Genomic DNA, 72089 nt, shown 5'->3' with positions numbered 1-72089 from the left:
TGGGTATTTGTAGGAAGTGGTAAATTCAATCATGGTGTTATTAATGAAGTACGTGTTTTCGATTCGAGACTTTCGGCCACTAAATTTCATTAGTTTTTTAGTATTAAGCGTGATAAGCCATTTGGAGCACCATACGTTAATGGCATCAAGGTCAGATTGTAAGCATTGGCGATCGATATCAGAGGAAATTGTGCGGTAAATTCATCATCGGTAAATCCATCATCGGCAAAGAGACGAGCCCGGGACGTTAAGCAAGAAGGACGATCATTAATATAGATTAAGAAAAGCAAATGACCAAGTACGCTGCCCTGGGGGACACCGGAAGTAACGTGGGCAAAAGAAGAACTGTAGTTGTTAGCGGAAAAAAACTGCATTCTGGAAGAAAGAAAATCTTTATCCCACGCGAGGACGTTAGGGTGAATGTTGAGGCATGTAAGTTTGAGAAGTAGTCTTTGGTGTGGAACGCGATCAAATGCTTTAGAAGAATCAAGAAAAACTGCATCAATTTTTTACCCAGCGTCGACGGATGAATGTAGGTCATGAACGTAGGTCATGAACGATGAATGTAGTTGGGTTTCACAAGAGTAGCCCTTGCGGAAACCGTGCTGATACTAATAAATAATGCTAAGGCTTTCTAAGTATTTCGCAGTTTGAGAGTGAATGATGTGCTCCATGACCTTGCATATGGTACTTGTTAGCGAGATAGGTCTGTAGCTGCATGGTGAAGAATGATCACCTGACTTAAAAACGGGTACTATCTTGGCTATTCGCCAGTCGTTGGGGAGAGTGCCTGTCGCAAGGTACTGTAAAAAAGGGCAGTTAAAATACTACAGATGCCTTCGAATGCATTTTTAGTATAGTGTTATTAATACCAGTTTGATCAGATGCAGAAGAAAATTTAAGCTTACCTAAAATGGAAAATATGCCCGCCTCAGTTACAACTTCTGGCAGGTCAACGTCTAGTATAGGTACGATGGTAACATCCTCGCAGGTAAAGACAGACGTGAACGTCTCATTTAGAAGTTCTGCGCATTGAAATTAAGGAAGTGAAGTGTTGTTGGTATCGGCAAGAGTGATATCAGGATACTGTTTTGGATTTACTACGCGCCAGAATCTTCGAGGGTTATTTGTAAGCATGGATGTTAGGTTATGGCAAAAGGAATGACAGCGTGTGGTTCTAAGTATTGTCTGGTACTCTTTATCGCAGGATTTGTAACGTAGCCAAGAAATCGAAGTAACGTGTTTAGCGACCCATCTGTAGATTCGCTTTTTTGTTGTGTAAACGTCGAAGCTGCTGTGTGAACCAGGGGGCCGTACGTTGACTTTTTATTGCAATGACAGGTATAAACTTTTCTATTAGTTGTTTGAGAAAGTTTTTGAACAGAAGCCAATTTTCTTCTATCGTACTTGATAAGTGACTGTCCAAAAATTCTCTGAGAAACTTAATAATTCGGTATTCATACTAGTGAAGTTGGCTGTGTTATAGCATCTGATTGTTTTGTTGACGGCTTGTCATGTATTAAACGGGTGTGTGAGGTTGCCGGTGATAATGACGTGGTCAGAACGACCATCTAAGTGGGTGATATCAGAGCAAACGTCAGGATCATTTGTAAGAATCAAGTCGAGAATATTTGCCGAGGTTGTCGAGCGCCGCGTTGGTTGCTCTATTATTTGTGTTAGCGAGTGGTCTAGACAAGCATTGAGAAATTCGTTCACTTCGGCATCATTGCATGCAGCTGGGGGGGTTGACCGTTCTATTAAAGGAAAGTTAAAGCCGCCGAAAATAATTAGTGGTGAGTTGGGAAATCGGATTATAGCCTCATCCAGAACACTGCAAAAGTCATTCGCAAACGTACAGGTCATATCAGGAGGGCGATAAAATACACCGATAATAAAAGATGTCAGGCCACAATTAAGGGAAACTAACACGCATTCAAGGAAGGAATTAACAGCAACAGGAACAGCCACTATATCATTTCTTAAATGCAATAAGAACACCGCCGCCTTTTCGATGAAACCTGTCACTGCAAAAAAAAAAAAAAAAAAAATTCTGTACCGCTGACCAAGATGCAGTTGTCGGGAATGATATCATTCAACCAGGTTTCGGTAAGAGCAACTATAGAAGCTGAACATATCTCTATCAGTGAACATAGGAGGACAGTTGTAGGTAGAACACTTCGTATATTAGTGTACAAAAAGCCAACATCACTTGAGGACACTTGCTCGTTAGTTAAACGAGGGGGTGATTTTATGACGGGAAAGCATATACTTGGTCGTCACTCACACTGGTCATTTATACTAGTTGCATTCTCTGCGCCCCGTGCGTTAGTGTCAAGACGAACTGCGCAATTGTTATCGGAGTCCCAAACGGACAAATAATTATTGATAAAGAGCTTAGTGAAAACGAGCTTCGTGCGATCGCCCTCTTTCTGGACACATTTAGCGAATGGTAGGGGTTTTGAGCGTTTTTAAAGTATTACCTTGAAATAATACATCTGAAATATTACCTCGAATCCACAATTATACTTCAGTACTGCAGACGTTTTTTTTTTAATAATATTACTTCAACATTACTTTAAAAGTGAGAAAGCTTTCGTACCATATTTTGCTCTTACTTTTAGAAGGTTTCGTTTTGTAACCAGAGTGAGTAGTGAGAAGTAATGTTAACATGATTGCGAGTCGTCGGTTCATACATGATGTGCAGCACCTTCACGTACTAGATTTGGTCAGCCCAAAGCATAGGAACGGCGGAAAGACATTTTGCACGGTACAAAACCCCCCGGAAGCATTCCGAGTCAGCAATCGAGAAGTCATCATCATCATCATCTTTATGAGCCTAGTCAGGTCCACTGCGGGACGAAGGCCTATCCCACTGGGCTTCAAACGTCCCTACCCTGTACTGCTCGAGTACACACGTTTATGCACAAATGTTGTCCTTTGATCCCTTCATCGTGTTATTAGCCTTCCCCTTACCAGACGTAAGTATATCACCATAATTCCTCACACTATCGTAATTGTGTTCTGAGCAGTGGCTTGCATACCCTTTTGTACAAACGTGTTGTACAAACAGTTCTCACTTTCAATATTCACAATCTAGTCCAGTTGTAAAAATATTCAAAGCTCAATTCTTTTATTACAAATATATCTTGATAGGGTTTCCTCCTTAAAGGGGCCATGAATTCTAATTGTAAGTTTAGTTCATTCGAAAAATTGCCTTGTTATAAAAACACTGACACCATATTTAGCGCTAAGTTAACTAAAATATGCTCTATGATTCTGAAAAAGAAAATGGCAATGCCAGCCACTATTTATGTCCCGCACCAAAACCGATGACGATCATGGGAAGCTGTGCTGTTGGCTGAGGCCGGCAAAAGCGAACGCAATTTAAGCAGGGCTTTAGAACTTGCAGATCGAGCTATGTGCGCGTACGTTTAGTGTATACTCTTTTCTTAGCAGTAAAACTCTTGGAGAGAACAATGGAAGTTACAAACGCACACATAACCATGTGTGCACTGCCAGGGCGCAAGCACCAGGGCGCACTGCAAGCACCAAGCACCAGGGCGCACTGCGCCCACTTTGCAGGTTATAGCTGCACACCAGTCCGGCGCATCCGGGTTGTCCGTCATGGCAGTCGCATCAGCGACATTGCCTTACCTGACCCTGTTTGTCGAGTATACGCAATGTTTCAAGGAACGATTACTGTTAACCGTAACAAAAATTAGGAAGGAGTCAATCCCGTCATCAAAAACAACTCGAGTGCGGAAAGCGGGTCTGATCGATATTGTGGCGCCTTCTAAAGGACGGACTGCTAAACGGAGCACTGAAAGACAGTTCTTCGTCCGCTGAAACCCTAGTCAAAGCAATTAACATTCGTTTAGAGTATTTGCTCTGGATACGCCATCACGGGCGTCCCGAAACTCTGGATTTAGCGGGACATAGGATTGATTTAAATTGTGCAATTCCTCTGCGAATAAAGCCCCATTTCCTTCCCGACAAACGCTGGCACACTGCAAAAAACCCAATCCCTCGAATAAGACAAACTTACATTTTGTCTTCATTATGACTTTTACACCTGTTTTGGACACCACCGTACATTAGGTGTTTAGATCGGGAAAATAACTTTTGTGCGTTTCGGCGTCTGGAATATTAGCACAGTACACGCGTATTCTCGCAAGGAAATGAAAAATGTTTTAGTTGACATAATGCAGGTGTCGAACAATAGAACAAAGCAACGTTTGCACAACGCGCGTCTTCATTCAAATTTTTGGAGATTTATGATGCTGCTCAATCTATTATATTCATATTAAAAAAGTAGAAATAAATACAAACATTTTATTTGATAATAGGGAATCGGTTAACCTTAAAAATGCCTAGTAATACGTTCATTTTTTCAAGGGTTATTCATCTTTGTCGTGCCTAATGACTCAAGTGACATGCCTTATTTTTTTTTACTAAAGATACAAGAAGAATATTTTTGGAGTCGGCTTCCGCACATTAAAGGTGAAGCCTTGGCATGCAACTCTGAAGGTTACCTTTTATATAGACGACAACACGTCAGCGCAACAGCAATGCCGTGTGATCATCCTTAACCGTGTTAGGAAATTTAGTGCATTTTATTAATCTTCTTCCTCGTAATTCTATCCTAACCTAAAAATTCCTCTTTGTCTCACAATAGTCTCTATAAATCCACATTGATTTCTCAGAAGTAACCTTCATTCATCTTATTCCGCGTCATTTCATATTACACCACCTTAGTACCAGTTAAAACCATCTGAATCCCCTCCAATATCAAACTAATCCCATAATTCATCTTGGTCTTCCTTATTCGTGTCACTTCAGGTGACCGATTTTGGTATCGATCACTAATCGAGAAGGTTAACTTAACATGTCTTCGGAATAGATGTGAACAAAGCGTAATGTAGACCAGAAGTGAACGAAAACATGTCTGCTGTGTATAATAAATCATTCATGGTTATCTAAGTACATATTGATACATATTGATCGATTAACTAGGTAGATAGGGGGAAAATATAGATATATATGGTGGATTACGGTTGTTTAGGGTGAATCAAGATTAATTGAGGTAGAACAACAAAATAAAATGAACTGTTTAATAATTAGGGGTGAGTAGCAGCGATAAGTGATGACGAAGATGATGTCTGATGGCGCAAGGTCCTCACGCCCGGCGAGCATGAAATTCGTTACGCTCGAAGCACACATGTGTAAAAATCCAAACGTTCACATAGCGTAATAGAAAAAGGCTAAGCATTGCTTACGACAACGCGTGTTTATTAATACTATCAATACACTACGCACACCGCTACAGGGAGTTCCTGCTGAGAAAAGGCCAGTGGTGTTGCGAAAATCCTTGACCTTCGCCCCCCCCCCCCCCCTCAAGGACAGAAAACCTTTTTGTAGTGAATTTTACTCCACTAAAACTGAAAATTTGCCTATCTGCTAAATCGTCAGCTGGGTGTTGTCGAATAAAATAGATGCACCGTCCTTTGTTGCGTCCATAAAAAAGCTGTGATAGACCTCATTGGTGACGTCCTGTGTCACCTAGCAAATTTAATTCTGTCAACAGGAATCTTTACCGATAACATGAAAATAGCAAAATTATTCTTTTACATAAAACTGTTGCCATTGATTAAATTAACAATTACCGGCCAATTTCAGTGCTACTCCTTTTCTCTAAGGACCGAGCGAAAGTTATAAATTTTAGACTATCCAGTTACCGACAAAAGGTGAATTAAATTTCCGCAAATCAGTCTGGAGTTCATTGCGCCACAAAAACCCAACCATCATCATCAGTATGAATTTCAAAAAGGAAAATCTACTGAACTTGCTTTAAGTAACATTAAGAATAGCCTTATAAACAACATCGAAAAGCGACCTTATTCTGTAGGCATTTCCTTAGATTTGAATAAGGCTTTTATGCAAATAAACGTACCATTCCTTTTCTTAAACTGTCATAATATGGTATAAGGGGAGGAAGAGGAGAAAAGCAAAAGGAAAGGCCGAGAGGTTATCCAGGCTTACAGCCCGGATTGCTACTCGGCACTGGGAAAGCAGTGTTCAGGGGATAAAAGAGATGTCAGGCGAAAAAGGGGGGATAGGAGCGGGGTCGCGCACACACTTTAGTCCCTTCGTGGGCACTAGAGTCTCTCAGCTAAACCTGTGTCCTTCATAAAACGCAGAAGGGCTTTTGTTGCCTTCTGCGAAGTCGATTAAAGGGGTCTTTGTCCTAGAATAGTCTCTAGCTTGAACTGTTGATTGTCCAATCTTCTGAGCTCGGCTGCCAAAACGCGTCTTTCCGATGAATACTCGGGGCAACAACAAAGCACCTGGTCGATTGTCTCTTCAACCTCGCAGGCGTCGCAGTGAGCACTACTGGCCATCCCGATGAGGAAGGAGTAGGCTTTCGTGAAGGCCACTCTCAACCACAGCCTACAAAGTAAAGTAGACTCTGATCGAGTCAGCCCACACGGAAGACGACGCTGGAGTAGATGGTCCTGGTATAAGGGGAACTTCACTTCAGCTTTTCCGGACCTAATTATCAGACCGCGAGAAATTCGTCTCGGTTCATGATGTTCAAACCGACAGGCAAAAATATCGTACTGTGTACCGCAGGGCTTCATTTAAGGACCAATCCTATTTCTAATATACGCTAATGATATTGAATCGATTCCATTCACCCAGGATATTTTTCATTACGCTGACGATAGGAATGGTTTTTTTTTTCGTCCACTGATTTTGCATTTGTTATCACTACTGGCAACTCTTTGCTACGACAGCTTTCCGTCAGGCTAGATGCTAATGAAGTACGGCTTAAGTTTAAGACAACAAGATATATCATTTTCCAGTCTAAGAATAGGTCTACTGGAATTCCCTGCCCTATAACATTTCAATCCTTTCCAATCGAAACGGTTGAACTACACAAATTTTAGGCGTTTTTTTTTCACAAAAATCTTCTTTGGAATCACCACGTAGCTATTGGTACACACAAGACCACGCAATCTATTGGAGTGTAAAACTGCGTGTTTTGTTACCAGCATCTGTAAAGTGCCAACTCCACTTTTCCCTCGTTTATTCTCCATTGCAATATTGTTTGCGGGTTTGGGATGTTACTTGTAAGTCGAACCTTAACTTTCTCGTTTCGATTCAGAAAAGGGGTATTTGTTTTATCTCATAACTTACTATGGCTGTTGATACCTTACCTTATTTCTCCCAAAATGTAATTATGTGCATCCAATCTATGTACGAAATCAAGTTATCCGAGATCATACACCTAACCTGCGTAAGTTACCGCGAATCCTTTCTCTTAAAGTAAACAGAGATTCATCCACACTACAGCTATCGGGAAGCTGTTTCCAAGAAAAACAAGATCAGGACGAATTTTGGTACCCAGTTGTTAGAATGACAGATACAAAATCTTTTATACTGTCATCCCGCCATATAGCCCTTATTGATTGTTGTAGGCATTTACATTCATTTAAAAAGCGAATTACGCTTTATTTTATGAATTTATTATCACTTGCACTCAACTGATTTTTTACAGCCTGAGTTTTGCCATCGTCGATCCAGTAGCCATGGCGGTGCTGCTATATTCATCTCACAACTAATCTCGTGTTCACGCAGACTTGATATTGCAATAGACGTCAGTCATTGTGAATCTCATGATATTTCAATGTTTATGGCGTAAGGCCGACTAGGGAAAAGAGCGCCCAGAAAGTGTTTTGGTGAATAGGTGACAAATAAAATTGATTAGAGGAAGCACAACTAAAATCAATGTAAAGACTTCTCCGGAGTGTAGAGTTCTCTGGTGTGTTTGCGTCGTGTAATTTCGAGTGCCTTGCATTGAATGGGGATGTGTATCACGGATAGTCTCTCCCCCACACCTGCTACACAGTGATCTTGGAGATCCAGTGAGCAGATGGGAGTGTGTTGCGTGTGTGTGGCCTATCAGTAATCTAGCTAGGGTAACTTCGATGAATCTGTTGTGTGGGTCACTAGTGTAACGTCGTAAGTGTAATTTTAATATGTGTATTTGTTGTCTGTCTGTGTTCTCCAGTCGGCCTGCCTTGTTTTGCGAAGGTGTTGTCTTATGTGTGGCTGGAGGTCAGTGTAGGGTATTGTTGTTACGTCCGCTGTGTTTGCAAGTGCAGCAGCGTCGGCCATTTGATCCGCGGTCTCATTCCCCACAATTTCAGCATGGCCTGGAATGCAGCACAGGATTAGTTGAAAATTTGTAGCATATATAAACATTGTGACAATGAAGACACGATTGACAATGTGGTTTTTTCTGGGTCTCCGTGAAGACAATGCACGCACAACGCTCAAAGAGTCTGTAAAGATGATGGACTTGTGAATATCTTTTTTAGGAATGTGCTGAACGATGAGTAAAATCCATATGCTTCTGCGGAGAAGATAGTGGTATGTATACTCATGGTTCTGCCAGAAATAAAATTGGGGCCATGAGCGGCGCACGGCACCGTAGTTGGAGTGTTTGAGCTATCACAATAAAATTTGGCGCATTTATATTAATCCTGCAGGGACAAGAATTGCTGCAGAATCGCGTCATTCGTTCTGTCAGGTTTTTATTTTCGCTCTACGTTTGTCCCTTGCGTTACAAAAAGCGCTTTTCCAACCATGTGCAACTACCGATACCACCTAGCCCAACAACAAGCCTTGCAGAATCGCAGTTCTCGAAACCTTGTTTTAGATGCGAAGCAGCTTACGGTGGCGCCTGTTCCCTCCTCCGTTCTGTGGGTGCGGTTGTGCGGCGTCCACACCCCCACTGCGCATGCCTGCCAGGCACCGCTGATGATGATTGCGGCAGGATGCCCCTAAGAATTGGCCAACCGAAAAATCCATCACGAGATAGCTTCGCGTTTAACCACCGTCATCATCTTCCCGCAGGGGAACCTCCTCCCGCAACGCGTCGATGAGGGCCACGGGCAACGCCTCCGGTAACGCACCTGCAACTCCAGCGTTAACGGCAATGTCAGCGCCGCGGACCGCGTTGCGGAGAAGAGGGCGCAACAAGAAGAACAACAAGAAGAAGGGGCAGCACCTCCTCCTGCCGTGATCGTTCACCCGGAACACGAAGTGCTGACCTCATCCCGAGCCATGATTTGGTGCGCCTGATCAAACACGTGAGGCCGTGCGCGGCCGTGCGCACGCACCAGGAGATCATATATTAGGATGAATACTACTACTTGATCAGGATGACAAAAGTGGAACAACATGAGCTACTGCGCGAGACCATCCACCGGCAGATGACGCTGTCAGCCCCTCCGTTACGGGTCTTCTTCACCGGAACGGCCGGTTGCGGCAAGACGTTCGTGCTCCGGCTTGCCATGAACCTCTATAACCGGTACAGCAACACCGGCAACACCATCATCTACAACACGTTCGTCATCTGCGCGAGCACCGGAAAGGCGGCTGTGGCAGTGGGAGGAACCACGGTGCACTCGGCTTTCAAGCTCTCTCGCAAGACCACTGGCCCCAACAAGGACGAAGGCCTCAGCGCCAGCGAGTTGAACACCTTCCGCGTGGCCTTCCGCACCGTGAAATGCGTGATCATAGACAACGTAAGCATGATGTCTGCGGACAATGTAAACGTAGTCGACTGGAGTCGACCCCAAGGCTGCTTGTACTACTGCTGAGGGTTCCCCTACGGGAATATGGTGATATTTTTTTATCATTCAGGTAGCGCTAACCTACAAGGAAGTGACGCGGGACACGCCGCTGCCGCACAATAACTACCACGGCATTCGCTGAAAAAAAGGAAGTCCCACTGGATTCCCTCAACCAATTCGTAGTCCCCAGTTCTTACCCAGATATGATATGCCACTACCGACACAATCGCCTCATCTGCACCTCCCCCAATTTGTCACTCCCACCATCAAAAGACGCATATTTGTGGCGACGCCTGCAAACCCAGATATACTACAACACCACAATTTTACACAACATATCACCAACTTAGATTGTCCATACTATAAAACCCCATCATCGCGAACCATGTATGGGTTTGATTATTTATTGTTTGTTTTTAGGAACTCGCTCTTAAAAAAATCCCGTTGGTTAGGGAGCTTTCATGGTTCTCAAACCACGTTCGGTCCGTATCTTCTAAATAGAAGAAAACGTAGCGGAAGGTTTCTTCGTCATCCCACCTGTTGAAGATGCGGACGCGCTCCACTTTCTCCAACCAGTCCTCAGGGTCTTCTCCGGGGGATCCGCGGAACGATGGCGGTTCTCGGGACTGCTGCAGGATGATTGGCGACGTTGTTTCTTGCACCATGGTGTTGGTTGCAGCGTTCCTTGTCGTGGGCCCTTCTGGCAGAAGACCGAACTCGGGTAGCAATCCTTACAGTCGGCGGCTTTCTCTGGTTGGACTGGCTTGGCGGCTTCCAGATGTCGTAGAAAGCATAAAGGCTTAGTACCCAGCACCTCCACCAGATGTCACGAAGCCAAGGACGACGCAGTTGTCTTGAAGGAGAAACAAGTTTATTGGAGCGAACTTCGTGCTCCCCTAACACAAAAGAATACAGAGGCGGCGAAGCAGCGGTCAACAAAGTGACTAGCACAGGTGAGTGTCGTCGAATGAATGCCGCGACGTCTGCTCTGCAGGCTTTTATCTTTCGGCGCAAGTGTTTCTGGAAACGTCTATTCACGTCCAGAACATTGTAGATCACAGAAGATTATTCTGGGCTAGTGGCGTTAGGGCGAAACAGTCTGCTTATCTGAATGTGATAGCCCGTGCGGCATAAAAGTAAAGAATGTAAGACGCGCTTCGTTTGGAAAGCAGATAACACAGCCGGGCGTGGCCCAGCAGTAAAAACAAACAATAAATAATCAAACCCATACATGGTTCGGAAGACGGCCGACTACGATGCTCGACGCCATGCTTCCGCACGTAGAAGACAACGACATCAACGCCGACGTCCAAGGATACCTTCAGCGTGCGGAGGAGGTTCGCCAGCTGGCTCGAGTTCGTACAACGGACCAGCAGCTGGTGGATGCCGGGCGGTACAACCTCCGACGCCGAGAAGCCGAGTACCACCCTGGGGATCGTGTGTGGGTTTGGACTCCCATCCGTCGACGCGGACTAAGTGAGAAGCTTCTGCGACGGTATTTCGGAGCCTACCAGATTCTACGACGCACCGGCCAACTTACCTACGAGGTGATCCCCGATGGTGATTCCGGAACATCACGACGACGCACGCAGCCCGAAGTCGTCCACGTAGTTCGCATATTACTATGCAAGATGACGAACTTTTTTTTTGTTCGTTCGGACTGTGCTTTATTTTAGCATCGGGTCCATGCACTCTTAGAGGGGGGAAATTCCGCGAACCATGTATGGGTTTCATTATTTATTGTTTGTTTTTACTGCCGGGCCACGCCCGGCTGTGTTATCTGAGTTCCAAACAAAGCGCGTCTTACATTCTTTACTTTTATGCCGCACGGGCTATCACATTCAGATAAGCAGACTGTTTCGCCCTAACGCCACTAGCCCAGAATAATCTTCTGTGATCTACAATGTTCTGGATGTGAATCGACGTTTCCAGAAACACTCGCGCCGAAAGATAAAAAGCCTGCAGAGCAGACGCCGGGCTATTCGATTCTGCGACGCTCGCAGACGCAAGTCACTTTGTTGACCGCTGCTTCGCCGCCTCCGTATTCTTTTGAGTTGTTAGGGGAGCACAAGTTCGCTCCAATAAACTTGTTTCTCCTTCAAGACAACTGCGTCGTCCTTGGCTTCGTGACAATATGGTATGGGGTTGCCCTTACCACCAACCTTATTATTTCCCCTCTTTGTAGCAACAGGAGTGCGAGCTCATCAGCTCCCCGAGGCGGAGGTGTGTGTCTCGAGCAGGAGCTGGTATTTTGGCTCGCGGCTTCCTGTAATTATGAACATCCACTACGTCATCTTTACCTTCAATAAACGCTTATCAACAACACTACAACTTCTTTCCATGTCTCATTTGCTTTCAGTTTTGATATTTATTTCCGTAAAGTCGCTGCCCCAACTTTTGCTTAATATACGTTTATATGTAGATTTTATTAGCCGTATTACTTTACTTAGTAAAAATAAGGTCTCTGTGTGAATTAGTTACGTTCGCCCAAAAGAGGACATTTAAAGAGTAAACTTCCGCCACTGAACCGTGTAGCCACACCAAAACTAAACTTAATACCTGTAGGCGCAATTTCTGAGATAATTATAGAAGCGTGATCTGCAATGTCGACTCCTGAAAAACCAGCCGATTTTGTTCTATGCAAATGCATTTTATTTCAGCGTTTCAGCCTCACTCCAAGAGCAACAAAGACGCCTCAGGAAACTGTATGTACATTTGGAAACCAATATTTCATTAGTAAAACCTTACCCACATCCCCTTCTTAGCACTTAAAAGCATCCATTCAGTGGTAGTTAGCTTCCATGATGAGCATCGCTTTTACGGAATGGAGCACTTGTATTGATTTTCACCTGCCCTGTTATACAGCCGTTCACAAAAACTCGCCTATTAACGAAAATTAGACCCATGGGTAGCCCGAACAATCAACGCTTCACATTAAACAGCTACCAATGTAGTGATATCTTGGAAAATCAGTCGGCCATTACGGAACCGTTTTGTTTCCCAGTGTAATCATTTGTTGTATGAAGGAAATTATTGTTGTGATATATGCTTTTTGATTCCGAAACCAAGAAAGTACCATCTCTCCAAGTAAAAACAAGACTACAGTACGAAATACCATGCTGATTGGGATCGCTAATACCAATCAATCAACTAATCAATCAATCAATTACAACTTAAATATTTGTTGATTATATCATTGTTGTTATTTAATTAATAATTGAATAAATAATCACACAATCAATCAATCACTCGGCCAATCAATCAAGTAATCAAAAAATCATTACTTTATTCCATTATTACTGTTTCATTCAAATTCTGACAACTTCTGTTGTAATGTATGTGAATGGGGTTGGAAGTACCGCAGCTCTGGTTGTACATAGACTTGCAAAAACGTGGCATTGTTCCATTGGCTTTGTCCGTAATAAATATAAGACATGCTCTAGCTGCAAGAGAAAAAGAAGAAAAATTAGAATTCTTGAGGTCACATGTACTCGGTATAGGAAGGGAAAAATTTCGCACTTTAGAATAAAAAATCAAGGTACTTTGGCAGAACCGTAGATATTTCGTGCAAACAATAAAGCCACGTCGTCATTGCGAAGGCATAAACCAATAAATATATAGGGTTGTTCGTTCTCGCGATTGATTGTTTTATTAAACCGGGGCGTAAAAATTGGGTCCTTTTTTATAAACTGATAATGGGGAAGAATTTGGATTTTTTTGTAAAAACATTCCAAATTCGGATTTTTTCAGGATAAATCTGCAAATGTTTGTGTTTGATCTTGTTCACCCCCGCTGCACTTGTACCAAGAAATGAGGTAAGTTTGCTTTATCAAACAAACAATCTGCTTCTTAACTCTATCGTGTTAAAATTGGTGGTTGTGTAAAGCTGTTAAAGAGCAGGTCATCGAGGCGTTCTAGCAAATATTCCTGGAAATTTGGTATCTCTTTTGACATGAGTCGAAACAGATGATAATAAAGAGCACTGATAACTTCAAACAACTGAAACATTAATTTTATTGACGAAAACATGGTCATCAATTTTTAAACAACCTTGTTTACATACATTATCGTCTACGTGCGCAAATTGTAGGCCTCCATGCGGGGCCTGAGCAGTCGTTGAACGTATCTCAGCTATGAGAAAGTTCTCTCGACATTACAGCTTCCGTTTGCTAGGCACAACAAAGTCAGTATTTGCCAGAAAGGGACAGCGAGTGGTGCAGTCATGCCAATACCGAATGAGGCCGAAAGATTGGTTTGCGGTGCTTGCTTTCATCAAGTACTGATTGAGAACTGGGGACCATGAGTCCACAATAGTTCAGATGGGTACTTTGAAAAGGTCAATTCGGGGAGAAATCGGCTTTAACCCGATTCTCCGGTAACATGTTCGGGGAGCAAATATTTACCCGAAAACGAAGAAGCCTATAAATACCCCATAGAATCACATGGTGAGCCCACAGACCCAGTCATCATCCTTATCATTAAAATTTGCATGTGGTACTGCTGCTACGGGGGGTTATCGAGATGCTATAAAGGATACCTTTTCCTAGTTTAGGAAAAGAGAGAAACAAAATTTTGTTCGATGGCGTGTATACGTTATTCAAAAGATATATGGCAGTAAAAAGCCACAATTTAAATCCGCGCATGCAACCAGGCACCACTTTATTCGGAATCAAAATGTCCAATACCAAATTAATCAAGTAATTAGGTGATGAAACTAAGGAAACGGCATTGTTTACAGCGAAGCATAGGCTTATTTTACCACAGTAGACTTTCAAGGTCTACAGCGCTCTACATGGTACATTTTTTTCTGATATGCACTGCGACACTTAGGTGTTCTGCTTATGTCGCTGATAAATTTTGTATTTTCGGTACTATGAATTGGAAAAAAAAAACGTGCATGACAGGCGAAAAGCTCTTGAGGCAATTGAGTATGCTAGCCTTCGTTAAATAAGAAAGCGTTATGGCTTCCCTTGGCAAGCTACGAAGCCACGCGGAGTGTGCTCCGTTTTAACAGCGAAGCTGTTTACAAATCAGGATTTTTCCTGTCCGCAGTTAAAAACAACAAGAAATTACCGAGCGTGCGAACGTGACCGTGCGCACGTGAGCGTGCGCATGTGATCGCGCGCCTCGCGGCGACCGCTTAGCTTTTAATAAAACCAAGAAAATGCCTCACGGTTGTTTGTGCGTTCTTAGCGGCGATCGCCCAGCGTTTCCGACGCAAGTTTGTCAAGCCAAGCATACCCATTTAAAAAGACTGACGAAGATTGGCGATGAAAATAAATCTACAGCGTTCGCCGTATTCGTGGTAACAATAGCTCGGAATGAGCAAGACACGCCATAGCGTACCCCCCTCCAAGGTGATATCTAATCATTATCACTTCCAAAGAAGTGAAGGAGCTCGGCGCTTAAAGCAACAATGATGTATTAGAAGTCTTTGTAGCAGCAATTAAGAAGCAAAATTGCTGTAATCGTTGACTTCAACCTTCGTGATGGTCGTAAAGGTTGCCTACAGCTTCGCTACCTTCAAGTCGTACGCGTTAGTGTGAGTGTCTTTCATTTTCTTTTTGCTTTTGTTTCTTTTTGGCCACCCTTGTGTTCTTTGTAGACTACCACAAAATCCAAATTTTATGTGCCGTCGGCGTGCAGTGGTGTTTAAGTTACTTGCCTGTCATGGCGCGTCCGGGTGAACGGTTCCTCAAGTCTTCTTACCTGCTGTAAATGGAGAGGCTTTATGGCTCCACCAGGTGACATTTCAAAACTTTCTTTACTGACACATCTCAACTGCGTGGTGCCGGTCTGCATTCGCAGATCGTCATTATGGAGTTCCCAATGATAATATGCGGTCTGGTAACCAGTAAAGATTAATTTGAAGTCCAAGCAAGAAAGGCCAGCGCGATGTGGGCGTTTTCGGAACCACACGCTATAGACACCACCCCCCCCCCTCCCGAATCATTGCGCTCGCCCAGTGCTCCTCCCGCAGCACTAAAGCTAAATCCTTAAGTGACCCAATCTGCGAAAAACCGTCAATGTTGCAGTAGTCGCTATTGGCAGCCCAAATAATTGGCCGCTGCTCTGAACAGCAAATAAAATATGTATGGTGATCTGAGGGAACTGAACCCTTGTCGCCACCATAGATGTCCACTGCGCTATCCAAGCAACTTGCCAGCGGTGCTGCAAAGTAGTGTTACGAATCGGCCAGCGCCGCCGTACTTTCCCGCATCACTCCTCGGCTGTGGGGCGAAGCCACTGCGTGCGCCTTTCAGCCGTCAGGCGCCAGCATGTTCATTCAAGTTTCGACAAGCCGGGCCAGACGCCTCGCTTTCAACGCGCTTCAAACTCCGGCGGTTGCCAGCGGCACATGGAGACTTGTTCAAGGACACAGAGGCCCCTCGATCTCAGCGGAGTCCTCCTCTCTCCCCTCTCTAGGACTCAACGTGCGCCGAGGCTACCGACTGTCACGAACTCTGGAAAGAGCGTTGTGTGTGTATGTGACGTTCGTGGCGTGTTGCCGCTTGTTGGCGTTTTGACCGTTACGGCTTTTGGGTATAAATAGAAGCTGCCCAAGCGCTGTAACTCATTCCTGTTTGAGCAGCGAATCCATGCTGTCGCTCTGCTCGAGTCCTGTATTGTAACCTCGCCCGTCGGGGCTTTTTTTTTTTTTTTTTTTTGGCTTCGGCTCACCTCTCGCTATGAAGTAAACAGTTACGTTAGCCCACGGCTTTTGCACTTCTTCACTGCTGCAACAGCGGCTGGCCGCTCGCATCACACACGCTACCACTCGTATGTCGGAGGCCACGGAGCTGGGATCGGGTGCCCCCGCCCGGTCCCAACAGTAGGTAGATTAACTGGTTTATTCATTCAAGAGTTTGGAAGCCAATACGGCGGCACAAATTTTGTCGTTCTTCTATTATTCGTGGTACAAACCAGCTGTGGGAAATGGGCTACGACTCGGGAGCTTTGATTGGATGGTATGAGCGCTTCAAAAATTTACAACACCATGGAATCGTAACAAAAAAAACTGTTAAGCTGTGCTGGCCGCGCCACACCTGCGACACCTTGACGTGATGCATCCTGAGTATAACAAGCGCACGCCAGCCGCTCAAAACTCCGATTTTGAGGAGGTTGTGGCGTGTGCAAGTCTGCTTCCTGGCATAATTTGCTCAGTAAGACGAGGAAATGAAAGCTATAAACGAGAAACCCATCGAAGTTTTTTGAGCCAAAACAAAACAAACCAAAAATGATAGCCGAAAAAGAGAGACGTAAACATGACGTAGCATTAAACGAGCTGTTAATAGGTAACGACAGATATTCCCCTTCAAAGCACGTAAGCTGCGTTTGCTGCCCCGAGGAATTTTTTTCGATAATGACGCAGAGCAAGAGGCTTTTTCTAACCACTTCAAGTTGGCAATGCCGCCTTTTTCGACACACGAGCCATACAAAGCCTTCGTCATAATTGATTACCTAGTGCAGAGGTCAGCAACCTGTGGCCAGCGGCGCCCGTGGAAGTATTACGCGCCAACGGCATTAAGTCAACACCCCCCCTTTCGTTGTCATTGCCTACCTAGCTGATGGCTGAAATGAAAATATTAGCCTGAACAGGGGATACACGGGAACAATGAATTATCGTTTCCAGTTGGAATCGCCCCCATTTTCGCACTTCGGCGGATAACGTCTTGCCTTCCTTTTTTGCGCTGGTTTCAAAAAAACCGTTTCCGCTCCAAATAGTGCCCTGGCTCTCACCGAGTCCGCTTCATGCAACTCGTCCCTCCACCTCACAAGGTGTCTGACCCCTGATCTCGAGAATTGTGCAGAACGAGCCATAAGAGAGCGTGGCCGGATAACCTTGTCCATAGGCTGTTTCGGCTGAGTGACAGGACATGCGAGTGTCAGTATTAGGAGCAGGCCCAAAAATCTTGAAAAGTGTCGCACAAAAACGCGTCATATCTTGAAGCGAAGTCCCCAATAGTCTCTAGTCAGATAAAAAAAATGGAGCTGCTTGTTGTGTGTTTATGCAAAGCCGTTGCGTTGTCGCGAACTTTGTCAGCGCGGAGATTCTTGTATGCAATGGCTTCCTCTATCCCTGTTTGCAATTTTAGAGCATACGACAAACATACTGTCCACCAAAGGCTTTTGGTGCTGTGAAATTAAGCATGAGTAGACGCAATACTTGAAAATGCTGTTTCAAATAAAAGAGATCAGTAACTAGCTGGTCAAAAAGTTTGACCTTAAGATTGGGTCAAGGGCCGGTTAAACAGCGTATCGCGGGAATACGATGTCCAGAATACTAATCCCGCGAAGAACCAGTGTCAACATTTGAATGTAGCTGAACACTCTTTAGAAAGATGTTGTCCATGACAGAATTATTATAAAAGAAATGTGGCGTGGACTTTGTCATAACATTTAACGAAATAGTACCGGAATATTATATTGCAATAACATTGTATTGCTTAATTATAACAGCAATAAAGATAGGTAGGTTCCGAATAAATATAGGTTAAGTCTCCTGCCACGCGCGTGGCACGAGCTGCGCCCCCCTGGCAACAGCTGCTGCCACGCAGAAGTGAGGTCAAGCTAAAGTAATCACGTGACTTCCTGTGACGTCACAAAACACACGTCATAATCACGTCATTTGATCATGCCACTTTTTTGTGTTAACGACGACGGCAGCCGGGTGTTCGCGTCTTGTGTCCCGATGTTCTCCGCCCGTGGTTCGAATGGCAGGCCTGACGCATCGTTACGTCCTTATCTCCCTGTACAGCGGCTGCCTCGCGGCGCTTTTTTCTTGTTGGGAGGTGTGCTTGTAATTATTTAGATTGGGTATTTTTTGTAAACTTGCTGTTGCACGTCTTGGTAAGCCTAACGCATTGTTTTCTGCACGCTGCTTCGCCGGCTTTTTACATGCCCCTAGAACTGTTCTGTTGTCGTTTAATATTTTGTAAGCTTCACGTTGTTTTGCAGTTGGCGTGCTATCGGCTTTACGCGCCTGCATTTGTTGTCTACTTGTGCATCGCTTCTTCCATGCCAAGCCTTGTGTTCTGATTCTGGAGTGGTAGCTCAATTATAAAAAGTAGGGATCAGTATTTTCCATCGCGTCGCGCCGTGGCGAGCGACGTAGTGTCAGCGTGTGCACGAATCGAGTGTCGTCAGGTAGCGCACGGCATCATCGAACGCAATCCGATCTCGCATGTAGCTTCTGCAATTTTTCCCCCGGGGCAGTATTACTGTCGCCGAGAAATGTATCCTGACTGTTCCGCAGAAACGATCTGTGCACGTGGCGCTGCAGAATCCGTGCAGGGAGCGCAGTTTCACTTCCGTGGGTGGAGCCCAACTACCCGTCCAAAGATATATCTATTCAAGATACCACTGAAACCATTCGCTGACTAGCTAGCTACTTGTGCATGGAGGCTCAAGCTCCAACTGTGCAAGCATGGGAGAAGTGCAGCCGATAAGATCGCCGTGTGAGCCAAGTTTGGAACTTCTGCTAGTAGTCCTTTAAAAGTCTGGTGTGCATAAGGTTAACAAGTGACAATTCAGTTATTCTTCATCTTTGCTCAGATTAGTTGCTTAGAGTACCATTGTTGATTGATTGTGGGGTTTAACGCGCCGACGCAACGCAGGCGATGAGGCGCGCCGTAGTGGAGGGCTCCGGATTAATTTTGACCACCTGGGGATCTTTATCGTGCGCCGAAATCTCGTACACACGGGCGTTTTTGCTTTTCGCCTCCATCAGAAAAGCGGCCGCCGCGGCCGGGAATCAGAGTACCATTGTGCTTTCAACTTAGGAAGTCTTAATGAAATGATAGGCAAGGCTTAAAATTACTGCTTGGCTTTTATTTCCCTTTCCTTCGCTCGAGTACCTTTCGCCTCCTCTAACCTGGTTAGGCAACAGAACTTCCTCCTGCATCTGCTTTGAGTATGTATTTTGATAGACTCGTGCCTTCTTTACTCTTGTGTTTGGCTTGGTTGGAATTGAACATAACCAGCCACAATACTTTCATTCACTCTCAGCAGGATGGGCTAATGATGATGAGAGCTTATCTCGGAGGCTTGCAGTCTATGCACAAATTCCAAGTGGCTGTGACATCTATATGCCCATCCCAAGCACTCTGCGGAGTTCAACTTGACACTAATGCTTGTATTCGCAACTGGTGAAGCGTGCTTAAGCGTCTACTGTCAAAGCCTTTGGGGTAGTGAACAGGAAGAGTTTCCAATTGTGAGGGGACGTTTCACATTCTATTGCATTTTCACTCCGCACTGTGTAAACTGTTTTGGAAAATTGCTCAAGTGAATTTACTTAGTGGTAAGGGGCATTATAAAATGTCCCACATTTCGTTCACAATGGTGCAAGTCTCGTCAGAAACCAGCTGCTAGAAAACACATTCACTGGTTGTGTGTTGTGTGCCCATTAGCTGTTTCTTTTTCTTCCACAAAACGGGCACTTGAACAATCCTTTAAGCCAACAGGCTTAAAAAGTAGTCCATCAAGTACAACTTCGGGGTAATGGTTGGTGTCGAGCGTGACATTGCCCACTACCGAGAGTACTTCTTAATACCTTGTGCAAGAACTGGAGACAAGGCCACGTGCGTGGATGTGAATGCCTGTCGGTGTTTGTGAAAGTTGCAGTACAGCTGGAAGGTGTATGGATCATGGGTGGCTTTAACAATAAAATGACTGCTGAACGTACTTTTGCTCTGGTATCAATGAGCAGCATGTGAGCATTGATAAGTGCTTCACTGTTGACATTTTTGTTACACAAAAGCAGGCCATGTTAAGGCCCCCTGGCAAATATTCATGAAAAACACTGGACCAAAAAGCTGCCAACACAGGGAAACCACGTTGATCACGGCACCTTTCCTAGTACTTCAGTACCGTTTATCAGCGCTGCGTTTTTTCCCCCCAACTAGTGAACTCAAACACTTGCTTGTCAATGACAAGTGATCTGCCAAACTTCCGTGTCTATGCAAAAAGTGAGTAGCTCTACTTTCTGTGCACTGTTTGTGCTGTGAAGCTCCACTTCTAAACAAAATGCCAGGGTTCTTCTGGCAGATGCACAGCATTAAAACCTCAACAAAAAAGGAATAAGCAAGCAATACTCTCTTGCACTACACTAGAGTCCTGCGGGAAAGCCAAACCAGCAAGTGATCTTTTTCTACAAAGCGCTGCAGACGAGCCAAGAAAAAGATCCCTTTTTGCGGACAGCAAAGCTACGCTGGAAAGCCAAAATGTGTGGTGTCTTACTGCAGATTAGCTGCAAGACAAGCATGTTCACGCAAAGATTTATGAACCAGGCTGGCGGGGTAAAAAATCATTGAATGAGGTTACAACAAAATGTGTTATGAAAAATGATATAATACTGTTTGCTATAAATAGCAATTAAAGGTATAAAATGGTTTTGACACTAGTTAAGTGACCTGTTGGAAATCATTGGCGAAACCTAAAGAACAACATTTCATACAGCTGCAAATGTGAAATAGCAAAGCGTGGTTGGGGCCTGAATTCAGCAGGCATGCTCCAGCTGAGAATGTATAATTGCAGAGCAAAATAATTATAAAGGCCTAGGGAATAGGTGAGCTTAGTTGAGTTACCACCGAGGTATTTGGTAGAGAGAACAGTTACAAAAATAAAGAAGCAACATGGGAAGCTTTATTTTCCCTGATTTACGTTTATCAGCACTGAGCTTCATGTTCTGCATGAAGCCCGTAAGTGTGCTGAATGAAAGGGACCAATGATGAGTTTATGTTGTTACTAATAACAAATTTCAACGACCTTGTCTGAAACAAACCCCTTCTATGAAGGGACTGTGTGTAATCGTAAGATTTTTTTTTTATAAAAGGTTGTAAATGCCCTGCAAATGTATGTCAAAAGGTATTTTAACGCCCTAGTCGTGGCCTGTGAGTCATCGGTGCTTTTTTCTGGTGTTTAGATGATCAAGGGCTGTTGTACGGGATCCACCTTCTCTTCTCACTTTGGTCACCATCTTTCTTAGTAATTGCGTTCATGTGCTTGGTCAGGGAGCTAGCAAGCGAGGACGACAGTCGGCACCAACTATCAGCTGAGTTCCTTCAGGCTGGGACAATTGCTGGAGAGGCTAAATAATGTTTTTAAAATCCCTAACTGAGAGCTTTCACTTTTTGTTATGTTAAAGAACATTTAGGCAACCCTTCAAGAACTGTCCGAAATAACAAAAATGACTATTGTGCCCGTTAAATAGTTAATATACATACAGTGAACGATGGCATAAGATCTATCAATGCGAACCTACCCTTTGAACCTGCTTAATATTTAGCAGAGACTCACTCCATTCATTAGCTGTTTTATGGCACTGTGTGGGTGGGCTACTTGTTTCCACCTATGGAGCCTGTGGGCCACGCTAGTTTCCAGTCCTCCTGTCAAATGTTTTTGGAGACTAGCACTACCCTGTAGTCTATGAGCCATGGATTCCTTGGGTTGGCCATGGGAAATTCTGGTGAATCGTTACAAGCCACCAAAGAAAGTGAGCATTTGTTTATCGACCACTGTTTTGTGGCCACGAAAAGTTTCGTTCATTAATAAGACTAACAAATGACATCAATTTTATTGCAAACTTCAAACAAATAATTGGTATTACAGAAAATGTGTAAAGCAGCCGGAGCTCCATAGCCACTTTCCAGCTATTTCTCCATGCCATCAGAGAATCTTGTTTGTGCGACTAACAGATACCGACCTATTTCACTGCAATGAAACATAACTGGGTGATTGTAGGGGGGCCTTTAGTTCCGTTTGATCATATCACTTGAGTGTTTACGTACAGTTAACATACTGATGATTGTGTTTATAGTGCATGCACATATAACATCAGTGTAGTTTGAAATTGGGATCTTTTTCACCATTTCTTTTTGTTAAATTCGCCTGATGACAGCCTTGACGTGTATCAATTACATTTGCAGCATGCTCACTGCTTATACCTGCTTACACAAACAATCCGTAGATGCTTTCACGTTCCAAGCACATCTTAAGATTCTCTTTGACGTTGCTTATTGAGCCTGTGCAGAACCCGTAGGTTTTCATATGCTGGAGTGCATGTAGATGTATTAGACATGATAGCCGGCCAAGCGTACACCCTTCCTATTACCGTCTGTACAGCCTCTTCTCTGACCCTATCGTCTGGGTGTACTGAATTAACTTCCTTTGCATGAAGGACTCACTCAAGTCTGGCCAACATAGCGTACACCACGGTACAGTGAGACGTGAAAGTTATACCAGTGCAGTGGCTATGAGATGCAGCGTCTAGCTAGTCTACCTTTTGAAGGTCGCAGGTCCTAAACTGTCGTAGAATCATGTATTCTACTCCGAAATCTTTTTAAGCGCTGAATATCACGCAATTATGATGCTTGTGGCGCATGCTCACAAGACTTTTCTGCTCATAAAACGTATCGTGGGTGTAAAACGAATTTTCAGCTACAATTTCGCCCACTAGGAAATAAGAAGTTCCCGATTTTCGGAAGTTTTCCTTCCTAATATTTCAGAAGAGGAGATCTACTGTAGTGGTACGTACGTGGTACATGTGTGGGGACACCAAAGATTACCTTTCCTATTCTTGGCGCAATTGTCTGTAATTTGACTTGAAAGTGAACATTTCGACAGACTTCTGTCTGGTTGGGAAGTTACTGAACTGAGATTTAATTAGGCTCCAACCAATACAATGCAAAAAGGCAAAAAACCCGACGTTTCGACTGTAATTGTAATGCGCACATGTGCCTAGTAAAAAACAGTTGCCGCCACTACCCTTCGTCCTCGGCACTGTACATTCTGATCACCTTCTGGCGCTGCTAAGTTGTCTTCATTTCGAGAACACACACCGCGATTTCAGGTCGCCCATTTAAGCATTCTGAACTTGCCGTGGTGCAAACTGTTGATAGTGATGCCGCCGCGCCGACATGCGTCGGAATATTCACAGAATTACGCTCGGACGGTGTCTTTTAAGTGCGAATGCACTTTATAAGCGACCCTGAATTCCGTTGACCGCCGTCCGTCCACATAGCAACAGCTGCGGGTGCGCGCGCTCCTCGTCTTCCTTGGCAACGGGGGGAGATGGGCGCGCGCTGCCTGGCCGCTGACATGGCACATACCCACGTGGGGGATTGGCCAGGAATCTCCTCGTCTTCCTTGGCAACGGGGGGAGATGGGCGCGCGCTGCCTGGCCGCTGACATGGCACATACCCACGTGGGGGATCGGCCAGGAATCGGGCGTGAGAAGGGCTAATGCACCCGCTTAAAGGAGTACTGACACGAAAGTTCAAAGCTGAGATCTGCTCTAGCAATCAAGTACAACGACAACACAAATAGGTGTCTGTGAATAAATGCAACTTTCTTTCTTTGTAGTTGTGTGTGTGTGTGTGATCTCTCTTTCGCGAACATTACCGAACCGCGCAAATTCAACTCGTGCATTCGCACTTTCACATTCTTCCCCTCGGGGAAATGCGGGGAAATTTTTTTCTTGTGCGGAACGTAGCTTGTTCGAACGGGGCCAGTCGGCTGTGCGATGTCGTTTCACGTACGCTGAAACTGTACGCAGGTACCATCGGCTCAGGTATCAAGCATAACCAAGCGGTCACAGGTCAACATTACTCGAGAGCGGCTATTTTGCTGCGGTCTGGAAAGGCTGGCTGGGTCCCCACGCAATACATAATCACAAGCAACTTTCTCAAGTTTTCAGGTAGTGCTTCTAACAATATGAACTCCGGTTTATCTACGTTGTCGGCCCGAGAAAATCGGAGCTTCGTCACGCTTTCGGATACGCGACTCCATGTACGCGATACGGCAGCTGGCAGCAGCAGCAGCATCGCCGGCTGCTCCCGCAAGAACAAAAATTGTTTGTTTATAAAAGTTTTAGCAGTTCAATGGTGCGTTATTTTGTACTGCAAATAAAAAAAATGTGTATTTCGGACTACACTACACAAAATAATGACAATTATTAATGTCATGACGTCATTATGACGTCACGCGTGGCAGCAGCCGTTGCCAGGGGGGCGTGGCTGGTGCCACGCGCGGGGCAGAAGACGCTGCCATAAATATATCGCGGTTAAATTCACAGCGAAAGCGATTTCATTCGAATAAAAAAACAAACACCCGAAACTCCGCTCAACCGCTTCAATGATTTGCTGGTCAACGCAGTATAATGGTGCCCAGCGGAATGGCATTCCTACTTCCACGGAAATTAAAATCAGCCCGAAAGTCCTGAACGCCAGAGCAGACAAGACGATGCTCGAGGGACTGTCGACGGAGTTGGACATTAACACCCTCCTCGACAAAAGCTGCGGCATTGCGAGTGCACAAATAAGCGATATGATTATTGCTTTGTGGGGGACACCGAGAGTCTGAAAATTGAACTAATGTTTTCCATACAAAGCTTGAATTGGGGGCGCTCTTGTTGAATAAAAAATTCAGTTGGACGAGATTCCTCCCGTCCACTCTCCCCTTTGTAGTCATATTGTTGTTGGTGTTCTATATTCGCATTTATTGGTGATTCTGTGTTGCTGTATACCACTGGTTGTGTTGTTTTGTGTGTTTGTAAGTGTGCGTGTACGGGCGCACTTGCGCGCGTGCGCATGTGCGTTAGTAGGCATGTGTGTGTGTGCGTGCGTGTGCGTGCGTGTGCGTGCGTGTGCGTGTGTGTGTTTGTGCGTGTGCGCCTGTGTGTTTGTGCTTCTACGTGTGTGCGGGTGTGTGTGTGTGTGTGTGCGTGTGCGCGTGTGTGCCCGTGTGTGCCTGTGTGAATGTGTGTGTTTGTGCGGGTGCATGTGTGTGTGTGTTTGCGCGTGTGTGCGTGTTTTTGTATGCGTGTGTGCCCGTGTGCATGTGTGCCTGTGTGTATGTGTGTGTGTGTGCGTGCTTGCGTGTGTACGTGTCCATGTCCGGGTGTGTGTGTGTGCGTGCGCGTTTGTGCGCGTGCGTGTGCGTGTGTGCGTGTGTGTGTATGTGTGCGCGTGTGCTTGTGTGTGTGTGTTTGTGTGTGTGCGTGCGTGCGTGCGCACGCGCGCACGCCCATCTCCCCACTGTAATGCCGGCAGCCGTTATGCCTTATTTCAGCCTTATTTTTCTACGCAGGTAGGCAAACGAAAAGGAATTACAATCACCACTTTGCTCAAATTGCCGATTTTTTGGCACCTTTTGAAATGTTTAGTTCCACGTGGTGACTTTTCTGGCTACCATCGGAAATTTCCGGCAATATTTTTTTCTTATGACCTTGCAACCCAAGCTGTGGGTATGAAAAAAATAAAAAGAAAAAGAAATAAATAAATAAAGCTGGATGCCTATTTTCGACACTGATATAAATAGTGTATATCAGTTTGCACGTACCATTTTCTTCGTGAAGGACACGAAAAAGTGAACAGTTTTCGTAGTCTGAGTAAATCAGACTGAAATTTCTTCCATATCCTTTTCCTGAAAAGGAGAAGTAGCTTTCAAAACGTTGTTCTTCATATATTTAAGAGCATTTACGTGAGCCGTATGCCCTGAGGTACTGCAGCGTATACTACAGCAGTGCGGCTCAAATCTGACTCCGCGGAAATCAAGCATTCCTTAAGGGCATTACGATAGTCGCGAGCCTATAAGCAAAACCCTTACCTCCACTTTTTTCAGAAACAGCCATAATAATACAATACAGGGGCTTGCATGCTGGAGAGCGGCGGGAAGGAGGGGGGGAATAGCGATCAGAAGCCACAGCCCCCAAACAAAAAAAAAAACAGAAATACGGTCAATTGCTACTTCGGCAAAGTTTCCAAGAACAAGGAATGCGTTGGCTCGTGCGTTCCTATGCTACTGTGACTAAACGGTGCGACTTTCACCCTCTGTTGGTGAGATGCAGGTAAACGTGGCCACTATGGCCACACATCATTACATGAGGACGTCCAGGCAACATAGAAGGGATCAACGAATCGATAGATTTCAGCAGCTGTTAGCTTGAAGCAATGCTTTAGGTTTTGATAAAAAATGGGAACCCATTGCATTTTTTCAGCAAGAAAGTTACTCGGCTACAGTGGCACAGGACTGCGGGAACATTTCTGCGGCAACAATACCGACACTGGTTTAATTACTTGCGCTTAATTTACACGTCTTTGGGGTTACAAGTTTTACAAAATGTTAAAAATTTTACGCGCTTTTCGCTAACGCTTCCCTGTTAAATAAAGCACAAACGTATTACCTCATTGACTGTACAAAAACAGAGAAACATTTTTTCTACTGCCCACTGCGATACCCAGCTGAGAAATTAAATGATAAGCAGAAAAAAATGCGTCGTATGCGCTGTCGCGTGCTCTGTTGGAAAAGTATACCTGGTTCCTTGCGCACCCGTACGGCGTTTGGACGTGTTCGTTTGATGTTTTTGGGTCCACCCACATCTCCATCTCTATAGAAGAACGTTCCATATTTCCTTTCGCTGCCCCTGCAGTAGAAAAGTAAATATCAAGGGTACTTAGATAGGAACCACAAAAACACACAAAAAGAAGCACTATAAAAATGAATCAACAAATCTAGCGTAAAAAAAAGTGAAAACAATGTTTAACAGCAATTCACTAGCACTTACAAAAGTTTTCAAACCTACAAAAGTTTTCAAACCTACTTTTTTTCTGATACATTCAATCCCTCAAATCAACGTTACAGAAGTGAGAAATCTTGAAGCTCAGCAGTAAGCCCTTCAAACTAACGAAGCATTCGTCACCGTATATTCAGGCATGATGCTGCAATACGATGTTTCTCAGCTTTCACATGAACAAAGAAGTTGAATTAGAATTTTTCCTCGTCTTAAATTGCGAAAGGGAGATACACAATGACACTCCTTTGCAACATTAACTACAAAACATGTTTTCTTTAGTCACTTGGGTATTCCGGACTTCGGATCAACACACATTTCGGTCCCCAGTTTTTCTTTCCAGCGTAAGAAACAATAGCGTCTAAAAACACTTCGCTGTTATGAATGTTGACCGATGACCCCTCGTTCAACCGTCGAGGGTCCTATCCGTTAAGGCAGCACTGAAGTAGTTTTTAAACATTGTTAACATTACTTGTGCGGAATAAACATTAAAATACTTGTGCTGGAGCTACTAGGCCCTGTTGCGACAATTGTGGGTGCGTTTACGTCAATTAATTTAGTACAAATATGAATTTGAACGTTTCCTTTCTGCTGACGTAATCCGCCTTCCTTTGAAATGGGAACGTTTTCTTTATACCGTGTGGTTGTTTTTGTATAGCTTTGCTGGGAATAGCTCGCCGAACCGCCGACAAAATCAGTCGTTGGAAATAAGTCATGAAATGAACACAGAGCCGCGACAAGGTTTGCGCCTGAAAAAATGTTAAGATTGTAGTAAGCAAGGTATTATCAAGTTGTTAAAATTGTAGTAATCAAGGTGAAGCAAACGAGGTCAAAATAGCACTACACTAGCGCGCATATCCAGTAGATATATTGACCTGCGACGCCTCGCTGACCTCACTTCACTGGGGTTGTAAGCTGCATGTGCATGTGCGACTGGCACACTTGACGAAAATCTACGATAAAAAAAAAAGATAGGACAGGAATCCGCGAAGCTAATCCAAGTAATAAGAAATGAATTCAATTGAAGATTTTTTAGTAAATCGTAACAGCAAGGCACATTAGCATTTTTTGTGCGCTGAGCGAACTATCGTTCTACACATGCCACATATTTGAAATCGCTTTTCCTGCCTTAAGTGCTGCAGTCGCTGCGATCAAATATTTGTGGCGGTTGGGAGAGAAGCTTACTGCCGAACCCCTATAACAAACATGCTCAGCTTGACATGCCGGAATGCTGCTACCTTACGGTTCAACAGCCTGTAAAATAAAAAGGGTAGTGTTTAACCTGGTATACATCCAATGTTTCGCGGCAGTTGCTCTGAATCTCTGGCTTATCCGATATAGAAATAAAAGTTCTTGTTACTAAGTGGCCCAAAGCCTAGGGAATGGCGCACCGCACTATGTCCGCATTATGCAGGTCAAAATCCTGGTCGGGTTACTTTTTGCGCTTAATTTGTTTATTTACGTGAGTTTTCCGTACGGCGTTCATGATTTTGCGAGGTGACCTTTACAGCAGACAGCCAACTGACGCGCCAGCGAGCTTTCACCGCCGTCTGTATTACACCGGTGTTCACATTTATTGCGCGAGTATTGCTATGGTCACCAACAAAAAGCTGGGCGGGTACTCAGGAGTCTGAATACCTCAGAAGCCTCTGGAAGAGCCCACAAACGCAGGGGAACGATGTAAAGCGTAGAAGGAAGGCGACACTTGGTGTCATCATGCTTCATGCCACCGCATCGTTTCTTTTTAAAGAAGCCAAGAAGACAAAACAAAAGTTTCTTTTGTTCGAAAAATTAGGTGTTTCATAGTACCCCAAGCGCTTTCCGGAAAGCAAACGATCCTTTATTCACTGAGAAATAAAGCAATTTAAGCCAAATTTTTAAATCTCCCGCTAAATTGTACACTTTGTGACGTGAACAATGGAGTCATATGAGCCCGTACATGAAACAGGTACTTGGTATGTCGACTCTATAAAGCACCCACACGCGGGAATCAAACAGGAACCGGAACTCGTGCCGAAACCGAGACGGCGGCCATTTTAAAAGTACTAGTAAAACCTTGTACACCCGCAGCCCTAGTCGTGGAATCGCCTGATCCGGACAACAAAGCTCTCGCCGAGGAGCTCGGGATTGCATTTAACAACCTCACACCACTTGAACGCCCAATGCTTCTAAGTGCACGAACGGCAGGAGTTGTGGGATACACGGATGGACGGGAAAGCGATCATTCCGCGATACTCACAACAAACGAACGCCCAGCCGTCGGCACCGCTGCCTCGTCAGCCCCGTCGCGACGGACGAATACAGACTGGTACGTGTGTGCCGTATTTTTATTGCAGCTAATTATAGTTCAATTTCAGTAGCAGTATCGCTTATGCCAGTTGGCCGGCTTCGTGTATGGAAAGCCGTTCGGGCGTGCTCTCTGCTTCCACCAGAAAGATACGAGCGTCAATGCACGGTGTGTACGCTAGTTTTTTTTCCCAAGCTCAGAGCGATTTGACAGCGATTTGACGAAGTCGGCGACGAGCAGCGGCATGTCCCAGGAGTGAGCTAGCGTAAGTGTCCCTGCCGTAATCACTTCGTCGGAAATAAAGCGAGCACACTCGTACTTCCTTTGAGTCCCTTTCTCCTCCGTTTGCAAAGTTCACAAAACGTAGCCACTTGCTTCGCCGAGGTTCGTCGTTGGGCAGCGCATGAAAGAAGATCTCTTCACCGGCGGAGATGTCACATTCCCTCGACGATTTGCTCGTACTACATGTGCATTTCAGGACGCAGCAACGAAATTTTATTGTACAGTACTCGAACAAACTGAAGTTTTCAGTGGTTGTGAACTAAAAACTAGCTCGTAACGACAGCAGCAAGCCAGCACGGCCACCTTTCCGAAACTTCTGCGACGAGTGGCACAATCTCGTCGCTGCTTGCTGTTCCTTACTCCCCGCTTTTTGATGGAAGCGAAAATCAAAAACGCCCGTGTGTACGAGACTTCGGCGCACTTTAAAGGTACCCAGGTGGTCAAAATTAATTCGGAGCCCTCCACTACGGCGCGCCTCATCACCTGCATTGCGTCGGCACGTTAAACCTTACAATCAATCAGTTACTTCCCTCGCTTCTATTTTTACCTTTACTGGTTCGCGATATGACGCCAACTTCCTGTCAAGGGATTGATACCAAGCAAGGTCACGGCTGTGCGTGCTAGAACGGTTCGTTGACCCCAAAGAGCCTCGAACCCAAAAATTCGTATGAGCAACGGCGAGATGTCCACCTCGGCCGGCGGTAGTTTTGTACCGTACATGTTTGCGTGTTCGATCGGAACTTCAACCGTTTACTCCACCGTTCTCAGTGTCATAAAAAAATCACGCCATATCCACGGAATGAATGATGATAAGTGGGGCGAAGCTCGAGAGGGGGAGATCATCGGTAACCGTAACTCTCCCGTGAAAGTTCGCCCATTACGTCATTAAGAAAGACGTAAGACTGTGTGCGTACATTGTACAAATCAACTTTTATTTTCGGAGTCAATGCTCCCAGGCCCAGACCTGGTGAAAGACCCCGCGCCATCGAGGACTACCCCGCACCTCCACCACAATTTGTCACGTAGGATGGGACACAACGGTAAAGAAAGAACTTTTATTTAGTGCGAACTTGTGCCCGAACAAGACGAGAGGAAACGAGCAAAGGTCCTTGCGTCTCGTCCGATCTCCGAGAACGACTGCCTGCGTTCGTGGCGTGATCTCTTGCGTGATCTCCCCCTCGCAGTGCACGTGCGCTCGCGCCTCCGTTGGCGAACACAGACAAGCTCGCGCTCCCGGTGCCGAGTTTGCGCTGCCGGTTGCAGCCGGTTCTTGCGCGTGCAACGCGGCCCACTTTGCGACATCTCAGAAAGCATGCGGCGGTCACGTACCACGAGACACAAGAGATGGACAGACCCATGACTTAAGGAGCTTCGCCCCTAAAAGGATGTGCAGTATGTTTCAAGGGCATATAGCTCACTATGTAAACTGGTAAGCCCTGCCTAACTTGCGTTTGCTTTTGTCGGCCTCCGCCAATCGCAGAGCATTCTGGTATGCTACATAGGTTCTTTTGCGGGAAATGAGCTAGTGGGTCGCATGTTCATTTCCTTTTTTCCTAATTGTGTCGCTTATTTGAGGGAATTTCGCGTTAAAAGTGGTGTCAGTATGGTTCTAATGAGGCAATCTTTCGAATGAACTAAACTTGTGTTTTCTCTTCACGACTTCTTTAAAGCGAGGCTTTCAGGGCCTCACTAACGCTATACGTCGTAACTCGAATACCCGCTGCAGGAAAGCCAACTTTGCACAATGTGTATTCACAAAGGGCACATGCTGATGATGACGATGATAAACGTGAAAGCCTTCGAGAAAAACTTAAAGCAGTTTCACTGAACGTGAAATCTCTTAAGTTCGGAGCGCCTCAGCGCTGGTATTAAACAGAGTATAAAACATAGGTACAGTAGGTTTTTGGTAAGATGACGTGTCATCACCCCGGTACGCAGGAGATACTTCTAGAAATCATCGCCATCATTATACGCCCGGTAAAGATAAACTGGATTGAGTTTTCAATAATTCGGGTAATTATTCCCTTTTTTAGAATTTCTTTATTAGTGTATGTTATTGTGCACTCATTTGCGGCCTAGCGACGGCAGACTCTGTGGCAGCACCGCAGCGCAATGAGTTACATGTCGCTCTGTGGCGCATTGGGATTGATATCGGCTTCGTAACGAGAGCAACCCAGGTTCGATCCGGACGAGGGAGAGTGCCGATCTTTTCGAAGCCTCTCTATGGGTGCGTGACACTGCGTGGCTACGCTGGTTAGATACCGTGACTCCGGACGACCTACGACGACAAGCCGGGCCGCGTATTCCCAAACCATATCCCGTAGGGGCCCAAGCCGACCACACTCCCTAAACAGGGGCGCAGCCAATGAGGTTAAAAAAATTGCAATTTTTTAACCTCCTTGGACGCAGCACCGTGACGTCTCTACCTTGTTGTGGATTTTTGCGAGGTGGATTTTTTCTTTTTTCCCCCTCCCCTCGTTTCGGCTGCTTGGCAGGCGGCCGATGGTTTCGCTCCTTGGGCGGGGCTGGCCGACGGCGCTGGGGAAGCTGACGCACACGTGGTATAAGCTAATCTTTGTACCTGAGCCCCTGATCTCTCCGCGCTCTTCGTGCGCACCTGCAAGTTGACGCTGACCTCTGATCATGTTCCTAGATAAGCGCTCGACTCGGTGCTCGAAGTGCGCGTGCGTGGATGGACGCTTTCACGCGCATGTGGCAATTATACACGTTCCGGAAAGCAAACACCCTCATTGAAAGATCATTCTACAGCACACAGAAGGGTATACAATTGAGTTGGGTGCTCTTTCACTATATACACACCTCAAAACACGATTCGGTGCTGCAGGTAAGGATTACAAGAAAGGCAGCCAATTACCCATGACTACATTTACAAACTGTCCTACTCTTGCGAAATATTACAGCTGCATGAGCTGCTACATTTTGGCACTCTCATAAGCACTATTACATTGAAGTTCGTTAACATTCACTTCATTGCATTATTCTTTATCAGGAACAGTGCCATTAAGGAAAAAATTGACATTTTGTTACCAGCAATAGAAGGTGTGAATCGTTCTTGGAAGGGTGATAATTGATAAGAAAGACACCAGCTCAAACGTACACGTTTTACACTCGGTCATGAATTGTGCATAATTTGCACTGCTGGTCATAACAATTTAGGGAAACAATATCTAAAATATATACCAACCAAGGGCTAAGTTTTAGTTGGATTGTACAGCAACTGAAGTACTCGAGGAGTTTGATATATGTCTTCTCTACAGGGCTATTGACAACAGTCTCTTCACTGAAGCTATCAGGCCGAGTTTGATATCAGTAATCACGCGTACTACCACCCACACTGTTGCCAATGTCGATTAGTTATTTTTAACAATTTGTGCTTCATGCACACAGAGATTTTGCTGCATAAGATACCTTATTTATAAATAGACAGATCCAGCAGGATCCGAATGGCGCTGATGCCCCCCCTGTAATCGGGAAGTCACACCAAATCGTTACCACTTAATTTGGCTCTGTCCATTATTCGACCGTAATCGCCACCAGCTTTTAACTCTAGGTCCCGCCCCTGCGACTAAACAGGAACATGTTAGTCGGGTCCGTGACGATCCCACCGCACTAGAAGCAGTTACCGAGTACGCCCTTGAAAACAGACTCCACAAATTGGTGTAGCAGCCTGGCCGACTTCCCCGTTCCGTATACAATGTGAACTGTCCGCAGCGTGCGCTGTTTTCAGTGTCAACCGCATTGTCCCCAGTGTGAACTGTACATCTAAGTGTGAACTGTGCGTTTTTCTGCCACTGACTGACTTTAATGTGTTCATTTTGCGATTAGGGCCCCAAGACTTCAACTGTGTTCATTGTGCGAGTTGTGACCTTCCCCTTTTCTCCTCATCATTGCTCCCCCAGGGCCCCATGGCCTCTCATTTAATACAGTGTTACGCTCACTCAGATACGTATATTCTTTTCGCTGGGACTAATGAGTAGTTGCCCGTGAGCTTGAAGTCACGGTAGTCGCAGCAGAGATAAAAATAAGTAAAAAAGTTATCTGCTTGGCGCACTATTTTTGCGATAGTGATCTCGGAATCCAAATAGCGGCAAAAAATTGTCACTTTTAGAGATACACTGATGGGTATAGATGAGCAGTTTGTGTCTGTTTCCTGCGATGCATTTGTAGCTACCACATATATATATTTCTGTAGTGTCTGGCCTTTTAATTCGCCAGCATTGTGTCACAGCTCGCGCCTCAACTGTAAGCCACACACACGCAAAAAAGTAGACAAATGTGTAAACAAGAAATAGCAGGAATAAAAATTTAAATAGTACAAAGCAAGTTGCAAAACGCCGCCTCCCGTACTACAACTCTTCGCATCGAAAAACATACCTCTCGCCCCGTTTCTGGACTTTATGGACAATCCAGGTTGTGTTTGTGCCACCGCTCTACGTGTCCATGAAGTCGTTGAGTGCTACTTCGTAAGACAGGTTCGCGCGGAACACAGACTCATGATTTGTTGACGCGAGGTCACCTCTGACGACCTCGAGCGGCTGCTCGTGCTTATTCATGAAGCAGAACTTATAAGCTTCGCTACCATCGCGTGAATGCGCGGGGGACGCGCGTGGCGCACACAATTATGAGAACGGACCCTGTGATGGGCAGTTCTGCGCGAGTGCGAGGCACAGACGAGTATGGCGAATAACACGCTCGCTGATGTTCGCAGCAGACGAGCGACCGTCGTACGCGTGTGCTTTCGACCGAATGAGAGCAAACGTTCTGTGCTTCGGAAGGGAGTCCAAAAGACGACCCAAGACCAAAAAAAACATTTTTGCCTTCACTTTATTGGGAGTGCTTGCCTTCCGGAACGTAAACAATAACTACATATGTACGTGCAAAAGCATCCATCCGCGCGCGAACTCTGTGCAACGCGACGAGCGCTAGCTTAACTAGGAACAGCATGGGAGACGAGCGACTGACGGCGCACAAGAGAGCGTGGGGAGCGAGCTTCACCTTCCCAGCGCGTACGCCAGGCTTGTGCTAGGAGGAAACCATCGGCCGCCGCGAAGCAGCGCGATCACAGAAGATCAAAACAAATTTTTGTCTTCACTTTTATGAGAGTGTTTGCTTCCCGGGACTTGTATAATTGCCACATGTACGTGAAAGCGTCCATCTGCGCGCGCGCACTTCGAGCACCGAGCCGAGCGCTTATCTAGGAACACGATCGGAGGTCAGCGTCAACTTGCAGGCGCGCAAGAAGAGCGCGAGAGATCAGGGGCTCAGGTACAAAAGGTTAACTTCTATCACATGTGCGTCAGCTTCCCCAGCGCCGCAGCCAGCCCCGCCCACGTAGCGAAACCATCGGCCGCCCGCAAAGCAGCCGAAACGAGGGGAGGGGGAAAAAAGAAAAAAATTCCCGCGCCTTCCCGCGAGGGGAACACGAGTAAATGCAGAGCATTGGGGCCTCAGTACTGATTGAAGGCAGTGTTGCTTCCATCGCTTCTTCCGTGATGCTGGAGTAGCAGACACGAGTAAACGTGGGCACGAGCGTCAACCAAGGAAGGAAGGAGCAACGCAGTGACTGAAACACGAGCGACCGCTAGCCGCTATATTTGCAGCGCGCGCAGTAGAGGGAGAGCAGTACGGGGGGGAGAGCGCGCATGCGCAAGCAGCGCGCGCCCTTCCACGCCCCACCGCGCTGCTATCACGCACCTGTTACGCCGAGACCGCGACGGAGCGAACAGGCTGACTACGACGCATGCGCGCGCAAACTGCTGTTGAGAGAGAGGAGGGAAGAGAGGCGCACCTGCTGCGGACGCGAAACTGTTGACACCGTCCGACGCAGGAACAGGCGAGGCTAAGAAATGCTCTGCATTTAAAAATCCACCTCGCATGAAGTCGCGCACATATAGGTAGAGACGTCACGGTGCTGCGTCCAAGAAGGTTAAAAAATTGCAATTTTTTTAACCTCATTGGCTGCGCCTGTACTTAGGGGGTGTGGTGGGCCTGGGCCCCTACGGGTTATGGTTTGGCAATACGCAGCCGGGCCCCTACAGGGCACCACACTTAAAACACCTTCCGTGGTTGGAACCGACCCTGGCTCCCTGGCGTTATGAAGCCGACGTCTATCAGATTGCGCCATTCCAACATGGTAGAAGCCGTTTGGACTTTGGACTTTGACTCAGGCTGCTTGGGAAAAAGTTTCACATTGTAGCCATCTTTGTCTTGATATTGTTCTTTTCTTCATCTGCTGTGGGGTAGCCACGGTATGATCTCGTGTGGGGATTGGCGACCGGGTGTTTGTTTGTATGCACGTCGACGACTCACGTAATCAACAACAGTGTATCAGGAGGAAGAGACGCTGCGTCTATAGAGGAAAGAGCCATGAGCGATCAAGGAAACTTCCGAGAACTTTGTAAATGCGAAAGCGTGAATATACAAGTGAACATCCTAGAGTGGTTCTGCGAGTTTTCAGCTAGAGGTAATGTTATAGATTTCTGCCTCGGGATATCGCGGCACACTGGCACACTGACATGCACTACTGGCGCGTGCATGTACCCATAAGTGCATGCGCTCGCGAGTAGTAGTTTTAAAGGGACACTGATGTGATATGTAAACATTGCGGGATTACTAGCGCAAATTGTAGTCCGGAGTCCCCAGGCCATGGTTCGACCGCTCTGGGCGCGTTTACGCGATTTTATTTAGTAGAAAAATTAATTCGAAAATGCTGTCCTCTCTTTACGCTCGCCCATTTTCTGTGGCGTTTTCGTGTGACGTCGGGAGGAGCCGAGCTCGCAATTGGCTGCGCTACCGCACGGCTCCCCGGCCTTCAGACAGAGTCAGTCGGCCCAGCATTTCCTCCGCCGGCCGCCGACGGGTCGTCGCAATCCATTCGCTCAGTTGAAACGAAGCCAGGACACGTTTGTGAAATGAAGAATGTGCCTTTCTTTACTTGGTTAGTTTGTACACTGTATCTAGCTCCAAGTCAAGGTCGCTTCACACAAGCGCTGCACAAGTGAAAATGCGACGCTTCGCTGACTGGTACGCCAGTAGGAAAATATAGGGCCTCTTGAAGGCGGAAGAAGAGTCAGCGAAGTCAATATAGGTACTAAGGAAATAAAATCAACTGATATTTTTACCGTACAGCGTAAAACTAGGGTGCGGGAAGCACGTTTTTGGGCTGGGCGAACAAGCACAGCGGTCAGCAGCACGACTATGCATCGGCGAACGCTTTTCCGTCTAAGAAATGCAATTGCTAGACGTGAGATATTGTGGAAACTTGGGGGATGCTTACTGCACGAGCGCAAAACAACATAAAGTCCGTAAGCTGCTTGAAATGCCAAAACTAAATTAAAGTGTAAACGGGTTATCCAATATATAGCTTATATTACCAAGGTCAGCGTAGCCCGCCCCGTGGCCGAGTGGTCTGGAGCGCTAGGTATGTCATTGCAAGTGTTTAGCAAGTCGCGAGTTCAAATCCCCGCGGGTACGGGTTTTTTTAAGTTAACTTTTTCGTTTTCTGTCGATGTTTTCTGTACTGAGTTCACCTTTTTTGGGGCCGCAACGTTCATTGCTCCGCGAACTAGTTCACAGAACGCGCGCAGGCTGGCACTGGCGCGCTAGCGAGTTCTCGTTGGCGTGCTGTTGCCATAAGCACCGACTGCTTGCGGGCAGTGGGCACAGGCCAGAATCAACAGACCCTTGGCCTGGTGCGAATACGCTTTTTACATTACAGGCATGAGTGAGGCAAGCTCCAAGTATGGGGGAAAAGCGCATGCCATTTGATCGTCTGCGGGGACGCGGAGGGCGTTCATGCACTGCGTAGGCCTCGGCTAGTGAATGCTACGATTCCAAGCCATCCTGGGACGCTTATCTTACGCCTTTTACAGCCGACAACATGGCAGAAGCACGGTACGATGATAATTGAGATATTGAGAATGCCCATCCAACAACGCCATCGGTTGTGTTTTACCTAACCGAAACCGAAACCGAAACTTGTTTGATTGCTAAACTTGGTCATCGTCCAATCACGGTGCTGCCTCCTCCCAACGTCACAGCTTTAGTTGGTGCGGCTGCCGCAAACCGCGCATGGTAGTTTTTCTTCTTTCGCGTTGTGTAAAATAATTACCGATTTGTCAACCGGATAAACGATGAAAAGTGAGCTAATTTGAGCCAGTTTACGCAGTGCAAGCGAAAACGGGAGCTTGACAAATTCACTTCAGTGTTCCTTTAAGTACAGTACTTGCAAGGGCATGTTGACGACGCCTGCAACTCCACGACAGCGTGTAAAATTCTTCACCTCGTAATGTCCAAAACAACGCTTGGTTTGCTTTTTACTCGGGTATGCACAGTATAAATACATTCAAAATTCACCGCAACCATAGCATCATTTTTTGGCAGCACACTGCTGATTGTGAAGTGCACAAGCAGTAGTAGTGACACTTCCGTTACAAAGTTGAGCCCATATATTTCGAGGAGGAGGTAAATGGAAGTGGTTGACTGGAAGTGTAAATTAGCACAAACACTTTTGCCCTCGAGTAAAAGTACAGTTGGAGTACAAGTACCAGTTAGTACAAATGCAGTACGAGTAAAGCAAGTACAGACTGAATACGAGTACAAGTGAGTACAGATGAGTTGAGTACGAATGAGTACGAGTACTGGTCATGTATTATGAGTTTGAGTACAGGTGAGAAGATTAAAAAGGATGAGTGAGTACGAGCGATTTTGACTCTGAGCTTAAGTGAGTAGAGAGCGACAGAAAATTTGGTTGATTTTGAGTGAAATATTTCTATCTTGCCGACCTATGTTCGAAACAACTAAAATACTCCGGTAAGCCTTACACGTCCTCATTATTTAGTGCAACGGAAACCCCAGGCAGTGTTGAGGGTAAATGATGGTATTCGTTCAGTAGCCCCTTTCCTTTTCTATTTATCAGTACACCTGGTAGGATTTATGATAGCAAGTAAAGAAGCAGCGCGTTAAAATTGGCCCGGAGAGGCTCCAGCACGTGCCATGTAAAAGCAAGCTCGACAAGAAAAAAGAAAAGAGTATCCGATTATTTCACTATGGGCAGAACAAGAAACAAGCAAAAAAGATGCGTGTACTGGCCCACCGTTATTGTCCCGTCGACCCACCTCCTCCCACTTCTCTGTCCTGTACCGGACTGTTCTCTACCGTACCACCCATTTCAAACAATACGAAGCCTCCTCTTTCTTTCTTGTACTCTTGCTAGTTTGGTTCTTGAGTGTATGCGGATACCCTTTCTTTGTATATTCATTTTCGTTCCCGCTTTATTATATGTACGTTGTCTTTTAAAAATTACATGTGCGGGCATGGGTGAACGTGTTGAGCGGGGCTCGCTACTATCTCCCCGCGGTCGGGCACGTAATTCGTACCTCCGAAAGAGCATGTTGAAAACCTCGATGTAGTTGGTTTTTAATCCTGTTGACACATGATTATCCCAATGGGAGCCTGCATTCTGAATGATATACTAAAAATTATGCACTCTTTTGCCTAGCTTGAAACTACCTAATGGTTCAACGCTAGGATATGCACCGCGAGAATAACGGGGCACACTTCGGGAACACGACTGAAAGAGACATCGTTTCTGTCGTGTCTAAGCGAGGGATATCCTTGCAAGCCTAATGTGGCCAATTAAGCGCAAGTTTTCCGACCTTTACTAACGTTATGTACAGAAGCCTTGAAGAAAAACGAGTGAAATTAAAATAGGTGTACAACTTTTCATACGAGTTCTTATTACGAAATTTGATCTTATGTTATGCTATTGTTACGTCTGAATGAAATTTATTGACAATATATTTGCAGCTTTTCTTCGGAAATAAACAAAACAAAATTCACGCAATAAATTCTTACTTTTCAGGCAGTCATTTTATAAGGAGGAATGAAACTGGTGGCTGCTAGAAGAACTTACGGTTGGCTGTAGTTGACGTAGTACATCGTGTAGTTGACGTGATCTACTGTGATAGTTGCCGTATCTGTTATGAATCGTAGACACTCCTCTTGAATGTTATGAGTTTGAGGTTTATAGCTCACCCCGTAAAGCCAGCGCCTCGAAGTTGTGTTAAATTCCTGAATATATAATTTCGGGAATGAATGCACGAACGCAAATACTTTTTTTGAGTACAGAATATTGGGATTACAAATAAATGTTCAAGAAAGGCAGAGCTGGTGTGGGCCGTTGGTTTATGCTTTATTAGATGTAGTTTTATTCCTAGTTGCGATCAAAAGCTTGCACGCTGACAAACTTGGCGGGAGAGTGGAGCTGCGATCATCTTCAATGCTCAGTTCAGAATACTTGTTCGCCATTTAGCCTGATCAAGATTTTCTCGCTATATCTTAGACCGCAGAGACACAAATCTCATCAGCTTTGGACGGAACCATTTCTTGGCAATTTTCACTAGCTGCGAGCCAGGTCCATTTGCTTTGAGCGGTTTCCGGATCACACAATATCCTTAGTTCGGTTCAAAATGCTGGCGCGAATTCACCAAAAAAGTGTCCCCATGGACTTTTGCGAGACAAAAATTACGGATAATTCAGGGAGCCCTATGAGTGTATTGGGAGGGTTTGTGAGGCTTACTAGGTGAGATAATAAGACTGCGGAATGCGCATCTGCCGATCGCATAGCCTAACCGTGGGGATGGAAGTAAGCCACTATACACACACCCAATATTGTTTTCTGTTCGCACTGTGCTTGGACGTCTGTCTGTGCTGTGTTTCTATGTGATGATGTGCATGTGCACCCTATGTCAAAATTTTCTAGGCCGAACGAAAGCCTACTTGACCACAAAGAATTCAAAGAATAAGCTTTACCCCTTTGTGTGACAAAATTATTTAACAACAGTGATAAAGAAACGTGATTTCTCTAGCTGTTGGGCCTAAAACGTTTTAGCGTCGCTAAGGACGTAAGCCTGCACATTGCAAATTCTTCGGCATGCGCACCTTCCGGTTGACCTAGAAAATGTTAACGACGTCTCTACTTCATTTTGCTCTAGTTTAAAAATGGTGCACAAAACAGACTTTGTAACGTTTTTCCTTCTACATGCAGAAAATATATGTACCGCACAAACAATCCAGTGCACTTTATAAGCACAACAGCAATATATGTTTACTAGATTCATGTCGTTACGAAGATTACAGTGTACACAAAGAGCTCTTTCAGTGAAAACTGCATAGAAGACAAGGTCGGATCGGTCAGGTAAACACCAGCAGTGAGTACTTTTTACGGACGAAGAGATTGGAATAGGGAGCGGGCACGCTTCATCGATAGTAACATCCGCGCATGGAGAACAGGAAACTGGAAGGTCAGGCGGGTCACCTAACCACCTGCAGGGCATGATGTTCCTTTCGCCGCTTCCTGCCATGGATACTTCTTGCAGAAACTCGGGCGATCAATGTCGTACATTTGCTAGTTGCGCACCAATTCTTTCGGAAATGAAACTGGAGGCATGATGGCTGACTGAACAGTGAGGGAAGTGTCTGCCTCGCAACATATGAAAGCTGTAGACTATGTCTAAAAAAGATGTCCTCACGGAAAGCATTGATTTACATTTATTTCCCGTGCTTCACAACTGTAGCGGAGCAGTGGTCGTGCCTGAACGGAGCTTCACTAAACAACCACCTTTCCACGCACAGTTTCGTGACCGCATCGGGAGCTGCACGTGAGTGAGGACTACGGGGCGACCGGTGTCTGCACCACTGCTCTCATTATCCCAAGAGCATCTCGGAAATTGCCCACCACTACTCAATCGATAGCTGTGGGACCTACAAAAAGAGCCCCGACACGGGAGGACCACCATTAAGCAGCGGCAATCGTAGCTTTACGGAGCTGCACTAAGCAATAGCCCTTCCATGCACATGTGCCTATTCCCTTTTTCCAACCTCTGTCAGCCGCTTGCCGCGACAGCTGCTGCTGCTGGTTTTGGTGTTTGTTTTGTTGTGATTACTGGTATGACATTATGCAAAGAAACAACGTCCCGGCAAAGAAAATAAAACAGTTACAAGAAAACTTTCAAAACAAAATATCCGACATTGTGAAGAAGGCAGTGTTGTACACGTTCCTCTAAAATAGGAACGAAAGCTCGTTCCTCGTTCTTTCCCAATTTTGAAAGGAGTTCCCGTTACAAGTTCCTATTTTGCGAAAGGAAGGCGTTCCAGTTCCATTTCAAAAATTGGAACGTGTCGTAACATTAACGTTACACTTAAGTTTTAAATTAAAATTTAGTGTCGAAAAATCCTAGGCGAGATTAAGTAAGAAATTTAAAGCTCACATCGAACTACGTATATTAGACGAATATTAACACCGCCGTCAGCAGATTATCTGGAGATAAAAATAATCAAGCAAAAATCTCTTGGGCGAATTTTGTCAGGGAGCACCGGACAAACTCCAGACGGCTCCAGGACTTCTTGGTGCAGAATTTTTGGTGCGGAAAGTTTGGTGTACGGACATTTCGGTGCACCAACTTTTCGTTGACCAAATTATCCGGCGCTTGCCTGTTTGCGACAGCCGTTATATTTTTATTACCGTTTAACGTGGGTTATGGACAACAATCTGGAGCAGTGAATGATTTTTTATTGATGCCATGTTTGATCTTTGCCAGGTATTTTTAGAAATTCTACATGTATATATTTTTTGTTTAATACCTATTCCTGGGGACACCTGTTATGCAGCCGATTGAATTCTTTAGCACACGTTTTTTTTTTCACTTACGACAGGTCGTTAATTTAAATTCGCTCTTTTTTAGCTAAGACAATTAACCGGTGTTTACGGTGGTCTGATGCCTTTTTTGTATTTTTTGAAAATATACACCCTGAAATTACATAAATTACATGCACACTCTCAATATCCAAAACGTAACAAACATTAGCTAGCCCCCCAGAATGCAGAAAACCCTATGAAGGGTATTACGCAGACTGGGCTGCCTTGCTAAAATGAATTTGCGAACACTGGTCTAGGATATTGCCGTGGAGGAAGAACGGGCCTTTTTGACAACAGCCGCAGCGCGCACGGGTTGTGCATACAAATCGCACCCACCCTGTTCGGGAAAACCAACCTTCGTTTCATGTTTACATGCCTGCATTCAGCACATTTTAATTCTTTATCCTAGCGCCCCCCCCCCCTCCTCCCCGCCTTCACGCTCGAATCTCGACCAGATTTCTTTTTCAGTTTAATTATTTTCGCTTTCCCCTGAAAATCCTACAGGCGTGGCGGCGTTCACGGTTTCCGAAGCCGCACCACAGTGATACAGGAAAATGCTTTACATTCACCATGAGCTCACTAAACCTCTATAATGTGCAACAAAAAGCCACCCAAAAAGCCGCGGAGAACACAATGGCCACTATCGTTTGCTGGCTACGCCCTTCCGCGCGTAGCGGTCATACCCATGGCGCCCCCACTCTAGGAATCGCTCTTTCTTCGCCTTCAGTCTCCCCATTGGGAATTAACTCTTCAAGTCACGCATATCATGGACACCCCAGGCATACATTGCTTTCTCCCATTATCGGGTGCAAGAAAAAGGAATAGGCTAGTGTGACGAGAGCGGCAGCAGTCCTCTTTAAGTTGTCGAAGTGCAGTCGACGCAATGGTGAACCACAAGTGATAGCCTTCTCTCTCTACCAAGGGGCTGGTAGCTGGCGGAGCTCAGCCTTCCCCTCCCCTAAGTAAGGCCACCGTAAGTGCGACCGTTGGTTGGTTAGTTTTAAGTATAGCCAACACCGAATGCAACGAATACGAGGTTTATTGAGAAAATAATTAAAACGGAATGCACACGCGCTTAATCTACCTCGTTTTTCTTTTCTTTTTTTCGTGGACGTTTTGCTGTGGGGGAGAGGGAGGTGGGGTTGGGCTAAAAGCAGCAGCGTCTTGCACCGTTGGGTGAAGTGAAAGCAAAGCGCTTTGGTAACACTTAAAGTAGTATGGTTGTTCATAAGAATGTTAAAATAAAAACAGGGCTGAACGGATGCAAATTACCAACGTTAATTTATACCATCTACTACAGAAAATGGGTTTTGCGTGGCAATGCTCCGCAAGGGTTTAGCGTTCGTTTCCACGCACGGTGGCGCAAGCACAAGTTTTGAACGTAAAATCATATCAAGTCACGAAATTACAATATTAAAGCTAAATTGCTCAAAGAATGCCTGGGGCATCCCGTGACTCAAAATGTCTGGGCCAAGACGTCGTGCACCAAAATGTCCGTGTACAGAAATGTCCGCACCGAAACGTCCTGCACCTAAATGTCCGACACCGAAATCTCCGGAACCCGTATTACACAATCTTTCCCGCCAGGGACCAATTATATCTGCCAGACGCGCGTCCTGGCCTCCCCATGCAAACGATGAAAGGTGAAAAGCATTCACGCGGCTACGCTATTCACCCTTCCAACGCCGCACAAGTTCAACCAGCATGAAAGCAAGCACAAGCTGCGGCCTGCTACGCGGTTATTCTTCTGCCTTTGACCTTTGAGGAAGTACTTACGGCTGAAGGGCGGCAAAATGGACCAGCTCATAGGAAGAGAAATGCAGTAGCGACTTGTGGATTTTTGTACTCGAGCCTTGGCTTCGTAAACAGCCAAATCCTAGCGATGTAACGGCAGGAACGCCGTTCCTGCCGTTCCTTCAAAAACCTAACGAGTTACCGTTACAGTTCCACCGACCCATAATCGAACGGTGGCGTTCCTCTGTTCCTCCAAAAAGAAACTAGTTCCAGGAACACCGTTCCTTGTAACGCCGTTCCGTACAACACTGGAAGAAGGTTTTTCCTTGGGTTTGCCTTAAACTCGAGATACACTCTGGACGGACAGTTGAGCACACAAAAAAGGAATTGCACGTGCACGGAAAGAGTCTTGCTTTATTTAACAAAAACGTGGAAGTAGAAGCTGAAAACAAGCTACTGAAAGCGGAGAACTGCGCACGGACGTAAAAAAACACAGAACTAAAGTAACTACTTAACGATGTCGAAAAGCAGTCGCTTAAAGGGACACTGAAGTCATTTGTAAACATTGCGGGATTACTAGCGTAAATTGTAATTCGGAGTCCGTAGGCCTTGTTTCGACCACTCTGGCCGCGTTTACGCGAAATTATTTAGTAGAAAAATTAATTCGAAAATGCTGTCCTCCTCGCTTTACGCTCGCCCATTTCCTGTGGCGTTTTCGTGTGACGTCAGCAGGAGATGAGCTGGAAAATGGCTGCGCTACTTCGCCGACCAGCCGACCTACCGATCGAGTCAGTCGGCCCAGCGTTTCGTCCGCCGGCCGCCGACGGGTCGTCGCTATTCGCTCGCTCAATTTAAACTAAGCCACAACACCTTTGTGAATGAAATAATGTGTCTTTCTTTACTTTGTTAGTTTGTACACTGTGTCAAACTCAGTGTCCGGGTCGCTCCACACAAGCGCTGCACAAGTGCACATGCGACGCTTCGCTGACTTTACACTAGTAGGAAAATCTAAGGCCAATTGAAGGCGGGAGAAGAGTCAGCGAAGTCAGTATAGGTACTATGAAAATAAAATCAACTGAAACTTTTACCGTACAGCGCAAAACTAGGGAGCAGAAAGCATTTTTTGCGCTGGGTAAACAAGCACAGCGGTCAGCAGCACGACCGCACATCTCTATGACATCTGCGAACGCTTTTCCGTCAAAGAAATGCAATTGCTAGACGTGACATATTGTGGAAGTTTGGGGGACGCTTACTGCAGGAGCGCTATACAACAAATAGTCACATAAAGTACTTGAAATGCTTAAAATAAATAAAAATGTAAACTGATTATACATTACAGACCTTATATATCCAGCCCGGTCAGTGCCGGCTCGTGGCCTAGTGGTTTGAGGCGCTGGGATTACTGTTTTGAAAGTCGCAGGTTTGAATCCCCGAGAGTACGTTTTTTTAAGTGTGAATACACTTTATAAGCGACCCCAAACCATCCACCGCCGGCGGCGGCGTCGGCGTCCGCAGTGCTCCTCTATAAAGAAACAGCATCCGGCGCCAGGTTTCGATCCGCGGACTTCGCGGCCTCAGCGCGACGCTCTACCGATCAAGCCACGGACGCGACGGTGATATCAGTGTTGACACGCCTTATATCTTTAACGCATTCAAACTACGTCGTCAGCGGCGTGCGTTGGCGACTCAGCGGCGTTATAGCGGCTTGATAACTGCGTGGTGTACACGTGATACTACAAACCCGATGGAAGAGATGGAAGAGAAGGCGGCGAGGCGGTGGGCTGCGGGGGCCGAGCGCAAGCGCCGCAAGCGGGCCGACAACCGTGCATTCGCACTTTCACATTCTCCCCCTCGGGGAAATGCGGGGGAATTTTTTTTTTAAGTTGATTTTTTTCGTATGCGGCCCATGTTTTCTGGACTGAGTTCACCCTTTTTGGGCCGTAACGTTCACTGCTCCACGAGCGAGATCGCAGAACGCGCGCATACTGGCAATGACGCGCTAGCGAGTTCTCGTTGGCGTGCTGTTGCCACAAGCACCGACTGCTTGCGAGCAGTGGGCCTAGGCCTCAATCAGCACACCCTTGGCCTGGTGCGAACTAGCTTTTTACGAACAGACATGAGTGAGGCAAGCTCCGAATATGCGGGAAAAGCGCATGGCATTTGAGAGTCTGCGGTGACGCGGAAGGCGTTCATCCACTGCGTAGGCCTCGTCTAGTGATTTCTACGATTCCAAGCCGCCCTGGGAGGTTTATCTTAGACATTTGACAGCCGACAACATGGCAGAAGCGCGGTACGGCGATTACTGAGATATCGAGAATGACCATCCAACAACGCCATCGGATGTCAAGCATGTTGTTTTACAGAACCGAAACCGAAACTTGTTTGATTGCTAACCTTGAGCATCGTCCAATCACGGTACCCCCCCTCCTGACGTCACAGCCTTTAGTTGGTGCGGCCGCCGCAAACCGCGCATGGTAGTTTTTCTTCTTTCGCGCTTTGTAAAATAATTACCGATTTGTCAACCGGATAAACGATGAATAATGTGTTAATTTGAGCCAGTCTACACAGTGCAAGCAAAAACGGGAGCTTGACAAATTCACTTCAGTGTCCCTTTTAGAGTAATGTCGACACCAAAGGTTTGCCTTAGTGACAAGGAAAAGACTGTTTGGCCATAGTTCAAGCCATTGGCGATACGATTGTTTGCCCCGTTCCAGATAGGCATCTCGACATCCTCCATGCGTTCCTGCAGCGCTAAAAACAAGAAATATGGTTTCGCGCTTTTGTTATCGTGGCAAAAATGTAGAAATTGTAAGCAATGCCTGAAATCCCCGTCTGCAGACCAAGCATATCAGATTTCACGTGCAAGAATCATACCCTGTTTACGTGAATGAACGCCTGGCAGCTGCAACCAAGAGGTTGTTTCAAATGGCCCTGAACCCAAAGAAGGAAACGAAATGGCAGTATTTGTGGGCGGCCGATTGTCACATCAAAGCTCGCAAAACCGATGAGTGCTGGGTGTACGTAATGCGGGATGAACGAGACGTACGCGTGTTTTATGACATTGAGCGCTCTCTCATCACACGTCCGGGCATTGTGCGCGCTGGCCCTATGCGCCCTGCCATAGTTTACGTAAACACGAACGAACTTCTGTTTTTTATTCACAGTAAACCGAGAACTGATGATGATTGTAGGGTTTAACGCGCCCACGCAACGCAGGCGATGAGGCGCGCCGTAGTGGAGGGCTCCGGATTAATTTCGACCACCTGGGGATCTTTAACGTTCACCGAAATCTCGTACACACAGGCGTTTTGGCTTTTCGCCTCCATCAGAAAAGCGGCTCTTGCGGGCGGGAATTTAACTCGCGTCCTCGTGCTTAGCAGCGCAACGCCATTGCCACTGAGCCACCGGTATGGGTTAAACCGAGAACTGGCCGGTCAATTTAATGCGCGAAGCATTAGAAAACATTTAGATGAATTTTGGTGACTCCTAAATACGAGTGTGCATCAATTTGCAATAATTTTCACAACAGAAACTTGGCTCAGGAACTCTCATGAGAACCTTCATTGTTCTCCATCAGGCTCATCAGAATAAGATTATCGATACACATCCAATAACAGGGGGGGGGGGGCGGTCATGTCTGTTCAGTCAAGCTTAAAATAAAAACACAGACTCATTTGAACTTCTTTGAAAGCCATAGATTGACATTGCATTACAAATGAAAATGACGAGCTGGCCTTTGTGAATCATTGTGTAACCCCCTTGGCGGCGTTTTTGGTCGTGGTGAGCTCCTGCCTTCACAGTACTTTTGTGGGATTTTAAAAAAAAAGTCTACGTACAGAAACCGGGAGTATGCATTTGGTCGAAAGATTCTCCAGCCCGACGCAATATTTTTCTGGGCAAGGTAGAATGTGATGTGCACCTTGGATTGTAGGGCATTGCCTCGAAGGTTTTTTATTATGTGGACGATGTTTTGGTCATAGCCCGCATCGTAGATTCTATCAAATGTGCTGGCCTTGCTGGCGTTAGGACCAATGTTAAAGATTCGAATCTTACTGGATAGGTTTCCGTCGACGGCCCTTTGGAATTCCTTGACCTCGTGCTACGTTTTTTGGAGCATTATGCGTGCTGTATGTACGCGCCCCGTTCTAGCAAGTCGCTACTAAACATCGCTTGTTTTCATTCAGAGCTGGTTAAGAATGGGATATCCTACGCGCGCTCAAAAATACTTGGTCTGGAGAACGCTGGCATTCCTTTCTTTGAGCTCGAGGCCACGTGTCAGCGTCTTGTGAAACAATTGAAAGAGGTCGCTCATCCCATACAGAATGCCGATAAAATTAGCGAAGCGCAGGTTATACAGTATGTACAGTCGAGAAAACGCTTGCCAATAACGCTCAAGTGGCGTGCTCCGGACTGCGCGGGAGACACCTAGTGATAACCCCTGGCTTAGACCGGCAGAATGTGATCACGCGCGGCCCGTATCAGCGCGATAGCTGTGTCCCGCCTCGCTGTGTCCATCCTCTTGGCTTCCGCACCTTCTTTGACCGTAATAGGCGCTGCCTGCCTGCACTGCCATGCCGAGAAAGAAAAGCGGAGATTACCCGCCTTATTGCGCGCTGTGCGAGATTTTCTTCCACATTACCTTTGGGGCACCGCTGTTCATTGCGCCGTCATTCTGCCGTGTGTGAGTAGCGGGTGTGTGTGAGTAGCGGCTGCACTACTATCGGGTGCTGTGTGAGTAGCGGGTGCACTACTATCGGGTTTCTGCGTTCGGCTTTGCACGTCACTGCCCCACTGCCCACGGGCTAACGCCCCAATACTTAATATACTGTGCAAGCGATCACGAGCCGATATCTAGTCACTCTAGGACACCCGCAACATTCGTTCTCTCACATACAGAAGAAAACTCCTCTCTAAATTGCGTTGGTTGCCACGAAAATTAAGCGTTGCACGTAAGACTCTACAGACTCCGGCTGTAAACGGTGCTTCACAGACAAGCAAGGGCTTTTTAAACACAGAGACCGAGTAACCGGAGAGCTTACAGAAGCATTCCATATCCGGATTAGGGGTTCGCAATGTAAGGTCACCCGTCACTGAGCATTTTAAATAAATAAGTGTAACTGCTTAGGGAAAGTGGTTATAACAAAATCAATACTAAGAAAAGAAGCGTGGTTGTGCTCATGTATCACCAGTACGTATGTGCGACGGACACACGTTACTGATTGTTGGGTCTTGACCGGGTATATATGTGCTTTTGATCCTAATAAAACCTTGACTTTATAGTAAGCGCTGGTGTCGTTTCCTCTCCTCGTCCCTGCGTCAGTTTGCGCTTAAGTTCCCCTCATAGATTTTCACCAACTAGCTCGTTTCTCCATTTTGCTACAGATTCCGGATCACTTTGGGTGAAAATTGACAGGGCAACATTTCGTAAGGTTAATAAAAACAGCATATTTGGCTGTATTTATAGCGGCTCTAGTTTCTCTATTCAAAATGTCTGCTCCGCCTCTTACGGAGTGCTGCATTCAACAAAGGATAAGTAAAAGACGTTGTATTGCTACGAGGCATAAACATAAAGCTTCTGGATGACTGCTCAAGTGTTAACGAATACCCAAACTGCTATCAAGGTCACAGGTTTCAATAATTAATCAGCATTCCAACACGACGTTCGTGTCAAAGTACAAGCACCTTCATTGGTCACGCGCTAACATTCTAACTCCACCAGATGCTTTTGTTATGCGGTCAAATCTCACACATCACCACGTTATCGCGCTGCGATTTGATTGGGCCAATCGGATGACAATGCTCCAACTCAAAATCCTCTGTTTTAAAAACACTGTTGGGCGAAATAGTAAGAATAATCCATTTAACTCATGTTACTTCTCTTACAGGTCCTGAAAATGCTTATGCCGCATTTTCTGCAACACGCAATAGATTCTACCACCTAGGTCAGATTATATCGCAAAATTTACTCGTCGCCGCACAGTGCGTGGGTAACGCACAGTTTACTTAATAGTGTGCATAAAAAAGAAAACTTGCATCGAAATAGAGCACGCAACCGCTCAACGCTGTTTTAAAACACCCTTACAAAAAAAAATCTCGAGAACCTTCGCGTAACAACTAAAGGCCAACCAAATACATTACCTGAAAAAAACATCACTTATGAAGGTAATAACGTTTCTAAGCAATGGAGCCCTACTTAATACTTTTCTGCACAATACAACACCTAGTAATGAAATAAGCAAAATTTACTGAGACAACAACATATTCCAATACCCAATAGATTTTCCGAATGCTTCAAGCACGGCCTTTTTGAAACCATCAAGCACCGACACCGCTAATCGCACAGATAACCACTCTTCAGTAAATGATGTGGATAGCCTTAAACGTGTGCGACGATAATTTTTGTCTTTTCTTGCACGCATCTCGACGTTAGAAGTAGTAATCTTAACGTGAAAAATACTAGCTATGGGGTTGACGACATCAACGCCTTCCAAATTAAAGAGGTCATTTACTATATAGAAAAACCTCTGGCTTATATTTTAAATCTGATATATAAAACTGCTGTTTTTCTTGAACAACTTAAGCAAAGTTAGTCAAATATATAATAAAGGTGGCACAGCACTAATGACAAATAATCGATCAATATCTATACTCCCCTTTTTTAGTGAAGTGGTTGAAAATTTAAACCAACAGCGGCTTTTCTAACTGTCTCAAAAAATATCGTGTTCTCACACCACGGCGATTCAGTTTTCGCCGTGAGTATTCCACAACCATAGTCCTCATAGCGCTTACTGATAAATTCGAACGAGAAATATACAATGTTAAGGTTACTGGAAACTGATAGCGCAAATTAGACACGGACAAAGAAAGGGGACAACAGGACGAGCGCTATGTCCGTGTCCGTGTCTAATTTGTTCGTGTCTATTTTGCGCTATCAGTTTCCATTATGCATCACCAACAGGCCCAAACCATGACCCTTAAGGTTACTGGGTTGGTTTTTGTCGCCCTTAACAGCATTTATTACTATCGACCACCCCATCCTTTTCAGAAAACTCGCTTCTTATGGCATAGTAGGCCCATATCTTTACAGCTTTTTCGTATTACCCGTAAAATGAAGTATTAATAGTTAGTGTTTCTGGTGCGCTTTCAGGCAAACGTTGGCGTCCCGCAAGGACCCATATTAGGCCCTTATTATCTTTAATCTACATAAATGACGTTCCTTCCTCTGTCTCCGACGAATGTATGATGAATGCTGAAGTTCCAACTATTAATACTTCTCATAAATCTATAGAGACAGCGAGTACCCGGATAAACCACTATCTCTTAAAGAAGCTTAAGAAGCGCACAACGTGCCTCATTTAACCTGTGGAGGACTATGCCGCCACCTTACAAAGACAAAACTGGCTCTCGTGCCGTGACAAACTCAAACGCACCCTTAGTACCAAAAAACTTTGCACCTCTCCGCCTTCCCCTGAATAGCTCCAACACCCTCACCAAACCCGACCACAAGATACGGCAAATAAAAAAATACAGTGACCTCCACGACAGGGAGCTACTTCTATCTATCCGTAACAGCCTCTCTTGAACTCCCACAACCCAGGCCTCATCCCTAAACCTGTATTGGGCCGACCCGATCAAGACCTTGATGCCCCTTCTCCTTCTAAGAACTGCATTCAATCCTTGCTAATCTCACTCGTAACACCACACCCATAAAATACCGAATCCCTTTCCGCATCTTCCAAATCTAGAAGATGAAAGTTAAAACTGACACTTCAGCTCTTTAACTGGGACGAGGGCACACGGCCAGTTGATCCCGAAACCAAACAAACCCGCCTCGCCGACGTCACTCCGGCCAATGTGTTGTACCCCGTGAGTAGGTAGTTTTATTGAACACGTCGTGCATACATAATTATTCAACTTTCTGTAAGAGCAAAACCTATATCTTCTAGCAATGTTTAGATTTCAACAGGAACTCCAAGTTGATGGTGTACTCGTGCAACGGCAGTAACAGGTCATTGATCATCTTAGCCGCACCATGTGCACCCCTAAAGGGACACTGGCATTGGATATCAGTCACTTATCAAGCTATACTAGAAAATCTTAGCTAAAGTCACTGCGGATCGAAGCTTTCAACTATGTCAAAGACTTTTTAAGCAACAGCATAGCCATTGTCAAGCTTGTGCACTTTGCGTAACCGACCTTTATAGCGGCCGCCAAAGGCCCGCCCCAGGCCTTTGTAATTTGTACTGTACTTTTTAGTATGCAGGCCCTCGCCCTTGGTGGTGCTAAACTTAATGTGATACCAAACCTCAAGCATGCATTCTATGCCGAGGAGTTGACACCCACACTCTGCAAGGTTCAAGCAGGGAACAGCAAGACACCCTACAATGAAATGACCTCATACCTGCTACCAAGGGGAATAAAATATTAACCTTCTAAGTCGGCACTCATCGTCCTCAAGAAAAAAACGCGAGAAAGTCCACTGCTTCAGACACCAGCCCAGACGTCACAATTTTCGGGCAACCCGTTCGCAAAGTTCACACACCTATAGCTCTTGGCGTACTTTCCCACTATTATGGTTCTGGTTCGGCCGTGTAACCGCAAGTTCACAAAACCTGGACGCATCTCACCCACCTAAAACGGTATGTGCCAGTTCAAAAACACGGTCTCGTCGAAACCGACACATACCGATTTCGAAAAGCCTTTCTACTTAGCTGTGCACTGTATGCAACTCCCTTCTTCGAACTCAATTCTCAAGAGCTAAGCGAGCTTGACGCGCTCATAAGGAAAAGGTACTAAATGGAATTAGGCCTCCCCATGTAAACCTCTCATGAAAAACTAAAACAGTTGGGGCTGCACAACAATCTTCAAGCACTAACTGAAACCCAGCGAAACTCACAACTTCATCGCCTAATGCTCCTACAGGACACCAAGAACACAACTCAACGAGCTCCGCTGCACATGCGCAAAAAAGGGAAGGTGGCGCTTCTTTTATTTATTTTATTTATTTATTTTGCACATACTGCTAGCCTAACCAAGGCTTTGGCAGGAAAGGGTACAGTAGTGAAAGGCGAAAAACGTACATAATCATTCACATCACACATATTTCAACAAGAGTAGCAAGAGGCATTTGCCTCGGCTGAAGCAATCATAACAATAAGACCCATGCTGCGACATACACAATGCGACATTTTCTAGCGAAGCAAATTCAAAAGCAAAAAACAAGCGTACATTTTTACGTAGTAACATGATTAGACAATCCGGACAGAAAAGAGCCAAGGGACGTACAATCAACAAGTTCTTGGGGTAAAATATTCCATTCTCTGATGGCTTGCGGAAAATAGCAATACCTGAAGGTGTCGCTGTGAAATCTGTATTCGAGTAATTGTTTATTGTGTTTCGTTCTAAAATTGCTTGTATCGAAACGTGTTAGAAACCAGTGTTTGTCTATTTTTAGAGAATTTCTGTGGAGAAGAAAGAGGAATTTTACTCGTAGGTATCTTGCGTGATCGCTGATTGTTGGGAGCCCAGGTAAGCGTAACAGTTCAGTTGGTGAATCACGATGGCGGTATTTGTTATAGATGAATCTGGCTGCTCTTCTTTGTACACCCTCTAACTTTCTATTGCACACTTAATACATGGGAACCAGCATATGACGCCATATTCGATGATAGATCGCACGAGTGACGTGTATGTAAGTACCTTGGTTTTTGCCGAAGCGTATCGGATGGATCGTTTGAGGGAAAGAAGCGCTGAGAGAGATTTAGTCAGGATGTATGACACGTGCTTGTTCCATTTTAGATCAGAAGAAATAATGATACCTAAGTGTTTGTGTTCATTGACACTTCGGTGAATTTTGTACGGAAAACATAAAGGGTTTTTCTTTGTCGTGACAGTCATGCAAACAGTTTTTTCTACATTTATCGTCATCTGCCAGTTCTGGCACCACTTATCAATTTTTTTGAGAGCATCCTTCAAAACTAACTGATCATTCATGGTCTGTATTTCTTTGTAGATAATAAAATCGTCTGCGAGCAAGCGCACTGTTGCTTCTATATCTTTTGCTAAGTCGTTGATGAAAAGAAGGAAAAGAATAGGAGCCAGAACTGTGCCCTGAGGCACACCAGATTAGACGTCAACACATTGTGATGACTGCCCTTCGAAGTCAATGAACTGCTTACGTCCTGACAAATAGTCTTTTCGCCATTTCGTTAGAATGCCGGGCCCGAAAATGATTTGCAACTTATAAACTAGTTTTCGGTGCGAAACGCGGTCGAAGGCTTTCGATAGATTCAAGAACACAATGTCAACCCGACCACGCTTATCAATCATTAAGGCTAGGTCATGTACAGTATCTACTAACTGAGTTACTGTCGACAAACCGCTCCAAAATCCATGTTGGTTAGGGCTAATTAGTGAATGGCTTTCAACGAAAGTTACGATGTTTTTAAGTATTAAATGCTCTAAACTTTTGCCTGCTGCACAAGTCAGCGAAATCGGACGAAAGTTAGAAGGATTTGAACCATCCCCAGGCTTGTGTATTGGAATTATTATAGCAATTTTCCACTCTTGTGGGACTTCGCATGTTTGTAACAATTTCGTAAATATCAACAGTAAGTATGTAGAAACCCATTCACCAAACCTTCTAAGAAAGGCGTCTGGAATATTGTCAGGGCCGCTGGATGTTTTTGTATCGAGGCTGAGTATTAAAGACAGAATTGGAAAGTTTGCCTTCCGTTATGGAAAGTTCGCCTGGTACCTCACCCATGCCCTGTGTGGTCACATTATCTGGGATAATGTTATTGTCGATGGTAAATACTGTTTGGAAAAAAACATTAAACTGAGTAGCCTTGGTTAAGGTTTCCGTTGGCAACGAGTTGCTCCGCTTAGTATCCCTAGATTTGAGGTAGTGTCCCTAGATATGAGGCCAAAAATTATAAGGGGCTGTTTTAATGAAGTTACTTAACGTTACATAGAAGTACTTTTGTTTAGCTGTTTTCACTGCTGTCTTCATCATGCGAGACAATTCGCTAACTAGTTTTGAGTAGTGCATATGAGAAGTTCTTTTGTGTCTAAACTTTCTGAGCCTTAAAATTGTGCGTTTTAAGTGTATAATTTCTCTTGATATCCAAGCATATGCACCCTGCCTTTAATTAAGGCCGCCGAGAGGCAAGGGTCAACTCACATTACAAACAACTACGCAGACGACTCTCATCCGGCACCATCCTGGTCATCCTCGACTCGAAAGGAGACTTCAAAGTACAGCGCCGTACTTCAACTTATCTATATGCTTAGCAGAAGCCCCAGCTTTATGCCATGCCAGCAATACTCACCGAAGTCAGCAATATCTAACCACAATTTCGGACTTTCAACAAGCCCACTGATTGTACCAAGATGGGGTGGAACCACCTCAAGCCATCCCAATCCTGCGATTGCTCTAAGACATGTAAATGCCCATTACTTCGACGCCTGTTGACTGAAGTCTTATTTGAACGAAGCAGCCCACTCTGCGGCCGGAGGAGCCCATTCGCGGGCATACTCATCCTCAACACAAGTTACCCTGAGAGGCATGGACCGTGAAGTTACCCACCTGGCCTCCGTAGAGAACAGCTACAGCCTACCGTTGTTACATTATAGCACACATGAAGAACATACCCCCCCAGCACGTTATTTAACTATCACGCAGATATCTATCGCAAACTTCAAACGGAAACCTTACACAACCACCCAATCCTCTCATATGTAGCAATCCATCTTCCGCGATAAGTGTCAATACTGTGGCACTCCCCTCCCTACGCACCGCCGGGTCTATTCATGCCCCCACCGCCCAAATTCCGTCGTCTTTCCTTACCCTGATCAGTAAAAGTCTGCACTCACCAGCCCGGCGTCAAAACGCTCTGGCAAGAAGCCGTGGAGCCAGCAAAGGCTCCATGCCTCCTGGAGGAAGGATGTGCTGACCATCACCACTCATTCCCGTTCTTTTAATCAATAAACGTTCATTGCTGAAAGCTTCTCCCCCGGCGGACGCCTCCTTCGGCAGCAGCCACCTTTCAGCAAGCAAGCATGCAAGGAAACGAACCAACGCAAACACGCGAAAGTCTGGCCCTTCAAACAACTGGGTATAACTATGGTGTGAAGCGGGTTGTTAGCGCCTCCTCACATATGGCTTTACCGCATGGCGTTTCTGGGGGAGCTGAACAAAAATAGATGGGGCCCTAGTAATAGGCAGTTCCACAGTAGCATCCCCGACTAAGCGTTTGCCTCAAGCTAACGCGCCGAAATAACGAACAGCCACGATGACTCAAAACGATGACTCCGTCTTCATTCCTTCTCCCTCGTGATTTGCTCCAGCCCTGAAGGAGCGGGACAACCGCAGTGCAGTTCCACAAACTCGGCCTACATTTCAGCTGAAGCCGCAATTGCCAGGCAAGAAATGTAAGGCACGCGAACATGGGCCCCGTCAGAAGAGGCCTCAGCATAAGGTTGAAATAACCGATTTTTCATTTGCAATGGGCCTTCGTCACTGTTGCTGCAAGGCAAAAGGGGCATCATGTGGCGCACGTTCTTCTGGCCGTCAAATATGTTTGCTACGAAGAGCTGCGCAGGCAACATTGCCCTTGTAATAAAATATCTTAAGTTCCAGTGTAAACCAATAAACGTGCAACAGTACAGAGATATTACTCAAAAGGCCTGAAATTTTCTTACATTGATAGCTACTTGGGAAGTAAGTATATAAACTTGATCATTTGCAGAAAAAAGCTTGAAACAAGCACTATGCCTTTGATATTACTGATGGCTCAATTTTAGTTGTTCTCGAAAAAAGTAATTTTTATAAGTGGAAGAATGACAGCTCATTGGAGTCAACAGTGCAGATGTGCATTCAAATGTTCAATTTAAATGATAGTATTGGATTGAAGGAAATCAAAAATACAATTACAAGGATATCCGCTCATGAGAGTCAAGAATGTGCCTTCAAAATGGAATCTTTTATGCAAATTTTCGGGTTGGATACAAGCCAAGCATTCGAAAGTATTGCTATTTCCGCTCCAAGAGCTCTGTTTAAAAGCTTTCCTAAAAGCAGAATATTTAAAAATGCCCAAACAGGGTTTTGTATCTCGAACTTCAGCCATGATTTAACTGTAAAATTGATTGAAGCATTGTGAACCCAATTTATTTGGCTTGACAGGAAGCAGGAAGATACGTACGTTGATAGAGAGTTCATGGTGGTGGTCGATTCTTCACTCCCCGAACACCTCCCCGGTACATCAAGAAACAAAAAGATTGACATAACCGCGCACTTAAAAGGAAAGGTAGCTGTGCCGTAAGAAGTAATTCGAGCACGGGAGATTGGGCCGAACCACATAGGGGTGCCGTGCATACACCGGCGGTCAACGAAAGGAGCAGAAAACGCATGCGCGCCTACCGATGGTGATAGCCCATCTGTACTTCTCTGCCCACTTCTTTTAACGCGGTTTCAAGCATTAATATTCGCAGCATACTGGTCTCAGGGATGGCGCTTATACCAGACGCGGTATATGGCAGCGTCGCTCACACACTTTCAGCGCAAGCGAGATGCTGGAGAGTCGTCGCAATCTCAGGGATCTGAAGTGACCATTTTTCTTTTCTAATATTTTTAGGTGGGTCTGCTATCAGCGCCACCGCCGAGACCAGTGTGCTACCCACCACGCTTGAAGCCGCGTTAAAAGAAGTGGTTGAGAAGTATAGATGGGCTGTCGGTGTCGGCAGGCACGCATGCGTATTCTGCTCCTTCATTTTACCGCCGATGCAGCTACACGGCGCTCGTACGCAGTTCGGCCACAGCTCCCATGCTCTAATTACTTCTGATGGAACCTGTACGCGATAACTGGTTAAACCAACTTCCCGCGGCGTCAGTTTTTCGCCCTTGTCTTTCCTACCCCTAGCCCTCCGACCAGCGCCACAAATTTTTTGGAGGCTTATTACTTGCTTGCTTACGCCCCATTTCATCTGCCATTATCTGGCCCGAAGTACAACACAGAAAACACACATTACGCTTCGTATGGATTTAAATAAATATCTGGAATAAAGGCAGTATCGTACCGCTAATTCAGGGTAGTAAATTCATTAGATTGCTTCATTATACAAATGTGACCATTGCATGCAACGAAACCGCTGCTATCAAAATATAGAAAACCATCCCTCTCTTACCCTTACTATGTCTTGGTAATTGAAATAATTATGGTAGTGGTCAATCCGTAGTTCTGGATAATATCCTCCTAGGCATAAATTGCAGCAAGTGTAAAACATATACAGAACCGAAAACGCGTGCAATTTCATTCCTAAATTTATGTGCATATGGCCAACTATGTTTGTATGTGCAGGCTTGTGAGAACTTTTGAAGTATCGTGGCTGAGACTGTCATCTAAAACGCACGCAGACTGGTGAGGACTGTTTATAAAGTCTCCGAAGAGAAAGACGTATGTCGTATAGGCCCACGCATTAGAGAACCTTTGTTCGAAGATGCATCACCGGACTGACATTTCACGCTTGCAGAATTACAAACCGGCAGATTGCAGAAAGTAAACATTGTATTGGAATAATTGTTTGCCTTTATCACCGGCTGGTCGCCTTGTCAGTCAAAGATGGAAATGTCGGCAATCGAAGGAATATTTTGTTTTTGCTTTACCCATCGTATGCGTGTGAAATCAAGAGAAGGTGTTTAATTTCCAACTGCAACCATGGCTAGTTTAGTCTCTCAACTGTCCGAGCGAGGTGGAAAATTAAATACAAAAATAATGGGATGTGAATTGTTCCACGCCCCCATGCACGCACGCACGGACACACAAGAGCGCGCGCGGGAACACTCACCCACACAAACCACGTACAGTCCCACACTAATATTTTTACAGTCCCTTACTCTTCTCGCACAAGGGCAGCGCTCGCACTGCTTAACCCCTTCTTGCCTTTATTAGGCTGCACTGTTTCGCCACAATGTTAGGTCACCAACTCACCCGACTGTCCATCTTTCTGTTCTCTCTTGAAGAACTTCGTCCCGTCATGCGCTTCGCCGGTAACCCAATATACCATTGGGTGCCATAGCATTTCTTTTGTTCATGACGCGCTACTCAAAATAGCCCACTTAAACACCCATTCATGCGCTCTACACGGCGCGAAAGTGAGTTTGCGTGGGCGCAATGAGTTATTCGAATTGGCGTGTGGGGTGCTTGATGTTCTCAAAAGTAACGCATGTACACGAAGGTTGGTAAGGGGGCCCTTGATTTCGAAAACGCATTCGAACTGCATTCTTCAAAAAATCACTAAACATGTTAGAGAAAATTTCAGAAGGAATGCAAAGCACAGGTGTAATGAAGAAGTGACGTTACTTAGGCAGACTTCTTGCGTGTGCCCTCCCTTATTGCAGACGTTCCACAGTTCAGTTCACCAAAGCTTTGAAGCTGGGGAAGGAAATAAAGGGAGAAATTTGGATGGAGGGCCCCAGAATCTTCGGCCACGGCCCAGGCTTTGTCGATCAGCTGGCGCTGGCATTCCAAGGCCTCACTGGCCAGAGTCGGTTCCCGTGTTTCTAGTGAATGAGTTGTGGTATCATTCTTGGTTTGCTATATAACTGGGCAGTTTCTTTGAGTGTGGAAAATCGTGGCTTTTTTGTTGCAGTTATACCAGCCCTCCCTAAAACTGTCTGGGAACATACGCGGCAGCCTTGATTTGATTTGACAAATCAAGGCTGCCGCCTCGTTTGTAGTCTTGTTTGTATTTGTGCATCATGGCTGTTTGGTGCCGTGTAGCGTTCTACTTTCAAGTTTTTTTCTTTAAGACGTTCTCCGTAGGATTCGCGTGGTCAGAAGGCGTAGGAATTGTCTTCGTAGCTTCGGTTGGTGAGACTTTTCTCAAGCGAGTCAGCACTATCGTTTTCTTCCAAGCCTTCGGGCCCAGGGCACCATGTAATGTTTTGTACACGCTTCAGCTCTCCCGGAATATTAGGTTTGTAGCCGATGTATATTATCCCAGTAATGAGGTTTTAATGGCTCTTGTCGATTCCGTGATGATATTTAAAGTCATGGTGATTGCGTTTCCCCATCTGCACTATAAGAAAAAACGGTGTGGTAGTTTTTCCTTCAAGGGTAAAACAGGAATGTATCCTACATAGCTCCATAATGGGTAGAAAAATTGCTCCCTTTAAGTTGGAGGAGGCCGTTTTTACCCCCTCGAGTGGAGGAAGATTTCTTCTTCTCAAGAGCTAATGGGTAAGCATTTCTCCCATAAAGCCTCATGACGGTGCTGCCCCAGCAAGGCTTGTTATGCGAGAAAGGCCTAGCTATCCGATCGGTTTGAAGATCGAGGAAGTACAAATAGGTAGGTTTTTGTGATTGTGTGCGCTTTCCCTTGATGAATTTTAGTTTGAAATTGAGAGTAATTGAATAGTATTGTATAACACTGTTTGTGAGCCTATTTTGTTTTATCTTATACATTGTACCTGACCCACTCCTGCGAAAGCCCTGTGTGGCTGCAGTATGTCAAAATAAATAAATAAATAAATAAATAAATAAATAAATAAATAAATAAATAAATAAAAATTAAATAAATAAATAAATAAATAAATAAATAAATAAATAAAGTAAATAAAGTAAATAAATAAAAAAATTTGCCCCATCTTCCCGAAGGGAACGCTGAGTAGATGCGGAGCATCTTGGGGTTCCGTTGTGTTTCCGTTGTGTTCGTAGTCGAATTTCGGGGACCCACTAACTGACGGGACTGTTGCTTCCATCACACTTCATCGGAAGAACGGGGTGAAGTGGAGTCAACCGCAGCAAGCGCTGAACTGAACGCGCGCAGAGTGCTACCCGATTTACATTCAAGCTTGAAGGAGAGGAGACGAGAGGAGGAGAGATGCGCAAGCGCCGAGCATGCCCCGCGAAACAAAAGCGAGAACGCGGGAGAAGCGAAAGCGAAGTGCACGCAGCTGGTACGAGAGACGAGGTGGCGGGAGTATCGCGCAGCTGTGGGAGAGAGGGAAGGACGAGAGTTGCGCATGCACAGTGTGAGTGCGGACGCCGACGCGGGACATGCCCAGACTATAAGATGCTCCGCATCTAAATTAAATAATAGCCAAGATATCATCTACCCAGCTCCAGAAGTGTGGTTAGCAAGACATGCCGCCATCCGTATGCGCGACATCCAGTCGTACATGGAAAGCACTCCGCCTTCGCTTTCAGCGCGAACGCGCCACCTTTAGGAGAGTAGAAGTAACAACGGATGCATCCAGAATGCTGCCTTTATTTCCCACAGGCTTGTAACCCCGCCGTTCCCCGATACGCCAGATCACAAACATTCAATGCCACCGTTTGATAACACCTAGTCGTTGTTAGTCGCCTTACCTTGCTGCGACCTGTTCATCAAAACGTACATCGTCTACAATCATTAACAGCAGAGCAACGGCGGTGAAGGTGGCAAGAATAAACAGATGGGTGGCATCCGTCCGAGCGTAGACATGACACTGCTCGTTGTCTAGTGGGCTCCAACTAAAGAAGCCGTAAATGCTTAAAAATGACCTATAGATAATGCTAAAAAAGGGGGCTTGGTTACTGGCATCCACTAAGAATCACTATGGTTTCTGCAGGCTTTCGTGCGGCAAATAAAAATTGCATACGTAACTGCCAGCAGAATGTTGTAGTAGGTACAATTACACGATCCCTGCAAGTATTGCAGTCTGGCGTACTGCAAGTTCTAATCTTCGCGTCTTTCCTTTTTAAGTTATATGTCAATGACATTTGAAACTGTGTACTTCATTCCCGGGTATTTCAGCACGTGGATGACACTGGGCTTATTTTAGGCATAGTGCCTTCGATGTTGCCGTTGGGAATGTGCAACATGATTGTGAGCAGACAATGGGATGATTAGGCAGCAACGAAATACGCATCAATACTAAAAACTCACTTTGTTTAGTTTCATAATAGACTAAAGTCAACACCAAATGTTACATCAATTTTATTGCATGTTCCTGATTGTTCGAACTGTAAGTGCACACCTCTTTTGCCTGTAGACGCTATTAAAATACTTGGTACATTTTTTATTCTCACTTGTCTTGGAACACGCATCTGGCCTTTATATGTTCTCAGCTAAGGAAAACTGCCTGTTCGATGTACTGGCTCGAATCACTTTGTCCCTTAACAGTGCGTAAGCAAATTGATTTTGGGTCAGCCTATTCTACATTAGGGTACGGAATTTCTTATTTTTTCTTGTGCTGCGATTTCTGGAACAATAAAGTGGGGGCTATTTTACGTTCGATACTGAAACTTGTTTTGTATGGTACACCAGACTTGATAATAGTGATGTCTTTCTTGTTTTCCGCATGCCCGATTTTACCTCATTGTTCTAACAAACGGCTGTCCTTTAGCATTTTCGGCCTCTGAAATTTTGCCAGCTGCACACTCCTGCGCGTGATCTCCGCACTTGCGAGCGTTTTATGCTTCCACGAACTAGAACTCGATTTGGTGAACATATTCGAGACTACTGTGTCCCGATGGTTCTAAATTCTTTTCCAGGCGATTTCTTTTCAATAAACAGTAGAAAGCAAATAAAGACAATTCTGATAGATTTTCACTTTTGCCATTAGCAGTTCTTTCTTCGTCAACATTATTTTCTTTTAAGATTTTTCCGTTTGTTGTATTCTGTAAAGTTTCGCGTCATGAAACTGACAGTTATCTGATAATCTATTGTTTACGAAGTGCTGCTTGCTGTGGGGAACTTCCCTTCAAGCACTTGCGGTTTTCGCATACCCGCATATGTATGCTGTTTATGGATCAATGAACGCTATTCTTATTATTAACCCCATCGATGAACGAGGAGAGAGTACATCGGACGTTGCCAATGCATTTGCGCGACGATTCCGTTCCGCTTACGGTAACAAAGTGTTGCTTACCCCCCTCAACTGTCTCTAGGTTACTAAAAATTCCCAGAAGTGTTGGTTTCCGAAAGTCTCATTTCGAAAGCTCTAAAACAATTAAAATCGTCATTTTCGTGCGGCCTTGACGGCATTTCTTCTGCTCTACTGAAAGCGTGTGGTGATATCCTTGTTCCGTCTTGACGTGTATATTTTAAACTTCTCTCAAACCTGGCAAGTTCCCCGCTCGTGGGAATAATGAAAGAGTTGTTCTTGTATTTAAGACAGGTTAAAAATTAGACCCCGCGAACTATCGACCGATATCTATTCTATGTGCTGCTTCTAAACTGTTTGAGTCTTTACTGCATAAACTACTCACCCTCAGTATAAAAACCACATTAATACCTCAACAGTATGGTTCTTTCGCGGGGCGATAGACCACTGCCGATCTCATCAACTTTATGCTGCATGCTTTGGAAGCTTTTCAAGGAACAGGGGCTCTTGATGTAGTCTACTTTGATTTGAGCAAGGCTTTTGATGTCGTCTTCCACGAGCTCTTAGTCGAAAAACTGTCTGAGCTTGATATGCAACCAACCCTCACATCTCTTATATGCAATTATTTATGTTATAGATCATGTTTAGTACGGGTAAATGGACAGTCTTCTCTTTTCTATGAGGCCACCAGTGGTGTCCTTCAGGGCTCAGGTCTCGGGCCACTTCTCTTCTGAATCTTTATAAATGATGTCAAGACAGTATTTAATGATTGTAATTTTCTTTTATATACTGATGATTTTAAAATATTTAAATCTGTTTCCAACTCTGCACCTGTTCCGCTCTCCAGAGAGCAATCTCGTCCTTTCGCATTGGTGCTCAGGTAACGAACTCCTCATTACACATGTAAAACTAAGGTAATTACATATACAAGAAAGACTGAAAACATCTTGTTCTCCTATAACCTCAACGCTGAATTACAACCATGTGTGGTAGATGTTAATGACATCGGCGTCACTTACAACAGTAAACTAAGCTTTTCTCCACTTATCCTGGTAATTACTCGTAGAGCTCTTCCATCGCTTGGCGTTGCGTCGAAGGAGTTCAACGAGCCGAATTTTCTTCTGAATCTCTACACAACTATATGCCATCCTCCGCTTGAGTGTGCATCGGTTGTCTGGAATAGCACGTGCAATACAAGCCGTATGCTTACCGAAAGGGTCCAAAATAAGTTTATATCTTCAACCATCGCTTTGGCCATGGTAATAATTATAACCCTGGATCACCCTCTTCATTGAATCTATCATGCTTAGCATCCAAGCGGAATAAGGATGATATTCTCTTCCTCTTTAAAATTATTCACGGCATAGTGTGTTGTGGTGAGCTGGTACAACATGTTCCTCTTTATGTGCCGCAAAAGTGGACCAGAAAAGCACGATACCGTTTGCAATCCCAAATGTCTGCGTGTCTTGTGCCCTATGTTCCGACTGCAATGCACGTACAATCGGTATTCAGATTACCTTGATATATTCAATGATTGACTTACTCTGTCTCGCGAACATGTCTGTGAGTTTGCATTCGCGTAACTGACAACTTTACTTGTTCTGTATTTCTCTTTTATCACTGAGTTAATGAACGTAATTCACTATTATTCTGTGAGTTCAACATAAGCTATTCTTTCCTGTTTTTCTTTTTATTCACTTTTTAATTGTCTCCCTTACTTCAGTCAGATAGGCCTCAGTGTTGGGCATTACTTGTGTAAATGAATGGGTGCTTGTAAGTGTGTGTGTTCGTGTTGTGTGTTTGTCAAAATGTGCAGTTTTCTATGTGTGTAACCACTACTGTTGTGTTTGTGAGTTTGTGTGTATTTACATACAAATGTCTTGTTTTCTGTAACCGCTACTATTGTCCTCTTATTTTTTTCTTTGAGAAATGTGTACATCATGTTTCGTGCGTTTTTGTTTCCGTGCGCCAGCACCAAGGCCAACCGGCTGTTCCTGGGCAAGGAAATAAATGATCGATTGATTGAATATATTATTATTATTATTATTATTATTATTATTATTATTATTATTATTATTATTATTATTATTATTATTATTCCTTCTGCGTGACTGTAAACGAGGACTCGTCTCAGCGTATGGCAGATCCCTCCTTGTGGCCTAAGGATTGTCCTTTTAAACCGTTCCGAGGAAAGCTGCTTCCGGAGATAGTACTTACTACCGATGTCGCGTAAGATGACAAAAGGGATAAATAGAATAGACGTCTATTATCAGAATGCTCGCGGTCTTCGCATCAAAGCGTCTGAATTTTTCTCAAATTTAGTTTCTTCAAGTATTCAAATTATTGTTATTTCCGAAACCTGGCTCTGCGGTGATATTAGCTCTTCGGATTATTTTCCACCAAACTACCAAGTATTTCGTAAAGATAGGGATTTTGGTGGGGTTAAGCAAAAGGGAGGGGAGGTGTTAGCTGCGGTTGACAGTACTTTTCAATGTGTGCGGCGTCATGAACTGGAGGGCGACCACGAGTCTGTCTGGCTAGATATACGACTAAATGGAGGTGAGATGCTTTTACTGGGGGCATTCTATATTCCTCCGGATATTGCTCCTTCATCGTTCAATCAGGTTCTTACATCTATAAAACAAGTATTCTCATCTCACCAAAACCATCAGCATGTTATTCTGGGTGATTTCAATACACCTGGTGTGCAATGGGATAGCCGTACTCTTCAACACTACAACTATTACGTGCAACAGAAATCCAGCATGCTATTAGACTTCGTAGCCTTTACATCCTTGATGCAACTTAATAACATCAAAAATAGCTCCGACAACATCTTAGACCTCTGCTTTTCAAACATTCAGAATGCACGAGTATCGAGGTCTGGTATTTCTCTTGTTAAACCCGACAAGTTTCATCCTCCGTTTTTAGTTTCTACTCCAATCTCTTTTCAACGCCGTACTGTCTCGTCGAAGAATAACGAATTATCTTGCTACTGCTATGCTCGTTGGGACTACATTGGCTTGTATGACTTCTTTTGTACATTTGATTGGTCTGCAATTCAAGATCTTCCTGATTGTGATGCGCAGGTCGAGCGGTTCACTGAGGTTGTCAAAAGCGGTATGGACAAGTTTATCCCCAAGTTCAAGCCCAGCCGCTCAAAGTACCCCTATTGGTTCTCCGCAGAACTTCGTACCGCGCTTAAATTAAAGGACCGCGCCCACAGAAAGTCAAACAGCACTGGCCTTGATAAATGGAAGGAGGAATTTCGCTCTAACCGAAAAATATGTAAACGTCTATATGAGCGCGACAACCGCTCCTATCTAGATTCCGTTGAGAGCAGCATGAATTCCCAGCCTGAAAAATTTGGGAAGTATATCCGGTCTCGTCAAAACAACTCATGTGATCGCATCGGTCTGGTTAATTCCTCTGGGGAACAGGTGCATGACGTCGCCAACTATTTTGCGCAGCAATTTAGCGCTACATATGGCCAGCGCGATGAGACGGTAATGAACCTTTTGTTAAACCATGTACAAGGCCCAAGCCTTATACTATTAGACGAAAAGCTGGTTCATGAGAGCCTAAAGCGCATGAAACCATCTTTGTCCTGTGGCCCTGACGGAATCCCTCCAGCCATTGTTAAAACCTATGGCAGTATTTTTGTACCAGTTCTAACTTATATATTCAATAATTGTCTAAAAACAAACGTCTTCCCCCGCACGTGGAAAATCTCTCGAGTGCGTCCAATTTTAAAGACAGGCCCGACGTCTGACGCAACAAATTATAGGGCTGTTTCTCTCCTTTGTGCCTGCTCCAAGCTGTTTGAGACAGCACTTCACAAAGTCTTATCAAGTTCTGTACAAAACGTCCTTATACCTAACCAGCATGGTTTTATATCGGGAAAGTCGACAACAACAAACCTCGCCTGCTTCATGGAGCAGGCCTCCGCAGCAGTTTCAGAGAGGGGCCAGTTGGACGTTGTATACGCCTCGAGCTTCGCGATCGCTGCGCCGCCTGCCGCCGCTTCTCCGCGGCGTTGACGGGATATGCGCTGCGTGGCTGATAGGGTCTCATGCAGTGTTTTGGTTCTGTTTCGTTTCTTTTCACCTTTTCGCGCCCTAAAAAAACGTGTTATGGTGACGTCTATTAGCAAAAAGTACGTTTAGGTCACTTAAAAAGCAGCTGCGTCTTCGTAGAGCATGCGATCACCTGCAAGAGCTATCCGGGGACACGGTTCTGCGCGCTTCGTAGCCGCACTTCCGGGCGTCGGCGACGGTAGCAGCATATCACCCCTGCCACCTCTAAATACGTCAGGCACAAATGAATTCTACTGTCGCCTCGTTTAGACTTGATACTGGCACAGTGAGAGATTGGCTTCATTTTGCAGCGTGGACAACGAATGCGGTTCGGTTCGAATATATACGTCGCAGAAAAATATGTTTCGGGGATGTGATTAGCCAATCCCGGAAAATAACTTATGCCTTTTATCAGAATATAAACCATGTGAAAATGCTAAGTATATTCGAAGCCTGTACGTCGTTAAATATGTGCCCACATACGCCTGAAACTACGAAAAAATACATGCTGTGCAAGTGCGGAAGAAACATAATAGCTCTAACGGAAATATAAAAAAAATTCAGTGCAGCTTCTGACATACGTTCGTCGAAACTTAAGCCAGGTAGGGCCCACCAGACCAACTATACGCGAAATGCACTGCTATTTCGCGAGACATAGGGAAAGGGGGGGGGGTTGGGGAGGGGGACGCTGTGTACAAATGCGGAGCGGAATCATGCAACGAACGTTTTAGTAATCACACTTTAGTTTTAGTTTAGTAATTTTAGTTTAGTGATTGGGGATGTGATTACCCAATCCCGGACAATAACTTATGCCTTTTATCAGAATATAAACCATGCGAAAATTCTAAGTATATTTGAAGCCTGTACGTCGTTAAATATGTGCCCACACACGCATTATAGCAAGAACCAAGGCAATCTTATATGAAACCACAGAAAAATACATGATGTGCAAGTGCGGAAGAAACATAATAGCTCTAACGGAAATATAAAAAAAAATGCAGGGCAGCTTCTGACATACGTTCGTCGAAACTGAGGCCAGGTAGGGCCCAACGCGAAATGCACTGCTATTTCGCGAGACATAGGGGGGGGATAGGGAGGGGGACGCTGTGTGCAAATCCAGAGCGGGATCAAGCAACGAACATTTTAGTAATCGCACACACAAATCTCGCGTTCACTGTCGTTTTGTTTTTCGACTTCAACGAACAGCTGATCGTTCGGCGGACGCATTTTTGGAAGTATACAGGGTAGGCATGCAGTTCACAAGTGATGAAAAGTGTCGTTGGAGGAGTATGGTATGTGATAAGGTGCTCTGATTTCAGTTTCTCCTTTATTCTGCAAGCTCCCTGTGCCATGTGACGATATTTCGAAGAAGCGTTTAGTTGCGGCACAAATTATATATGCTAAGCCCGTCTGCACGCTGCTCGCAGAGGATATATGTAGCAGATGAATGTTTGCGGGCGCTCACCTCAGAACAAGACGACTCTTTGTTGTGTGCTGATCCCCGAGTATAATTCTGCATTATCCATCGTACTTACTTTGAATATTCCCGAAATTAACACACATTGGCTTCTAAATGGTGTTGATAAATATCTGAGGTATATTATTGGCAAACGTAACTGGCGTGATGTCGGGTATGAGTGTTCCGCTGAATATGTAAGCGCAAAAAACTGATTTACATCGTAGTGTATACCCGTAGCATGAACATCTTAGGAACCGGTAGTTACGGAGACACTGGTAGTAAATTTAGGGCAGAGTAACTACAGTCAGGTCCATGCATACGCCGGTTCCGCGACGCTGGCCTGTGACACACACCTGGCGCTTATACAGACCGAATATACCACACCAAGATCGCGTCAGAAACATTTACACGCTCGTAAACACACCCCATTTGCAAACAGAGTGACCGCTCCACATAAACATGGATTTCCAACGCCCGCAAACGCTAAAGCTCAGTCGTGAATATGCCGTAAAAGCAGCGGCGACAGTGGGGAGCGGGGCGGAGACTCCCGCGTCTGCTTTCGAAACGGGCCGCTAGGGGGATTTCAGTGGCGCCCCTACAGGCCGCGCTCGAGGCGTATACTGCGACCTGAGCAAGGCATTCGATGTTGTCTGCCACTCGTTGTTACTTAATAAGCTTTTACTGTCTGGCATTGATGCACCACTCGTGGCATTGTTGTGGAGTTATCTACACAATCGGTTTTGTTATGTGAGTGTTAACGGCAAGAAGTCCGCTATGTACAGGACAACAAGTGGTGTGCCCCAAGGCTCTGTGTTGGGCCCTCAGTTGTTTTCTATTTTTATAAACGATGTGTCAGCTGCAACCAAGAACTGTTCGTTTCTAATCTATGCTGACGACATCAAGATATTCAAACGTATTAAGTCTGCTGAGGACTGTGTTTCCCTAAACAAAGATCTGTCCTCGGTCTCTAAATGGTGTTCAGAGAATAGATTAAATCTTAATCCAAAGAAAACAAAGGTCATCTCTTATAGCCGAAAAACAAATATTCTTTACTTTCCTTACACCATTGACGGCGGCCCCCTGTCTAGAGTTGATGGTATCAGAGACCTTGGAAATATCTTTGACAGCGCCTTAACTTTCTCGCCCCATGTCGATGAACTTACTCGGCGGGCTCTTCGCTCTGTTGGTGCTGTATGCAGATTTTCACGGGACTTTCAGTCTCCTAATTCATTCCTGAAACTATTCAAAACACTTTGTATTCCTCAACTAGAATATGCCTCGGTCGTGTGGAATGGAACCTGTCATTCTAACAGCAAACGTATAGAGCGTGTTCAGACCAAATTTCTATCAATATACAGGCATCGTCTTTCCTCTGGGCCTCCCGAGACAGCCTTAGCAGTATCCAGATTCCCATTACCTGTCTCTATGAGTTGTCGGAGAACCCGCCTAGATCTTCTTATTCTATATAAACTGCTTCGTGGTATTATCACATGCCAGGAACTACTTGCACAAGTCAGCCTTCGTGTTTCGCAAAAAACAACAAGGTTTACCCCCCCCCTTTCCATAATGCTACTGCACTCAACACCCATTCCCCCCTCCAAAGAGTGCAGCGTCTCTATAACTGTCACTCTGGGAAACTTGATATATTTCAACGTCCCTTTCGGGAGTTTTTGACTGGGCTGTTAGCTGTGATACAATAATTACTCTTCTTTTCGGCACGTTTTTTTTTAGTTTTTTTTTATGTCGTTTTTATGTGTGCAATGTCTTCATAGTTATTATTTCTTGTTTGTAAGTCCTATATATTTGTCACTTTGTGGCTGTAATTGCTTTATTGACTTGTCATATATTACGGTCTGCTACTTGCCTTCCATCGCACCCGATTTATTGTGCCGCGAGGAGCCACAGTGATGTGTCTGGTACTTTCCATCTTCTGTTGCTGTAATTTCATAAATCAGTTCCTGTTTTTTTGTTTCATACATTCATGTTTAATTGAAGCTTTGTGTTTTCGCCTATATCTGCGAATATGTTTTCATGTCTGCTTGCTTCACCCAACTGCTCTGACCATTGTTCCACATACTTATGCCATTGATCCACCATTAGAGTTTCTTAATCTTCTAATTTTGGTTGGAATACCTTTTTATTATCCTTAGGGTTTTACTGCTCTTTTTTTTTCTTCGCTCGTTCTTCTCGTCGACTGTTTATATTATGAGTTTCTGCTGTATATTATTGCCGCATTTTGTCTTCCTCAGTGCGCCAGAACCAAGGCCTCGGCTGTTCCTGGGCACTCTAATAAGCATTTATTTATTGATTGATTGATTGATTGATTGATTGATTGATTGATTGATTGATTGATTGATTGATTGATTGATTGATTGATTGATTGATTGATTGATTGATTGATTGATTGATTGATTGATTGATTATTACACGACGCTCTCTTCGATGTCTGGGTGCTGTCGGCAGGTATTCTAGAGAGTTTAAAGGTCCTGTTCCTTTTTTAAGTTGTATTCGGGTCTCTGCATACCTTTTCTCAAATACGGTTACGTTGTTTCGAATGGAATTCGCAAGTGCAATAGTAAACGTATTGAATGCGTTCAAAATAAATTTCTATCAATCTTTAAGCGCCGTTTCTGTCATGTGCAGGGTCACAGAAATGGGAGCATGTCTCCTCTGAAAAGTGTTCCTACCCTTTGGTGTCGACGAATACGAGGATACGTTATCGGCCTTTATAAACTTCATCATGGTAATATTTTGTGTGACGATTTGGTTACACTTATGAATGTCCAGTTGCCAAATAAACTTATCAGAAAATTTCCAGCTTTGAGACCAGTTGCTTTAAATAGCCGACGCTCGTCCATCTGCAGAATACAATGTGCATATAATAAATATTCCGATAGTCTTGATATATTCCAGAGCTCTTTTACTTCGTTCTCTAATGAGTTGAAAACTGTTGTAGCTTAAGGGGAGACTGAAGTGATTTGTAAACATTGCGGAATTACTAGCGCCAATTGTAGTCCGGAGTCCATAGGCCCTGTTTCGACCACTCTGAGCGCGTTTACGCAAATTTATTTAGTAGAAAAATCAATTCGAATCTGCAGTCCTCCTCTCTGTACCCTCGCCCATTTTCTATGGCGTTTTCGTGTGATGTCAGAAGGAGATGAGGTAGCAATTGGCTGCGCTACTGCACGGCTCGCCGACCTTCCGCGACTGAGTCAGTCGGCCCAACGTTTAGTCCGATGGCCACCGACGGGTAGTGACAATTCGCTCGATCAGTTGAAACTAAGCCACAACACGCTTGTGAGTGAAAGAATGTGCCTTTCTTTACATTGCTAGTTTGTACACTGTATCAAGCTCCGAGTCCGGGTCGCTCCACACAAGCGCTGCACAAGTGCACATGCGACGATTCGCTGACTTTACGCTAGTAGCAAAATCTAATGCCACTTGAAGGCGGGAGA

The 72089-nt window shown here is 45.1% G+C and overlaps 1 long non-coding RNA gene across 1 annotated transcript; it reads right to left on the bottom strand.

Moving 5' to 3' along the window:
• Nucleotides 1-12948: 12948 nt before the first annotated feature.
• On the bottom strand, nt 12949-58622 carry LOC144140872 (uncharacterized). Its single transcript, XR_013316374.1, has 5 exons — nt 58416-58622; nt 39714-39871; nt 26954-27063; nt 25980-26063; nt 12949-13084 (listed from the first exon to the last, which is right to left on the bottom strand). It is a non-coding gene; the product is annotated as an uncharacterized LOC144140872 (long non-coding RNA).
• Between the last annotated feature and the right edge of the window lie 13467 nt (nt 58623-72089).

This window comes from Haemaphysalis longicornis, unplaced genomic scaffold (genome assembly GCF_048455015.1).
Source record: "Haemaphysalis longicornis isolate Haplotype H1 unplaced genomic scaffold, Haemaphysalis longicornis Haplotype H1 scaffold_53, whole genome shotgun sequence".
Taxonomy (NCBI): Eukaryota; Metazoa; Arthropoda; class Arachnida; order Ixodida; family Ixodidae; genus Haemaphysalis; species Haemaphysalis longicornis.
Note: the sequence above shows the minus strand (reverse complement) of the source record. Positions and strands in the feature narration are given on the sequence as shown.